The sequence below is a fragment of the Mustelus asterias genome, chromosome 14, assembly GCF_964213995.1.
Source record: "Mustelus asterias chromosome 14, sMusAst1.hap1.1, whole genome shotgun sequence".
NCBI classification, from domain to species: domain Eukaryota; kingdom Metazoa; phylum Chordata; class Chondrichthyes; order Carcharhiniformes; family Triakidae; genus Mustelus; species Mustelus asterias.
The window spans coordinates 5745766-5817397 of NC_135814.1; the positions used below are offsets into that span (position 1 = coordinate 5745766).

The 71632-nt window shown below is 46.2% G+C and overlaps 3 protein-coding genes across 3 annotated transcripts; all 3 read right to left on the reverse strand.

Moving 5' to 3' along the window:
- Positions 1-7081: 7081 nt before the first annotated feature.
- LOC144503993 (tubulin alpha-1B chain-like) lies at positions 7082-12114 on the reverse strand. The gene is made up of 3 exons (XM_078229141.1): positions 11979-12114; positions 9711-9859; positions 7082-8050 (listed from the first exon to the last, which is right to left on the reverse strand). Exons 1-3 carry the CDS (start codon positions 12097-12099, stop codon positions 7082-7084), a joined length of 1239 nt encoding a protein of 412 aa, XP_078085267.1. The 5' UTR covers positions 12100-12114.
- Positions 12115-21554: 9440 nt separating this feature from the next.
- On the reverse strand, positions 21555-31106 carry LOC144503463 (tubulin alpha-1D chain-like). Its single transcript, XM_078227793.1, has 4 exons — positions 31028-31106; positions 24764-24986; positions 24476-24624; positions 21555-23391 (listed from the first exon to the last, which is right to left on the reverse strand). Exons 1-4 carry the CDS (start codon positions 31028-31030, stop codon positions 22417-22419), a joined length of 1350 nt encoding a protein of 449 aa, XP_078083919.1. The 5' UTR covers positions 31031-31106; the 3' UTR covers positions 21555-22416.
- A 6114-nt stretch (positions 31107-37220) lies between these two features.
- On the reverse strand, positions 37221-40997 carry LOC144503474 (tubulin alpha-1D chain). Its single transcript, XM_078227814.1, has 3 exons — positions 40780-40997; positions 39887-40035; positions 37221-38647 (listed from the first exon to the last, which is right to left on the reverse strand). Exons 1-3 carry the CDS (start codon positions 40958-40960, stop codon positions 37664-37666), a joined length of 1314 nt encoding a protein of 437 aa, XP_078083940.1. The 5' UTR covers positions 40961-40997; the 3' UTR covers positions 37221-37663.
- Between the last annotated feature and the right edge of the window lie 30635 nt (positions 40998-71632).

A 71632-nucleotide genomic window follows, 5' to 3' on the forward strand; every position in this document is an offset into this window, starting at 1 on the left:
TAATAGTGGATGACATCAAGATGGGGGGAAGCCATGGAATATTTCCAAAGGTAAAAATGGCAGTGTATTGGCTGCTCACCATTGGAGATGGGTGGTTAATTAAAGTAATTAACTGGCCTATTAACCACCATTTGCCAACTCCCCCATTTTTGATAACTCCCCTATTTTACAGACATTGAAATCCGCCCCTACCGCTAGTTCCTCCCCAAACCGTTGCTACGTGGTCAGTCTGCCAATACATCAAAGAACTGCAGCCCCCAGAGAGGGCCTTTCTTGATGCTCCATGGTCCATGGGGGTGGGAATGGGGGGGCTGCTCCCGTGGCTCCAATGCCAACACTGGAGTGTTCACCTTCCCCAATCAGCAATACCTCCAAATCTCTTACCGTTCCATTGAGGGAACCTTAACATGAGGTCACCCTTTCCTTTCCTTTGCAGTCTCAGCAGTGGCCACCTCTATCATGGCCGCAGGGTTGATGGCCTTCTAATTGGCCAGCAGGAGGAGGACAACCATCTTTAAATGGACAGTGGTCCCAGGGGCAGCCTCGTATTTGGCTGGCACAGGTAAAATCGCCACTGTAGTCCCATTGTCCACCCTTACTGGCTCAGCACCCAAGGTCTTCTAGTAAAATCCTGGCCAATAACGGTTGCTTTTCACAGATGCTTTTCCCATCATTTTTTCACTTAATTCATATAAATGCATTAAATATATTTACTGTATTAACCATAGTTATTATGTTAGTAGTTTTCTCAGATGCATGTCAGCTACGACTCTCACCAACTTTTACAGATGCACCATAGAAAGCACTCTTTCTGGTTGTATCACAGCTTGGTATGGCTCCTGCTCTGCCCAAGACCGCAAGAAACTACAAAAGGTTGTGAATGTAGCCCAATCCATCACACAAACCAACTTTCCATCCATTGACTCTGTCTACACTTCCTGCTGCCTCGGCAAAGCAGCCAGCATAATTAAGGATCCCACGAACCCCGGACATTCTCTCTTTCACCTTCTTCCATCAGGAAAAAGATACAAAAGTCTGAGGTCACGTACCAACCGACTCAAGAACAGCTTCTTCCCTGCTGCTGCCAGACTTTTGAATGGACCTACTTTGCATTCAGTTGATCTTTCTCTACACCCTAGCTATGACTGTAACACTACATTCTGCACTCTCTCCTTTCCTTCTCTATGAACGGTATGTTTTGTCTGTATAGCGCGCAAGAAACAATACTTTTCACTGTATTCTAATAAATGTGACAATTATAAATCAAATCAAATCGAATTATCGAATACCCTTTATGTTTCTATCTGGCTACACTGGCACAACTTGGGAGTCATCCTGACAAATTGTCCAAAAAAGAGACCCAGACAATACAAGTACAAAATATTGTCTAAGCATGTCAAGCATTGAAGCTGGGACATTCCTGGTATCTTATGTTACTGAGTTCACCGACTGAGCTTATCCAGGGAGACTCTGCAACTCCCATCTGTTTGAGCAGATTTGTAAACTGTCACTTATGAATGCAGCTATTATCAAACAGTGGGGTTTTAGCTGCCTTGGAAATTCTCCCTCTCTCACCCCCACACACCACCACCACCCCCCCCCCCCCCCCCCGCCATGAGTTCCAAGGATAACTCACTCAGCTCAGTGCCATAAAAGGAGCTACTTAACCAAGTCCAGGCGTGCCTCCGTGGATAACAGCCTCGCTTTTGAGTCGGGTGGCTGTGCATCTTAATCCTACTCCACAGACCAGGGGACAGCATCTCGAGTGACACTCCTTGTGCACTGCTGAGGGAGTGCTGCAGCACCACAGGTGCCGCCTTTCAGGTGACATGTTAAACGAAGGGCCTGCTTGCCCTCTGTTGCAAGTTTCTGATGTTACATTCAGTTTGGAGTTGCAGACTGGATGAAGGCACAAGGTGAGAGAGGCTGTGGGCTCAGAACGGGGAACAAATGAACATTACGTAGAATTCACAGCATAAAAACTCGCCACTTGGCCCAACAGCTTTTAAAATGATTGTTATTAACCAAATTACTAATTGCTAAAGTAAGTGTATTTATTAGTCACAAGTAGCCTTACATTCACATAGTAATGAAGTTACTGTGAAAATCCCCTAGTCGCCACACTCCAGCACCTGAGGGAGAATTTAGCATGGCCAATGCACCTAACCCGCATATCTTCGGAGTGTGGGAGGAAACCAGAGCACCCGGAGGAAACCCACGCAGACAGGGGGAGAATGAGCAAACTCCACACAGACAGTGACCCAAGCCGGGAATCGAACCCAGGTCCCTGGTGCTGTGAGGCAGCAGTGCTAACCACTGTGCCACCGAAATCTAACTTTATATTAGAAACTAACATCTAACTTTATTAGGAATTATCCTGTATGGTGGGAAAACTTAAAACTAGGGCACAGTATAGAAAAGATCCCAAGATTGAAAGATTCTGGAAGCTTATGTTAAGTTTTGCTGCTTCTAATTAGAAAAAGCTGAGACCCCGAAGGCTGCCTCTGAGAACTTACTTGTGTCAGAATGGAATGTAGATATCTCGCTCCATGATAAGAAAGAACAGTATGTAGAAGCCTTGAGGTCATAAAATCACAGAATAATTACAGCGCAGAAGGAGACCATTCAGCCCCTCATGTCTGCACCAGCTCTTCAAAAGAGCATTTCACCGGGTGCCATTTTCCCACCTTCTCCTGCACTTGGTTTCTTTTCAAGTAATCATCTAATTCCCTCTTGAATGTCTGGATTGAACCTGCCTCCACCACACTCTCCAGTTGAGCAAGCCATTCAGTTCAAGGGAAGGTTCCCCTCCAAGCCATACCTATTGGTTGGGGGATTCAAGGAAAACTCCCTTGTTTTTTTTTGAATAGTGCCTGTGGATATTCACCTCCAACTCAGAGGGTAGACAGGGCTTCAGTTTAATGTGACAGGGCTTCAGTTTAATGTCTCTGGTAGTGCAGCACTCCATCAACAATGCACCAGAGCATCAGACTAGATTTTGTCCATCTTTAAAATTTAAAGGACATATATATTTCTCTGTGGTACCAGCTTTAAGTGGGAGAAAGCTTTTTGTTATACTCAACTAACCTGGCATGTATTATATTGCAGCTTAACAAAGCAGATAATGAAACAGTTGATTCTGGGAAAGGAAATACTTAAAGTTAGATTGTAGGAGAAAGTTTATAGAGCCAGGAGATCTTACTAAGTACCCTGCAATTTTTGAGTCTCCAACTTTAGTCTTCTATCTCTCCCTCCCTTTTACCCTTTGATGTCAATTTTCAACCACCCATATTCTCTTCTCCAAGACCACCTCCATAACACTGCCTCCATCCATTTCTTGAGTTATCTCTAGACCTGACTGTAGTTACACTCTCCTCGCTGGCCTCCCAACTTGTGCCCGCTGTAAACTTGAGCTGATACAAAATTCTGCTATTCTGTGATTTTACGACCTCAAGGCTTTTACATACCGGACTTTATCATGGAGAAAGACATCTACATTCCATCCTGCTCGCACCCTAACTTGCATCAGGTCCTGTTTCATCCAGCACCCCTGTCCTTGCTGAGGCGGTTGGCTTGGCTTAGTTGGTTGTAGATAGCTGGTTAATGATGCAGATGCAACGCCAACAGCGCAGGTTCGATTCCTGTACCGGCTGGTTATTCTTGAAGGCGCACTTTCTCAACCTGCCCCTCGCCTGAGGTGTGGTAATCCTCAGGTTAAATCACCAACACTTAAGCTTAAACAGTCAGCTCTCCCCTTCAAAGGGGAAAGCAGCCTATGGTCATCTGGGGCGAAAGCAACTTTACCTAGTTGCTGACCTATATTCTTTTTACCCTTATTTTCAAATCACTCCATGGCCTCACCCTAACCTCCTCCAACACTAAACCTTTCAAGATCTCTGCACTCCTCCAATTCTGGCCTCTTGAGCATCGCTGATTTTCATTGTTCTTTCATTGACAGCGTGCCTTCAGCCACCGAGGCCTTAAACTCTGAAACTCCTTCCCTAAATCTTCTAAAAGACACTCCTTAAAACCTAGCCCTTTGCTCATGCTTTTTGTTCACCTGTCCTAACATCTCCTCCTGAGGCTTTGCGTCAAATTTTATTTGATAAACCTTTGGTAAAGCACTGTAGTTTTATTATGTTCAGGGTGTCATGAGACTATGCCCCTTTAATTCTGAAAATATGATTCCTTGTCTTTCAACTGACTAGAAATTTTGCAATTTGAACTGAGACAGAACAAACTGCTTAAATATGCAAGGCCACATTCCAGAAACAAACTGATCATTCTCAGGGGGTGTGAAGAGAGTGACATTTCCTATAATCCAGACACCCATCAAAACGTGTAACTGTTTCAGGAAGAGAAATTAGAAATGCAAAGTGCTGAATATTGAAATTAAGTCTGCCACAGACAGGGCGGCATGGTGATTAGCACTGCTGCCTCACAGCGCCAGGGACACGGATTCCATTCCCGGCTTGGGTGACTGTCTATGGAGTTTGCACATTCTCTCTGCGTCTGCGTGGGTTTCCTCCGCGTGTTCCGGTTTCCGCCCGCAGTCCAAAGATGTGCGGGTTAGGTGGATTGGCCGTGCTAAATTGCCCCTTAGTGTCAAGGGGACTAGCTAGGGTGAATGCATGGTGTTATGGACAAATGGGGCCTGGGTGGGATTGTGGTCGGTGCAAACCTGATGGGCTGAATGGCTTCCTTCTGGGCGGCATGATGACATAGTGGTTGGCACTGATGCCTCACAGTGCCAGGAACCCAGGTTCGATTCCCGGCTTGGGTCACTGTCTGTGTGGGGTTTGCACGTTCTCCCCGTGTCTGCGTGGGTTTTCTCCGGGTGTTCCGGTTTCCTCCCACACTCCAAAGATGTGCGGGTTAGGTGCATTGGCCATGCTAAATTGCCTCTTTAGCAGGGTAAATATGTGGAATTACAGGGATAAGGCCTGGGTGGGATTGTTGTCGGTGCAGGCTTGAAGGGCTGAATGGCCTCCTCCTGCACTGTAGAGCTTCTCCACACCCAAAACTGCTTGGAAATACACAATATGTGAATTATTTCAAGGCAAGGTTATCCAACCACTGCAATTGACACAGGCAGTATCAAGAAAGTCTTCAGCAGAGGAGATAGGCTGAAAGCTGCTCTCTCTCCCACATCATCTGGATCAAGAAGCCAACCATACCAGAAACCATCAGTGAAGTGAGATCTGTAATAATTGCAACATCTGACCACATCCAAGAAACCAGCTGACCTAAATCAGCCGCAACATTTAAAATCTCAAGGTAAATCGGGGGACACTTAATAGTATATTATTTTACCCTTTTTTGGACTCAAATGCCCTTATTTCTAATAATTATTTCTATGTCTGTGTGTTTTCCAAATGTTTGACATTGCATTTTTATTATATTTCTCAGGTAATGGTTAATAAATTTGCTCTTTCTTTGACTCAAAACACTCTTGTTTGATTGGCTTATTGCTCACAGCTTAAACAGTGAAAAAACATTTTGATTCGGAGAAGGCAATGCCCTCGTGAAAAAGAAACTTAAACCTTTGTTGTGACCAATGAAGGAGGTTGAAAAGAGGGGAGTCAGTTCGTCTCTTCTCACCTGGTCATAACAAAGGCGCTATATAAATGCAAGTTTTTGTTACTGAACCATCCGACATCAGGAGCTGATGAAAATAAGAACAGAAAATGCGAGAAGCATACAGCAAAAGTGGAGATAAGGAAACGGGGTTAATGTTTCAGAAATAATCCTTTGTCCAAAGCCTCTTGTTAAAAAGGCCCAAAACATTTTCCGACGTATTTCTTTAATGAATGGATGCATGCATACTGTTCCGTGGATGACTGACATATTATTAGTGAAATCAATTGCTTCTTATAAACATGATTTTATTGCAATAATAAAAAGACATTACATGATGATGAACAATGCATAATCGAAGACTCCTGTCCCCAAGGGATCCAGAAACAATTATTGTTCTGGCTTGATTTTAAGCTGAGTGGCACAGTGGTAATTTTTGCTTCATAGCACACTTTAAAGTCAATCTCTTAGAAGGTGATTTATTTCCTCGTGCTATTACTGGAATAAAAACATTACAAGCAGCATGATCCATGTTTTTTATTCTCCTATGAATTTTCTTCCCTCCTCCCAAAGGCACTGTCTGCTGTCTGCATTGTCATTCCACAGGGACCAAATGTTTAGTCACATTGAAGCCTTTACAGCAGGCAAGTCAATTGCAAGGTACATCGGAGCCAAGCCTTACCGTGCCCTGACCCAGATGTGCATTTCTGAGTGAGAATCAGAAATGGGCACCCCTGCAACATTCCACTTGAACATTTTTTTGGAGTTCCCAGGTAATTTATTTAAAGGTGTAGTCATTTCATTTGTTTTCTGCAGGTTGGTTGGTGCATGGTCATTTTAAGGGGCTGCCCCACGTGAGGCCTGCACGGGGACAATCACATTGCCGTGTGGTTGTCTGGTTAGCACTGTTGTCTCACAGCGCCAGGGACCTGGGTTCGATTCCTGGCTTGGGTCACTGTCTGCGTGGAGTTGGCACATCCTCCCCGTGTCTGCATGGGTTTATTCCAGGTGCTCTAGTTTCCTCCCAAAGTCCAACGGTTAGGTGGATTGGCTATGCTAAATTGCTCCTTAGTGTCAAGGGAACTAGCTAGGGTAAGTTCAGGGGTTGTGGTGACAGGTTGTGGGTGGGATTGAGATCGGTGCAGACGTGATGGGCCAAATGGCCTCCTTTTGAACTATAGGATTCTATTAGCGACAACATTGGCACCTTGATCAATTTGGCCAGCCTGGTGTCACTGAAGTCAGCTGCGGTACACCTACTGGTGCAGTACAGAGTGAACTTGGTGGCCCCCAGGTTATGACCCAACTATACTCATTGCTTGAAGCCACGGGTATAGTCCGAGACAGCACCATTTTAACAACTACACTATTACCTATTTTTAAATAAATAGTGCAAGAAAAATGCTTGTGAGGAAAACCACATGATGGAAAAGCACAGACAAGGAAAACTAATCACTTTATTAACCCCTGCGAATTTCATCTTTGGAACCACGTTTTAGGTATTCTAATATTCCTCACGGTCCAGTTCAGCACTGTCTATACCAACCTCTTCATAATCCTTCTCCAAGGCTGCCAAATCGTCACGGGCCTCCGAGAACTCCCCTTCCTCCATCCCCTCACCCACATACCAATGCACAAAGGCACGCTTGGCGTACATCAAATCAAACTTGTGATTGAGACGAGCCCAGGCTTCAGCGATGGCCGTGCTGTTACTCAGCATACACACAGCACGTAGCACCTTGGCCAGGTCTCCACCAGGCACCACCGTGGGCGGCTGGTAGTTGATGCCAACTTTGAAACCAGTTGGACACCAGTCAACAAATCTAATGGAGCGCTTGGTCTTAATGTTGGCAATGGCAGCATTGACATCTTTTGGCACCACGTCACCACGATAGAGCATACTTACAGCCATGTACTTGCCGTTGCGAGGGTCACATTTAACCATTTGGTTGGCTGGCTCAAAGCAGGCGCTGGTGAGCTGAGCCACTGAGAGTTGCTCATGGTAAGCTTTCTCAGCTGAGATCACTGGTGCATAGGCAATCAAGGGAAAGTGGATGCGTGGATATGGAACCAAGTTGGTCTGGAATTCTATCAGATCAACATTCAAAGCACCTTCAAATCGAAGGGAGCACGTAATACAGGACACAACCTGGGCGAGAAGCCGGTTCAGGTTGGTGTAGGTTGGACGCTCAACATCCAAGTTTCTGCGGCAGATATCATAAAGGGCTTCATTATCTGCTAAGAAGCAACAGTCGGAATGCTCAAGAGTGGTGTGGGTGGTAAGAATGGCATTGTAGGGTTCAACCACAGCTGTTGAAATCTGAGGAGCTGGATAGATGGTAAATTCAAACTTGGTTTTCTTGCCGTAGTCAATACTGAGACACTGCATCAAAAGGGAAGTGAAACCAGAACCGGTGCCTCCACCAAAGCTGTGAAACACGAGGAAACCCTGGAGTCCTGTGCAATCATCAGCCTATGAAAACAGGATATATGCCAGATTAGCTAACTGTACTATTATGTTCAGAATCAAAATGTCAGACAATTTTGAAGTGTAAACGTAAGCATCTTGTTTAATTTCTTCTATTAGATAATGTTCTTAAAGAAGGAAGTAAATGTCGAGGGAGAAGTCCATAAAACAATATTTCCCTCAATGACAAAATTAAGAATGTCCTTTCTTTCTCCACCTTAGGGCATCTCAGGCATCAAGGGAGACCAGCTGTTTTACGACCTAGATCTTGTGCTCAGCTGTCCTCAACTACTTGACAATGAATCTCATAGACTGGTAGCTCTACCTGGCCTGGATACCCATCAGGAGTTAGCCAAGCTGAATACAATCAGTGAGTATGAGTTCATATGTTTTAATGTGAATGTTAATAATAACCAGTCTAGTGCCACGGATCAAAATCAGTTTCCTACATTTTCACTGAAGTCCCAACCGAACAAAGAAAACTAACTCTGGGGAGCTCAGGCTTAGAGTTGTGACTACACTGCAAAAAGGATGAATAAAGGTTGGCCATAGAGTCATAGAGGTTTACAGCATGGAAACAGGCCCTTCGGCCCAACTTGTCCATGCCGCCCTTTATTTTTAAACCCCTAAGCTAGTCCCAAATGCCCGCATTTGGCCCATATCCCTCTATACACATCGTACCCATGTAACTGTCTAAACGCTTTTTAAAAGACAAAATTGTACCCGCGTCTACTACTGCCTCTGGCAGCTTGTTCCAGGCAATCATCACCCTCTGTGTGAAACAATTGCCCCTCTGGACACTTTTGTATCTCCCCCCTCTCACCTTAAACCTATGTTCTCTAGTTTTAGATTCCCCTACCTTTGGGAAAAGATATTGACTATCTAGCTGATCTATGTCCCTCATTATGTTATAGACCTCTATAAGATCACCACTCAGCCTTCTATGCTACAGAGAAACAAGTCCCAGTCTATCCAGCCTCTCCTTATAACTCAAACCATCAAGTCCCGTTAGCATCCTAGTAAATCTCTTCTGCACTCTTTCTAGTTTAATAATATCCTTTCTATAATTGGGTGACCAGAACTGTACACAGTATTCCAAGTGTGGCCTTACCAATGTCTTGTATAACTTCAACAAGACGTCCCAACTCCTGTATTCAATGTTCTGACCAATGAAACCAAGCATGCTGAATGCCTTCTTCACCACTCTGTCCACCCGTGACTCCACTTTCAAGGAGCTATGAACCTGTACCCCTAGATCTCTTTGTTCAGTTAACTCTCCCCAATGCCCTACCATTAACTGAGTAAGTCCTGCCCTGGTTCAATCTACCAAAATGCATCACCTTGCATTTATCTAAATTAAACTCCATCTGCAATTCGTCAGCCCACTGGCCCAATTGAACAGGTTGGATCTAAGTTCAGTGGAATTTAGAAGAATGAAATGTGATCTTATTGAAACATCTAAGATTCTGAGGATGACGACAGGGTAGATGCTGAAAAGATGGTTCTCCTCCTGGGGGGAATATTTCTTCACCTGTGCTCTCTCTTCTCAGGTCTGACAGAGAGTTCACCTCGGGAGGAGGAGGAATGCTCCAAGTTTATTTCATTTATCTAGTGAGGTGGAACTGGAAAGTTTGGGCCTCCGAATTCCATTAAAAAAATCTCTTACCAGTTTGCGTATTCTGTCCAGAGCCAAATCAACGATCTCTCTGCCGATGGTGTAGTGCCCACGGGCGTAGTTGTTGGCAGCATCTTCCTTCCCGGTGATGAGTTGCTCCGGATGGAACAGCTGGCGATAGGTCCCAGTACGGATCTCATCTAGAAAGCAGAGTCATACGTCTTCAGGAGCCGGCTTATCTTCTGTACATGTCCATCCAAACACTAAGCTCGAATGAAGGTAATAGAAGCCCTAAAGCTGTGAGTACTGCTATCACTGCCATTTTGTAGCGGACTCTGACTTCCCCATTTGACCTGAGCTCTAAACTCCTGGGCCAGAAAGTTTAGATCACTGGCAGGGACAAATTAACTTGAGGGAATTCAAGCCTAATTTGTGTAATGTAAGAAAATGACCTTCTCCAGAACCACTATATTTTGTTCATTTTACAGTTTTCTGTACATGTACTGCATGTACAGAATCCTGAACAGACTTCTTATAGTAAAGGCCATCTTTTGATCCCAGGGACATAAGAAATAGCAGTGGGCTTTTTTGGCCATCAAACCTGATCCGTCATCCAAAGATGTGCGGGTTAGGTTGATTGGCCATGCTAAATTGCCCCTTAGTGTGAGGGGGATTAGCAGTGTAAATATGTGAAGTTACGGGGATAGGGCCTGGGTGGTACTGTGGTCGGTGTAGACTCGATGGGCCAAATGGCCTCCTTCTGCACTGTAGTGTTTCTATGAAAAATCATGGCCTGTATAGCACTTTCCTGTCTGTCCCCCATAACCCTGGACTCCCCTGTCAATCAAAAATCTCTCTAAATCAGTTTGAATATATTCAGTGACCTAATCGTCATTGCTCTCTGGGGGTGAGAAATCCAAAGACTAACTACCATTTGAGAGAAGAAATTCCTCCACATCTCCAGGTTAAATGGGAGACCCCTAATCTTTAAACTGCACCCCTAGTTCAAAATTCCACAACATACCCTCAGCAACTACCCTGTCAAGCCCCCTAAAATCCTGTACGTTTCAAAAAGATCACTTCTCATTTAGTACGAGGGGAATTGAATACAAAAGTATGGAGATTATGCTTCCGTCGTAAAGAGACCACATTTGGAGTATTGTGTCCAGTGTTTTGTCACCTTATTTAAGGAAAGGTGTAAATATGTTGGAAGCAGTACAAAGAAGGTTTACCAGACTAATAGCTGGAATGGTTGGGTTGCCTTATGAGGGAAGGTTTGGCTTGCATCCCCTGCTGTTTAGAAGAGTAAGAGGCAACTTGATTGAAACATATAAGATCCTGAGGGGTCTTGACAGGATGGATATGGAGAGGTTGTTTCCTCTTGTGGAAGAATCTAGCACTAGGAGTCACTGTTTAAAAATAAGACAGACATGAGGTGAAAACTTTTCAATCAGAGGGTTACGAGTCTTTGGAACTCTCTTCCTGAAAAGGCTGTGCAAGCAGCATCTTTGAATAGTTTTATGCCAGAGATGGATAGATTCTTGGTGAGCAAGGGGGTGATAAGTTATCTGGAATGCAGATTTGAGGTTACTATCAGATCAGTCACAATCTTGTTAAATGGTTGAGCAAACTCAAGGGCTGATTGGACTATTCCTGTTCCTTAGAATCATAGAATCTTAGAATTACTACAGTACAGAAGGAGGCCATTTGGCCCATCGAGTCTGCACCGGCAACAATCCCACCCAGGCCCTATCCTTGTCATCCCCCTGACACTAAGGAGCGAACCCACCCAGACCTGTTCCCCGTAACCCCAAGTATTTACCCCGCTAATCTCCCTAACCTACACATCTTGGGACACTGAGGGGCAATTTAGCATGGACAATCCACCTAACCTGCGCATCTTTGCAGTTGACTCTGGGATATCAAGCTATTAAATTTAAAAGATTCACGATGAAAAAATAGCAAAGACAGAGATACTGAACAAGCCTATCAGCAATTATCCATACACCAAATGGGGCAAAGCAGGCCTATTTGACCATGCAATTCCTTCCCACCACAGCAAGATAATCAAGTTAGTTGAACAATACAATCAAAAGCCTGTATCATCTAACTCAGGGAGCTATGTCTTTTAGTCAATGCCCCAGAATCCTCTCCTCTATCACCATCCCTGTTCCAACACCAAGAACATTCCCTCAGAGGTGGAGATACAGAGGTACAGGGTAGCTATAGCCCTAAGAATCCTCAACAGTGATGGCAGATGTCACAAGATTGTTGTATAAAATTAAAAAGATGATTAAAGACGAGTTTCTATTGTCTTACCAATCACAGTTGGCTCTAAGTCAATGAACATAGCTCGTGGGACAAGTTTTCCAGCACCAGACTCACTAAAGAAGGTGTTGTAGGAGTTATCTGCAGCTCCATAAGTCCAGTCCCTGGGCATAATACCATCAGGCTGGATACCGTGTTCCAAACAGTACAGCTCCCAGCAGGCATTGCCTATCTGCACACCAGCTTGGCCAATATGGATGGAAATACATTCATGCTTTGGGACAGAAAGCACAAAGATTAATTTTAAACAGGTCAGGTTCTGACAGTAACACAAGTCACAAAAATACCATCTAATTCAATGAAATTTGTATTCCAAAAACATATTGAGCCTTTAAAGTAAGAAAAGTACCCTGGTACTTTACTTTAAAATTCTTTCAGGAGATGTGGGCATCACTGGGAAGAGCAGTTTGTTGACCATTTGTTGCCCATCTCTAATTGCCCTTGAACTGAGTGGCTTACTAGGCCGTTTCAGAGGGTAGTTAAGAATCAACCACATTGCTGTGGGTCTGGAGTCACATGTAGGCCAGACCAGATAAGGATGGCAGATTTCCTTCCCTAAAGGACATTAATGAACCAGATAAGTTTTTTAAGCAATCAATGATAGCTTCATGGTCACCATTACTGAGATTAGCTATAATTTCAGATTTATTAATTGAAGTTAAGTTCCACTAGCTGCAGTGGGACTGGGATTTGAACTCATGTTCCCACAGATTAGCCTGGGCCTTTGGACTACTCATTGAGTGACATTATGGGCGGGATTTTACGGCCTCGCTCGGGCAATACCCGATATTCCCGCCCGAGCTCAACAGGGATTTCTGTTGTCGGACCGTCATCCGCTCCGATTCCGTGGCGAGCGAGGTGGTAGAGTTCCAGCCTATCACTACATCACCGTCTCTCCTTCTCTGAAGCACAATTCACAAATTATTTCAGGAAGTTAGGCATATGTTTGTAAAAGAGAAATATTGAAGGGTTTGCAGGATGGAACTAGACTGAGTGGCTCATATGGGGATGCAGAGTAACACTGGAGCAGAACAACCTGTTTTCTGGCTATAATCTCTTGATTCTTCCGTCTCAGAGCTAAAATGACTGGTGTTAGAGTAATGTTCTCAATTCAGTAGGTACTTATCTGAATGGTACAGATGCTTTATTTACTGAGCTGGCTGCTGGAAACTGGCACAAGTGCGCACTCCAATTCATTATTACTGATATGAGCTTTATATTCCAGTTGTTTTAATTGAATTCAAATTCCACTTGCTACTGTGATGAAATTTAAACACATGTCCCCCGGGATTTCAAGGGCTGGACCTCTGGATGACGAGTCCAGTGACATTACCACAATGCCCCAATATCCCATTCCACAACCAGGAATAAGGAAGGTGAATCACAAGCCGGGGGGGGAGGGGATTCAGATGGGCCAAGGCCTTTATCAAAGTGAAGACTTATGGGAGATCTTTAAAGCAGTGGAAGTGAAGGGGTTTAGAGGGAGAGTGTCAAAGAGCAGGACCCAAGTCACTAAAAACTCACCCACAAATGACTAGTCCAGTGACAATACCACTGCGTCACTGCCTTCCCAAATAGCGTACTCCTGCCCCTTTTTCTTATGATCTTATAATAATGATTAGTTGTTGAACAAGCATACTTTGAAATTCAAAATGCTATCCTTTGGAAAACGTTAATTAAAAACACATTTTTTTAGGGGTCTTGTGTACACTAACAGGGTAGTGATAAAAGAGTGAACAAACTAGCGATTGGTCTCGTTACCCAGTAAACCAGAAACACTCAACACAAACAAGCGGTTAGTACCTTGATGCAATATACCATTGGTGACTCAGCACAGATAACAGACCAGTGCCACTAAATCCACATCAGACACTTAAGACAAAGGTCAGCTTATGTTGAACTGATGAGTTTGGAGTGCTTTAGTGATAGGTGAGATTACAGATGCACCATATTCATAGAAACCCTACAGCACAGAAAGAGGCCATTCGGCCCATCGAGTCTGCACCGACCACAATCCCACCCAGGCCCTACCCCCATATCCCTACATATTTTGCCCGCTAATCCCTCTAATCTACGCATCCCAGGACACTAAGGGGCAATTTTAGCATGGCCAATCAACCTAACCCGCACATCTTTGGACTGTGGGAGGAAACCGGAGCACCCGGAGGAAACCCACGCAGACACGAGGAGAATGTGCAAACTCCACACAGACGGTGACCCAAGCCAGGAATCGAACCCAGGTCCCTGGAGCTGTGAAGCAGCAGTGCTAACCACTGTGCTCCGTGCCGCCCATATTGTTTTTAATATTATGGAACAGAATATTATACCAAGTGCAACAATTTCTGGAGTTAGGAGTGAGGGGGGGATGGTTCTGTTTACGACATGACACATCTCTGCTGATCTCTGCTGCTGTAATAGCCGGCCCCTTTAAGGGCATGCATCGGAAGGGTCATGTGACCTGATTGGAACAAGTGCGGGGATCTCGGGCCAGAGCGCAACCAGATTGATCTTAGAGCTGAGATTGTAGCACTTTGTATAGAGTTGTAAATAGTCATAAACCTCCCCCAACGCCCCCCCACCCCCCCATCATGGGGCTGCACAGTGGCACAGTGGTTAGCACTGCTGCCTCACAGCGCCAGGGACCCAGGTTCAATTCCCGGCTTGGGTCACTGTCTGTGTGGAGTCTGCAAGTTCTCCCCGTGTCTGCGTAGGTTTCCTCCGGTGCTCCGTTCCCCCCCCCCCCCCCCCCTCCACAGTCCAAAGGTGTGCGGGTTAGGTGGATTGGCCATGCTAAATTGTCCCTTAGTGTCAGGGGGATTAGCCAGGGTAAATACATGGGGTTATGGGGGTTGGGCCTGGGTGGGATTGTGGTTGGTGCACACCCGATGGGCCGAATGGCCTCCTTCTGCACTGTAGGATTCTATGATCTCTAACAAGCTCACTGCTGCTTCTCTGTCTTATACTCTCCTGCCATCACTATGAGAATTTCCCTATTCACTTGCAGGCACACCATTGGCAGCTTTACTGCGCACCCCTGCAACTTCTCCCTGTCCATTACTAGAACAGAGCTCACAGATGATGACATCTTGCTCTCACACTGCACCTTCCCATGTGGCATTACACCTGCCACACCTTCGTCTCTCCATCTAATCCCTGACATCACCACCTTTACCAACATCTCCTTCCACTTTTAAAAATCCATGTTTCTGAACCCCTGAATCTCACTACTTTTCTATCCCTCGTAAAGTTTCACCATTGAGTGCACATTTTCACTTATTTTATTCTCTAAAACACCTACGTTGTAAATCCGGGCATTTAATTTCAAAAGATATCTGTCCTGCCAAACTAAATAAATCTAAATTCTCTTGAAATCATTGCCAATGTCTATGGGCCATTGTTTTAAATTGGAACACAGTAAGGAGTCTAACAACACCAGGTTAAATACAAATGTAAATTTACAAATGTAAATTGGAACAACAGATATAGCGAACTGTTAAGAATTGTGCCATGTCATGTTTAAGTCTTGTAATTGGTAAAAGTTTTGCTAACTTTTTGTTATATTCTAACTGTGTTCTTAAATAAACTTTGTTTGATAAAAGCTTCCTAGTGGGTCACTTGAATCATACTTGCAGTGAAACACCTTATACGCACCCATGCCAAAATCAAATGTAAAACTTAGGCTCTAGGCTAACTTCACAAAACACCTTTGAGATTCTGGCCTGGGTCTTAACAATTATATATAAAGGGAAGACCAACAGTTCTCCCACTGGTCCTAAGGGGAACTACGCTTTAAATCCCTACAGTCCAAAAGGAAAAGCCAATAAAATACTTATATTCCATTTTCATCCTTTAGTCAGCGTCCCATCAGAGCATTTATTCCATGTTCCCTTTAATTCAACATGCCTTAAGCTCACCAAACAAAATCCGATGCAGAATCCTGTCAAACACTTTCTGTGAATGCAGATATGCAGCATCCACAGAATTTGCACTCTCAGTGCACTCCATTATTTTCTCACTTAAACATGTCAAGCTTGACCTGCCTAAGATCGATCTGTACTGGTTCTACTTAACTAGTTCATGTTTTTTTTCTAATGTTTTAAGTCCGAATCTGTATTATGACTTCAGGAAGACGGGCCAACACTGCTGTTAAGTTCTATATTCCCCTTATTGCCTCTTCTTAATGAGGTATGCACTGGCATTCCTCCAGTCACCTGATACAAGTACAGCTAAAGGATTGTGTGTGAGGGTCTTTGCCTTGACCTCCCTCAGCATTCTGCACTGACTGACATTCACCAACCAGCTCTCGCTGTGTTTCAATTCTACCAACTTCACTTCTTCATCTGCGGTGACCTTATATTGTTGCTCAACTTTTGGGGAGGAGGGTCAGTATTTGGGGAGGGGGTCAGTATTTGGGGACAGGCAGGGGTCAATATTTGGGGAGGGGGTCAGTATTTGGGGTGGGGTCAGTATTTGGGGTGGGGTCAGTATTTGGGGAGGGAGGGGTTCAGTATTTGAGGGGGGGGGTCAGTATTTGGAGTGGGGGAGGGGTCAATGTTTGGGGAGGGGTCAGTATTTGGGGAGGGGTCAGTATTTGAGGAGGGGTCAGTATTTGGGGAGTAGGGTCAGTATTTGGGCAGGTCAGTGTTTTGGGAGGGGTCAGTATTTGGGGAGAAGTCAGTGTTTGGGGAGGGGTCAGTGTTTGGGGAGGGGCCAGTGTTTGGGGAGGGGTCAGTATTTGGGGAGGGGTCAGCATTTGAGGAGGGTTCAGTATTTGGGGAGGGGTCAATATTTGGAGTGGGGTTATTTGTTGAGGGGTCAATGTTTGGGGAGGGGTCAGTATTTGGGGAGGGGTCAGTGTTTGGGGAGAGGTCAGTATTTGGGGAGGGGCATGTTTGGGCAGGGGTCAGTATTTGGGGAGGAGTCTGTATTTAGGGAGGGGGAGGGGTCAGTGTTGGGGATGGGGTCAGTATTTGGGGAGGGGTCAGTATTTAGGGAGGGGGAAGGGTCAGTGTTTGGGGAGAGGTCAGTAGTTGGGGAGGGTCAGTGTTTGGGGAGGGGTCAGTATCTGGGGCGGGATCAGTATTTGGGGAGGGTCATTGTTTGGGGAGGGGTCAGTATTTAGGGAGGGGAGGGGGTCAGTGTTTGGGGAGGGGTCAATATTTGGGGAGGGGGCAGTGTTTGGGGAGCAGTCAGTGTTTGGGGAGAGGTCAGTATTTGGGGAGAGGTCAGTATTTGGGGAGGGGGAAAGGAGTCAGTATTTGAGGAGGGGGAAAGGGGTCAGTATTTGGGGAGGGGCATATTTGGGGAGGGGTCAGTATTTGGGGAGGGGTCAGTATTTGGGGAGGGGTCAGTGTTTGGGGAGGGGTCAGTGTTTGGGGAGGGGTCAGTATTTGGGGAGGGGTCAGTGTTTGGGGAGGGGTCAGTATTTGGGGAGGGGTCAGTGTTTGGGGAGGGGTCAGTATTTGGGGAGGGGTCAGTATTTAGGGAGGGGTCAGTATTTGGGGAGGGGTCAGTGTTTGGGGAGGGGTCAGTATTTGGGGAGGGGTCAGTGTTTGGGGAGGGGTCAGTGTTTGGGGAGGGGTCAGTATTTGGGGAGGGGTCAGTGTTTGGGGAGGGGTCAGTATTTGGGGAGGGGTCAGTGTTTGGGGAGGGGTCAGTATTTGGGGAGGGGTCAGTATTTAGGGAGGGGTCAGTATTTGGGGAGGGGTCAGTGTTTGGGGAGGGGTCAGTGTTTGGGGAGGGGTCAGTATTTGGGGAGGGGTCAGTGTTTGGGGAGGGGTCAGTGTTTGGGGAGGGGTCAGTGTTTGGGGAGGGGTCAGTGTTTGGGATGGGGTCAGTATTTGGGGAGGGGTCAGAATTTGGGGTTGGGGTCAGTCATGAGCAGCCTCGTCTATCCGCAGGGAAAGTAAGTTACATTTAAAGTTAATCCTCTGTGTGCGCGGAGACAGCCGCTGCCTTATTTCACAATTGCATCCATACCATCTTTCACCTCGACGCCCCAATCGAGGAATCTTCTGGAACAACTTTCCCCCCAAACCCTTCACCATCCCAGCCTGCGCATGCGTTATCATTCAAGCGCGCGTGCCTGTCTGACCAACAGTCGCATTGACTACGCATGAGCATTGTATTCACTACGCATGCGCCTGAGCGCTGAGTCAGACGGCTGACCACGCATGCGCCTGAGGGCTGAGGCATGTGGTTGACCATGGCATTAAATGTAACATGGATACTGGAGCTCTAAAATAAAAACTCAGCAGGTCTGGTAGCATCAGGGAAGAGAGAAACAGTTCACACTTCAGGTTGCAGCTGCTTAATTGGCATTTCCTCCACCACCAACACACAGTGGTAACAGTGTGTACTATCTACAAGATGCACAGCAGGAACTCACCAAGGCTCCTTCGACAGCACCCGCTACCAACACCTAGAAGGTCAAGGGCAGCAGATGCATAAAAACACCATCACCTGCAAGTTTCACTCCCAGTCACACATAGAAACATAGAAGATAGGAGTAAGAGGAGGCCATTTGGTCCTTCGAGCCCTCTCCACCATTCATCATGATCATAGCTGATCATCCAACTCAATAGTCTAATCCTGCTTTCTCCCCATAACCTTTGATCCCATTCGCCCCAAGTGCTGTATCCAGCCACCTCTTGAATGCATTCAATGTTTTGGTATCAACTACTTCCTGTGGCGTCACCACTCTGGGCGAAGAAATGTCTCATCTCAGTCCTAAATGGTCTACCCCGATTTCTCAGACTGTGACCCCACCATTGGGAACATCCTGCATCTACCCTGTCTAGTCCTCTTAGAATTTTATAAGTCTCTATGAGATTCCCCCCCTCATTCGCCTTAACTCCAGCAAAAACAATCCTAACCTAGTCAATCTCTCCTCATACATCAGTCCCACCATCTCCGGAATCAGCCTGGTAAACCTTCCCTGCACTCCCTCGAGAGCTAGAACATCCTTCCTCGAAAAGAAGACCAAAACTGCACACAATATTCAAGGCGTGGGCTCACCAAGGCCTTGTATAATTGCAACAACACATCCCTGCTCCTGTACTCAAAACCTCTTGCAATGAAGGCCAACATATTATGTCTTCTTTACCACCTGCTGCACCTGCATGCTTGCCTTCAGCAACTGGATGCACAAGGACACCCAGGCCCTGCTGCACACTCCACTCTCCCAATTTACAGCCATTCAGGTAGAATCTTGTTCATGTTTTTGCTTCCAAAGTGAACAAGATCATCCTGATTTGGAAATATATCACTGTTCCTGTCACAGGATTGAAATCCTGAAACTCTACCCCCTGACAGCAGTGTGGGTGAACCTACACCACGTGGGTGGTAGTAGTTCAAGGAGGCAGCTCACCACCACCATCTCAAGATTAAGGATGGGCAATAAATGCCAGCTGAAATAACTCTTCAGAGGCCAGTGTCCCTTCACCAGATTCCCTTTATTTACAAACTCTATTCCAGTCGTAGTGATTCTGGTACACAGTCAGAATCCAGAGGGCCAGAAGACCTGATACTCCCATTTTTATATGTAGAGGAGGCTCCCTGATATGATCTCAATAGGGGAGTTCATACTCCAAGAAGCCAACCTTGTTGAAGTCATTACACTCCTCCCTCCTAGCTCTGAGGAATCTCAGCAGTTTATCCACCTCATGGGTCTCTTGCGATGTTTTAATGCTGGGTTCAGATTGTCCAACATCCGACGTGGGAGGAGTGTATCAAACAGGCACCTGTCTCTTATGACGCAAATGCTGGTGTTCAAGTTTGCCCCCTTCCTCGGGTGGCAGAGGAGTAGCTGCTGCATCATCTGCAGTGTCCATTTCATACTCCTAGGTCCTAACTATGGGCAATGGAGAGGCGGGGCTGGCCAGTCTGGGAGGACTTTTCTCAGCCCACTGGGCAGAGTTGGCTCCAGGACGAACTGTGATCTCAAGGCTCACGTTGGGTCCAGATGTTCTATCAGAATTGCCTCACTAATGCATATTCTGGAGGATAACCGTGTGGGATCAGTTGCATAATTCTTTACCTAAATCTTTGCACCAGCCTCCAATTGTCTTTCCTGGCTACTATTGTTGTAGCTTGTGTGTTTCTTGCACGCTATTTAAAACATAATGTGCATAGTGTGTAAAATGTAGTCTTAGTCATAGCTAGGGTGTAGAGAAATTTCAACTTAGTAAGAGGTAGGCCCATTCAAACGTCTTGACAGCAGCAAGGAAGACGACACCGGCCTAACGACGTTTTCCCAGATCTATGTCTTGAAACTTACCTTGCTGTTCCCAGTCCACATACCGGCAAGTTAGAATCCGGACTGCCTGCATACCTGTCACTCCCATTTTTAATATAGATAAGGCTCCCTGATTGGGCAGGTTATTGTGACCTCAATCAGCAAGTTCATACTCCAAGAGGCAAACTTCACGTCCCTCATTAAAGTCATTCCATCAGCAATGCTGCATTCAGTGAATGATTAGTTTTAAAAGTTGAGCTGTTTCCCCTGACCTCAGAATCACAGAATTGTTACAGCAAGTCACTTAGCCCAGCTCTCCAAATTAACAATTCACCAATCTCACCTTTGCCCCACAATGCTGATCTGCTGATTATTTACAGCAATTTCTATCTCATATCCACAAAAGGTTGTTGCTTGGACATCAACATTGAACCCAAACTCTTATAAAAATTTCTGTTGCAGTTGATGACGTTGTTTGAAGGGCTTTGGGCCACTGAAAGATTTAAGAAATTAGTCCAGTATCTGATAAGTAGATTGCCTAATAAATCCATGACACCTATCTTTGTGTCTATTTAATGTGTAATTTATACACAATTTGCCTAATTATCCACATGTGCATTTTCAATCAATTTGTTAAAAGTGAAAACTTGTCTATTGGTTATCCTGTTGTAGTCATTTGGTAAATTCAATTCTTTTGGATTATTGGTCTCCATGTGGGTTATCACAATCGTTACAGTACAGGAGGCCATTCAACCAGTTGCACTCATGTCAGCTCTTTGCAGAAGCAAGTGCTATCCATCCAAAAGCTCAATGAGTGCTCTGGGGGACAAAAAACAGGTCACTTTGTGGCACAGAGAATTTGCCAAACTGGATGGCGGCATGTGAAATGTAACCATCCCCTGCCCAGCCAACTCACCCTCTTGAAAATATAAACTGCTATGGTACATTAAAGGAGATCTGGACCACAAAAGCTTAAATCTGGAGTCTGGTTTACATCTGAAAAGGAACAGGTAGTTGAAACTCCATTGGCGTGAGTAAATTGGAGAACTTAGCATTCAGTTCTAGATAGAACAATGTTTGTTACTGAACATCTTTCCTGTCTCCAAGTGGAAATAGCTTTTCATTTGGCTAACAAGACAAGCGAGTCAGTACAATACGTGCACGGAATTATTTCATCTTGTTCAGAACAGTGGACCATTTCTCTTCCCAGATACCTCTGCCCAGTGTAAGCCCAAACAGGGGCTGTAGGTACGCCAATATAGTTAATAGTGCATTCAATGGAAGCTCAAGAGGCTAATTTCATAACTGCAAATAGTAAATTACAACAAACATTTATATAAGCACAGAAGTTTATTGAAACATTGTTGTTCTAAACATTACAAGTCGTAAAATTGGTTACTTCTCCCGATATTTTAAATTGGAAACTGCGCCATTTTGGCACAACTGTACCATTTTAATAGCATTGCCCTCTAGGTCAGAGTGGTCAACTGGAATCTTCTGAAATGCTTCCAACTCAGTTAGTGAGCACCTACCTATAGCTTCAGTCGTGATGCAGGATAACATTTAAAATACAGGCATAATTCCTTCCATTCAAACTTTGCAAAACAATGTATTTTGGATTAATGATGTTAGCTGGTTACTTTTTACCCAATTCTGCTCATCTCACAGCAGGGTCATGCCCAAATGCAGAGGTGACTTCACAAGCACAGGAGAGCCAAACTTAGGCAGCTATGATTACCTATACTGGCGATGGCTTGAGATAAGGTGTAAAAAAAATAAAGAGGTGTAATGAGATTGAATAATCTATGTTTTAAGACATTCATTGGCAAGTCAGAAGTCCCATGATGAGTTAGATGTCAAATTGTTTGCATGGCATCCTTCCACTTTTTAACAGTATAATGCAACAAAATGTAGTTACATTTAAAACATATCTATTAGTCAAATCCTTGTACCAAAATGAGCTTTTCCCAATTGCTCACCAAGTTCCAGATTTTTATATTTATTTTTGCAAACAAGTAAATATTCAGCAAACGTACTACAAAGGTAACACAATGTGAGCAAGAATAGCACAACTTCCACTTGGGGAGAAAAGAAAGTACAAGATCATTGGACTTCCTCTTAAAGGGCACCATGCATCCGACCAGCAAATTGATCTCAACCAACCTTCAGGAATGTTAGGAATGCTTCATTTTCCTAATACTCTTCTTCTTCACCTTGATCCTCAACACTATCTGCACCAACCTCTTCATAATCTTTCTCCAAGGCTGCCATGTCTTCACGGGCCTCTGAGAACTCCCCTTCCTCCATCCCCTCGCCCACATACCAATGCACAAAGGCGCGCTTGGCATACATCAGATCAAACTTGTGATCAAGGCGAGCCCAGGCTTCAGCAATGGCTGTGGTGTTGCTCAGCATACACACAGCACGCTGCACCTTGGCCAGGTCTCCACCGGGCACCACAGTGGGTGGTTGGTAGTTGATGCCAACCTTGAAACCTGTTGGGCACCAGTCAACAAACTGAATGGTGCGTTTGGTCTTAATGGTGGCAATGGCAGCATTGACATCTTTTGGAACCACATCACCACGATAAAGCAGACAGCAAGCCATGTACTTGCCATGGCGAGGGTCACACTTGACCATCTGGTTTGCCGGTTCGAAGCAGGAATTGGTAATTTCAGCCACAGACAGCTGCTCATGGTAAGCTTTCTCAGATGAGGTTACAGGGGCATAGGTTGCCAGAGGGAAGTGGATACGTGGATAGGGAACTAAATTGGTCTGGAATTCTGTCAGATCAACATTCAAAGCGCCATCAAAGCGAAGGGATACTGTAATGGAGGACACAATCTGACCTATCAGTCGGTTCAAATTGGTGTAGGTTGGGCGCTCAATGTCCAGATTTCTGCGGCAGATATCATAGATAGCTTCATTATCTACCATGAAAGCGCAGTCTGAGTGTTCGAGTGTGGTGTGGGTGGTCAAGATGGAGTTGTAGGGTTCCACTACAGCTGTGGAGATCTGAGGAGCTGGGTAGATAGCAAATTCAAGCTTGGATTTCTTGCCGTAGTCAACGGAGAGACGTTCCATCAGGAGGGAGGTGAAACCGGAACCAGTACCTCCACCAAAGCTGTGGAAAATGAGGAAACCCTGAAGTCCTGTGCACTGGTCAGCCTGTGAGGAAAAGGGTGTGGGGAGGGGGAAAAAAAAACAAACAGGTTAGAATTTGACTAGTGAATAGAGTCCATGAGGAAGAAAATCTAAAATTTCCCCAGTGAAAAAAAGATTTCATTCCATTTTAAACTGAGCCACCAAGTCCTGGAATCATTCTAGCTATTCTGCTCTGAACCCACTTATGCCCCATTGAAGGTACAATATAACAAAATTACCCCAAACGTTTCAAATATGGCCATAGCAATAATGTAGGGGAAAATAAAAAAAATCAGATCTTACTAGACGTTCCAGTACTTGGTGAATGAGTAATAACCACAATTCAATTCCTTATCCAGCTGATATAGTGTTCCTTTATGCTTCATGTTCCACCATGCATCTTCACTTGCACATCACAAACAATAGATCCATTCATCTGCTTATTTAGTCCAGGTCTTGTTGAATGCCATCAGTTTCCCATGGTTGTCTTCTGGTCACACAGCTAGGTATCGTCAGCAAGTACAATACTACATGATATAACTTCTTCTATCATTTGTGAACAGAATGATCAGCAGGGAATGTGGAATAAGCCAATTTGGGTTCTTGAATACTCATGTTAATATTCCTTAATTGATCCAATGGATTTTTAGATTTTTCTACAAATGCCAGTTTGGGACCTGGGACTTTTGTTTTTAAAACCAACCCTTTGTGTATTACCAGGTGCCAATTCAATGATCTACACCTTCAAACCACCCAACACAGGGTACCTTAAGAGCTGTGGATTGATGATTACCAGCAGCTAGTTGGGAAACTATAAGAAGGCATTTCACTTGTGACTCTTAACACGCATCAAGGAGATGTGATCTTTTAGTTATCCACTCCCTGGTGAGGATTGATACACAGGTTTTCAGATGTGAAGGGAAATCTCTGAAGCCACCATTGCAGCCGAATGCACCATCACGTCCTCTAATAAAATATATGAAAATAGATCATGTGTGAGTAATGTGGTGATTCAAAAAAGATAAACACTGAATTTATATACTGTTAAAACATTGCACAAATTACTGTTAGTTTCTCCTTTGACTAATGGGTAAAATAAGGATCTTACTAGTTTACGCAGCTTGTCAAGGACCAAGTCAATCAGCTCCTTGCCAATGGTGTAGTGCCCACGGGCATAATTGTTGGCAGCATCTTCCTTCCCAGTGATGAGCTGCTCAGGGTGGAACAGCTGCCGATAGGTACCACTGCGAATCTCATCTGGAATGCAGAATAGCAGCAAGTTTATTTTCCCTCTCCCACATACAGAAAGACAGGATACATAGCTGAAATACTAATTTGTACAAAACAGCTCTATAAATGGGAGAGTTATAAATTACATTCTTGCACTTTGACTTACCAATCACAGTTGGTTCCAAATCAACAAAGACAGCTCGTGGGACGTGTTTCCCTGCTCCTGTCTCACTGAAGAAGGTGTTGAAGGAGTCATCACCACCTCCTATGGTCTTATCACTGGGCATCTGTCCATCAGGCTGGATACCGTGTTCCAAACAATACAGCTCCCAGCAGGCATTGCCCATCTGGACACCAGCTTGGCCAACATGGATGGAGATACACTCACGCTATAGGACAGAAACACAAGTCATACCAAATTAGAAAAGAATTACACTCATTAGTGGTGACAATAACAAACATGTTGGTTGCTTACTAAACATGAATTAGCCAGGACATTTATACACCTACAAACCTGACTGGATAATGCAATTCTAAACTTGCTAAGATTTTTACATATCCAGATCAAAGACAATTATAATAATGGTGGGACACATCCACTTATAAAGATTGGGTTAAAAAGAATGGTTACAACACAGCAGGCCATTCAGCGCATCCATGCCAACTTTCTGAAAGAACACCTTAGTTAATCCAACTGTTCCCCCTTTCCCCATCGCCCTTCAATTTTATTCCTTTCAGATGCTTATGCTCTGTACCTGTGGATGTATATATACATAAAAGTTACATGTTTATGAAAAATCTGTTCACAATACATGTCTATATCATATCACGCCATGTGAGGATGTTTGATTCAGTACTATGTTTCCCCATTGAACAATCCTGTCCACGCTGAAGGATGTCAGGGATGCAGAGAGATCAGGGTTAAAGATTAGTCAAAAAATAAATGCTGGCCAGCCAGCAACACCCATGTCCCACAAATGAATAAAAATGTGGCGAGACTGGAGAAGCTGAAACCATTCTCCTTAGAGTAGCAGAGATTTAATAGGTATTCAAATTCATCAGGAATTTGATGAAAAATAGGGAGAAATCTATTTCCCCTCATCCTCCTTGCACAATGGCAGGAAGGTCAGTAACCAAGAGGACACCAATTTAAGAAAACTGGCAGAAGTACCTGGACAGGAGACTTTAAAAAAAAACCCAATACAAGTGATTTTGATCGAGAATATACTGAGTGAATGGGATGTACAAGCAGATTGAATAGTGACTTACTACTGCATAAATTACAGGCTTATACAGAAAGGAGTGGGACTGATTTGATATGTCCTTTAAAGCACCAGGAAGGTTCTATAGAATGTGCACTGATGCCAGTGTCTGAGCAGCAAACTCAAACAAAATCATCTGTACCATTTAAATCAGTAACTACTGAATTGAGATCATTACTAGATTGCTCCTGTAGCCTGGATAAGATCCTCTTTCAGAGAGTAGGTGCAGACTTAATGGGCCGAATGGTCTCTTTCTGCATTGTAGATTCTATGGAAATGGCCTACCAAGCCACTCAGTTCAAGAGCAATTAGGGATGGGCAACAAATGCTAGCATCCACATCCGATGAAAATATCACCACATTCTAACCACTGCACAAAAATTTTTAATGTCTCCTTTAAATAGCTCACCTTAAAATGTTACCCTCTGATTGGGTATGATACAGTAGATAAACTCTTAACATTTCCTCATAACCCTTCCAGCTCTTGTGAAAGAGCCCCAATTTCTCACAATACTATCTGTTACCATTGTAACCCGAGTTACAGCTAATGTGTGAATCAATCTGCCCCATCTTTTCCATATCCTTCAAGTAATAGAATAGTAATACTCAAAACTACAAACTAATTTAACCCGTTTGTCTACACTAGTTAGTAGTTTAAAAATTGTCTTTCAGATATGACGCTCTACTGAGCCCCCTCGGCTTGCTCAGGCGGTTATAACAGGTTCCCTGACACTATTTCAGAGAGCAGCAGGGGAGCTACCCCATTTTATTTATTTATCCCTCAAATCAGAGGTTATCAGGTCATCACCTTTGTTGAATGTGTGAAGCTTTCTGAGCACACATTAGCTGCTGCATTTCTTACATTCAATGTCACTATACACTCAGCACTTCATTGGACATCAAGTGCTTTGAGATGTTCGGTGATTGTGAAAAATGCTACATGATTTCTAGGTATTTCTTTTTTGTGTTTAAGTCTCTCCATGGCCTCACTCTTCCCTGTCTCTATTCCTCACAGTCTGGCCTCTTGGGCATTCCCACCTTCCTTCATCCCATCATTGGCAGGTGTATGAGCACCAACCTCTAGATTTTCCTCCAAATCTTTCTCCTTTAGGATGCTCCTTTAAATGTCCTCAAATATTAATTTTAGATCAGTGTCCAATTATTTATACTTTCGCAAACACCTGGGATGGTGTTTACAATAAAGTTTATTTATTTGTCACAAGGAAGGCTTACATTAACGCTGCAATGAAGTTACTATGAAATTCCCCTAGTCGCCACCTGTTCGGGTCAATGCACCTAACCAGCACGTCTTCCAGACTGTGGGAGGAAACCGGAGCACCCAGAGGAAACCCACGCAGACACAGGGAGAATGTGCAAACTCCACACAGACAGTGACCCAAGCTGAGAATCGAACCCAGGTCCCTGGCGCTGTCAGGCAGCGGTGCTAACCACTGTGCCACCCAATACATAAATGAAGGTGGAACAAACTGTAAAGCTTAGAAATCAATTCAATATATCTTAAATATCTGTACAGCACAAAATTTAACTTATTTACAAGAAGTACTGTAAAACAGAATTTAGTTACATGCCACTGTATACTGGATGAGAACAAAACTAAAAGCAGCAAAATGCTGAATCCTGTTACATGGAAGTGGATTGGGCAAAGTAAAGTGTCCTAATAGAGGTCACCATTGTACACAACAGATAGTGGCTGTGCTGTTTAGACAGGAACAATCAAACATTTTGGCATGGTTTAAAATGTGGAATTTGCTGATTGCATGCGTAAAGGCTTCACTGACTGCAAACATAAGCTGAGTTGCTAAATTCCCCACACATTATACATTCAGCAAACTAATTCCACCCATTCCTCAATCAGATCCTAACCTATGGAGAGCGTTATATTCAGCTGTTTTCCTTCAAATCTAGCAGAAAAATGAAAATCACTTTCTTTAAATTAAGCAGATTAAATATGATACAAGTCTGTATTTGCAAGCACAAAAACTGTACAACATTTCTGCTCTCAAAACTAGGGCCTTGCATAGCTGTAAAACATTCTCATTGTTCTAAACTACACGTCTGAACATTATATTAAGCAATTAAATCTTAAAGCTCACCATTGCAATACCCCATGACCCAATCTTCAGATTTGTGCCTTGCAATTGTACTGATACAGAATGACCAAGCAAACTAGTCTGAGACTGTTGGCAGGAGCAGAATAAGAGGCGTGGTCAGACATTAAATCAGACCTCCCCAGGAGAACCCTGCACTAGCAACTGGATCTGTGCTCCAGCAGAAAACTGCAGAGCATATAACCAGTTAACAGATAAAACACCACAATATGGTGGCATAGTGGGTAGCATTGCTGCCTCAGAGCACTAGTGACCGGGGTACGATTCCCGACTGGGTCAATGTCTGTGCAGAGTTTGCACGTTCTCCCCGTTTCTGCATGGTTTCCTCCAGGCGCGCCGGTTTCCTCCCACAGTCTGAAAGATGTGCGGTGGCTATGCTAAATTCTCCCTCAGTGTACCTGAGCAGGCGACAGTGTGTTGAGTAGGGGATTTTCACAGTAACGTGACTGCAGTGTTAACATAAGCCTACTTGTGGCACTGATAAACAAACTTCAAAAAAAAAATTAAACAATGAAGGCCCTAAATACACAGGGAATGTCAAAATGATTTATTTGGAGGGTTTGAAAAGAGAGAACGCATCCCAATCTGTGCTCCACTCATCCAAATTCTGTCGATAAATCTATTCCCTGGATGGAAGCACAATGAGCAAGCAATTAGTCAATGTTTCCACTTGTGGGCGAGACAAGAACTGCAGGGGGGGGGGGGGGGGGGAGGCGGTTTTAAAACATGATGAGGAGAAGAAACGTTTTCTTTGGAGGGTCATGAATCTTTGGAGGTCTCTTCCCCAGACAAGTCTTCCCCACCCCACCACCCCCTTCCACGTCCAACATCCCCCTCCCCCCATGGTCGTGGGTTTGGAAGATGCTGCCAAAGGAACCTTAATGAGTAACTGCAATACATCTTGTCAATGGTACAAGTTGTTTGCCAGTGGTGGAGGAAATGTTTGAGGGGAGAGAAATGTTTCAAGTTTAATATGATTGAGAAAAGAAGAGTTGAATTGTGATGGGTTTATGTCATTGAAAGAGGGGAGGGACAAGAACAAAATGAAAGGGCTGCGATAGGGTAGAGAGGGCAGGAGAGATTGAATGACAACATACCATGGAACAAAAGGCAAAGGGAATGGTTACAGTAAAGAGACAAAGCATTGAGAGTGTAAATGCCAGAATAATGAACAGTTCTTTCCAAAAGCAAACAAAAAACAAAATTCAAACCACATATGGCAGCAACGGTGGAGGCAGCAGATTCGATAGGGTCTTTTAAGAGACTTTTAGACAAGTACATGGAACTTAGTAAGATAGAGGGTCATAGGTAAGCCTAGTAATCGCTACGGTAGGGACATGTTCGGCACAACTTTGTGGGCTGAAGGGCCTGTATTGTGCAGTAGTTTTTCTATGTTTCTATGGCAATTTTACAAAGTTCATGGTCCGAAATTGTTGAATTCAGCATTGTATCAATGAGGTGGTAAAGTGCCTCATCAGAAGATGAATGGAATAGTGAAAGCTGGGTCATTGAATTTTTTCAGGGAGGAGTTTAGGTCAATATCGGATAGACAGCAGAAGGATTACATGCGGCAGGCAAGGTAATGGAGTTGAGGTCTCAGCAGATCAGCCATGATCTTATTGAATGGCAGAAATGGCTTGAAGGGGCCAAATGGCCTCCTCCCAAGTCCAAAAACAGAAAATGTTGGACAATCTCAGCAAGTCTGGCAGCATCTATGGAGAGAGAACAGAGCCAACATTTTAAAGTTAACTTTGTTTTAGTGTCACAAGTAGGCTTACATGAACACTGCAATGAAGTTGCAGTGAAAATCCCCTAGTTGCCACACTCGTGCCTGTTCAGGTGCACAGGGAGAAATTTAGCATGGCCAACGCATCGAACCACAGCATGTCTTTTGCATTGTGGATGGAAACCAGAGCACCCAGACGAAACCCACAGAGACACAGTGTGTGCAGATTCCACACAGACAGTGACTCAAACCAGGAATTGAACCTGGGTCCCTGGCACTGTGAGGCAGCAGTACTAACCACAGTGCCACCCATTGTCACCTCACTTAGCCAATCTAGCAGTGCCAACTTGTGCCAAGGGCTGTGCCAGGGCACTGCCTGGTCATGTCCCTCTTTCCTGGGGACTATACTCACCTTTGCATTCCTGAGGGATCCCATGACAGGTTCACATCTGGGTGAACCTGTCGTAAACTGTACTGATGTGACATCATGTCAGCAAATCTTGAAAATTTAGTGAAGGGGGGATATATGGCAAGGGGAGTGTTTAATTACATTAAAACCTAATGTGCACTGTGAGGCAGCAGTGTGCCACCCCTCCTGAAGGGTCATCCAAACCCAAGGCATTGGCTCTATTCGCTCTCTGCAGATGGCCTCAGACCTCCTGAGATTTTGCAGCATTTTTTGTTCTTGCGTCAGATTCCAGGATCCGCAGTAATTTGCTTTTATCCTCCAAAATCCTCTCTGTTCCTTGAACCTGGAGAGCTCTAGAAAAGGTTAGCACAGGCAGAACGGCCAGTTTCCTTTCCCAGCAAGTGTAGACGCAGGTCTCCTTTCCCTCCCCCCCCCCGGCCGCCCCCCTCCCCAACTGGAAACATGCGACAAGAGGGCGTCGCTCGCCTGCGCATGCGCACCTGCATGCACCCCACTGCCGGCACTCACGCGTGCGCACAGGCGCCCTCCTCATGGGAAAGAGCCGCCATTTTGGGTAAAAGGGCGGGGGCGATGGGGGGGAAAAAGCGCGGAGAAATAAATTACACCTTTCCAAAATAACCGGCTTCATTATCAAAGAGATCGCGATTTCGTTGACATCCAGCGGGCAGACGGCTGGCTTTCCACCCCCCCCGCGCTCACCCGCCACCGAAACACTTTTTTCTTAACCCGGGTATGGTATTAAATTTTAAAAAAACAGGAAGCCTTTACTCGAAAGGATCAAACGGAGAAAAAAATATCTGCTTTCATAAAGCTTAATCTGAGGAACATCGAAGCCATTCGAAAGGAAAATGCTGAGGGAAGGGAGAAGAAATACCACACGTACCATTCTCGTCTTCTGCTGGCGCGCTTTGTTCGACAATGGAACTGGGTAGCCTCTCCTGCGCGTGCGCCAATATGAGCGCACTGCGTCATCACGTGATCGCGAGCATCTTGCGTCATCGGGCTAGAAGTACAATGCTGAAGCTGCAGAAAAGCTGAGATAAATGTACAAAGTGCTGCAGTTAGCGAGCTAGCTAGCTGCTCAGCAGGGGGAGGCGATGGCCTAGTGGCATTATCATTAGACTGTTGATCTAGATGCTCAGCTAGTGTTCCGGGGGTGGTTGGCTTATGGTGAAAGTGAGGAGGTGTGGGATAGAGGGAAAGTTGGCCGATTGGGTAGGTAACTGGCTGTCTGATCGAAGTAAGAAGTTTAACAACACCAGGTTAAAGTCCAACAGGTTTATTTGGTAGCAAAAGCCACACAAGCTTTCGGAGCTCTAATATCCTTCCTATATCCTTTAAGACTTACCTGGATAGTCACATGAGCAGCCTGGGAATGGAGGGATACAAACGATTGGTCTAGTTGGACCAAGGAGCGGCACAGGCTTGGAGGGCCGAAGGGCCTGTTTCCTGTGCTGTACTGTTCTTTGTTTTTTGTGTATAAAATTATGAAAAGCATAGATAGGGTGAACGGTGGGAAGCTTTTCCCCAGGTCGGTGGTGACGTTCACGAGGGGTCATAGGTTCAAGGTGAAGGGGGGGAGGTTTAACACAGATATCAGAAGGACATATTTTACACAGAGGGTGGTGGGCTCCGAAAGCTTGTGTGGCTTTTGCTACCAAATAAACCTGTTGGACTTTAACCTGGTGTTGTTAAACTTCTTACTGTATTTACCCCAGTCCAACGCCGGCATCTCCACATCATGCCTGATCGAAGACAGAGGGTGGTGGTGGATGGAAAATTTTTGGACTGGAGGCAGGTTGCTAGCGGAGTGCCGCAGGGATCAGTGCTTGGTCCTCTGCTCTTTGTGATTTTTATTAATGACTTAGAGGAGGGGGCTGAAGGGTGGATCTGTAAATTTGCTGATGACACCAAGATTGGTGGAGTAGTGGATGAGGTGGAGGGCTGTTGTAGGCTGCAAAGAGACATCGATAGGATGCAGAGCTTGGCTGAAAAATGGCAAATGGAGTTTAACCCTGATAAATGTGAGGTATTTGGTAGGACTAATTTAAATGTGGATTACAGGGTCAAAGGTAGGGTTCTGAACACTGGAGGAACAGAGAGATTTTGGGGTCCATATCCACAGATCTCTAAAGGTTGCCACTCAACTGGATAGAGCTGTGAAGAAGGCCTATAGTGTGTTAGCTTTTATTAAGAAGTTTAACAACACCAGGTTAAAGTCCAACAGGTTTATTTAGTAGCAAAAGCCGCACAAGCTTTCGGAGCTCTTAGCCCCTTCTTCAGGTGAGTGGGAATTCTGTTCACAAACAGAGCTTATAAAGACACAGACTCAATTTACATGAATAAGTGTCTTTATAAGCTCTGTTTGTGAACAGAATTCCCACTCACCTGAAGAAGGGGCTAAGAGCTCCGAAAGCTTGTGTGACTTTTGCTACCAAATAAACCTGTTGGACTTTAACCTGGTGTTGTTAAACTTCTTACTGTGTTTACCCCAGTCCAACGCCGGCATCTCCACATCTTAGCTTTTATTAACAGGGGGTTGGAGTTTAAGAGCCGTGGGGTTATGCTGCAACTGTACAGGACCTTGGTGAGACCACATTTGGAATATTGTGTGCAGTTCTGGTCACCTCACTATAAGAAGGATGTGGAAGTGCTGGAAAGAGTGCAGAAGAGATTTACCAGGATGCTGCCTGGTTTGGAGGATAGGTCTTATGAAGAAAGGTTGAGGGAGCTAGGGCTGTTCTCTCTGGAGCGGAGGAGGCTGAGGGGAGACTTAATAGAGGTTTATAAAATGATGAAGGGGATAGATAGAGTGAACGTTCAAAGACTATTTCCTCGGGTGGATGGAGCTATTACAAGGGGGCATAACTATAGGGTTTGTGGTGGGAGATATAGGAAGGATATCAGAGGTAGGTTCTTTACGCAGAGAGTGGTTGGGGTGTGGAATGGACTGCCTGCAGTGATAGTGGAGTCAGACACTTTAGGAACATTTAGAACAAAGAACAAGAACAAAGAACAATACAGCACAGGAACAGGCCCTTCGGCCCTCCAAGCCCGTGCCGCTCCCTGGTCCAAACTAGACCATTCTTTTGTATCCCTCCATTCCCACTCCGTTCATATGGCTGTCTAGATAAGTCTTAAACGTTCCCAGTGTGTCCGCCTCCACCACCTTGCCTGGCAGCGCATTCCAGGCCCCCACCACCCTCTGTGTAAAATATGTCCTTCTGATATCTGTGTTAAACCTCCCCCCCTTCACCTTGAACCTATGACCCCTCGTGAACGTCACCACCGACCTGGGGAAAAGCTTCCCACCGTTCACCCTATCTATGCCTTTCATAATTTTATACACCTCTATTAAGTCTCCCCTCATCCTCCGTCTTTCCAGGGAGAGCAACCCCAGTTTACCCAATCTCTCCTCATAACTAAGCCCCTCCATACCAGGTAACATCCTGGTAAACCTCCTCTGTACTCTCTCCAAAGCCTCCACGTCCTTCTGGTAGTGTGGCGACCAGAACTGGACGCAGTATTCCAAATGCGGCCGAACCAACGTTCTACACATCTGCAACATCAGACCCCAACTTTTATACTCTATGCCCCGTCCTATAAAGGCAAGCATGCCATATGCCTTCTTCACCACCTTCTCCACCTGCGACGTCACCTTCAAGTATCTGTGGACTTGCACACCCAGGTCCCTCTGCGTATCGACACCTTTTATGGGTTCTGCCATTTATCGTATAGCTCCTCCCTACATTATTTCTACCAAAATGCATCACTTCGCATTTATCAGGATTGAACTCCATCTGCCATTTCTTTGCCCAAATTTCCAGCCTACCTATATCCTTCTGTAGCTTCTGACAATGCTCCTCACTATCTGCAAGTCCTGCCAATTTTGTGCCGTCCGCAAACTTACTGATCACCCCAGTTATACCTTCTTCCAGATCGTTTATATAAATCACAAACAGCAGAGGTCCCAATACAGAGCCCTGCGGAACACCACTAGTCACAGGCCTCCAGCCGGAAAAAGACCCTTGCACTACCACCCTCTGTCTTCTGTGACCAAGCCAGTTCTCCACCCATCTAGCCACCTCCCCCTTTATCCCATGAGATCCAACCTTTTTCACCAGCCTACCATGAGGGACTTTGTCAAACGCTTTACTAAAGTCCATATAGACGACATCCACGGCCCTTCCCTCGTCAACCATTCTGGTCACTTCTTCAAAAAACTCCACCAGGTTAGTGAGGCATGACCTCCCTCTCACAAAACCATGCTGACTATCGTTAATGAGTTTATTCCTTTCTAAATGCGCATACATCCTATCTCTAAGAATCTCCTCCAACAACTTCCCCACCACGGACGTCAAGCTCACCGGCCTATAATTACCCGGGTTATCCTTCCTACCCTTCTTAAATAACGGGACCACATTAGCTATCCTCCAATCCTCTGGGACCTCACCTGCGTCCAGTGACGAGACAAAGATTTAAGCGGTTATTGGATAGGCACATGGAGTACACCAGGATGATAGGGAGTGGGATAGCTCGATCTTGGTTTCAGATAAAGCTCGGCACAACATCGTGGGCCGAAGGGCCTGTTCTGTGCTGGACTGTTCTATGTTCTATACCCGGGTTCGGATCCCGCCGCAGATGGTGGAATTTGAATTCAATAATAAAAGTCTGGAATTGACAATATGCTGATGCCAATTGTTAGGGGGGAAAACAACCCCATCTGGTTCACTAATGTCCTTTCGGGAAGGAACTCTGGCCTATTCCAAGGGCCATAGCAATGCAAAGGCAACTAGGAATGGGCAATAAATGTTGTAAGAAGTCTCACAACAGCAGGTTAAAGTGCAACAGGTTTGTTTGGTAGCACAAGCTTTTGGAGTGTCGCTTCTCCTTCAGGTGAGACTCGCTCCAAAAGCTTGTGCTACCAAATAAACCTGTTGGACTTTAACCTGCTATTGTGAGACTGCTTACTGTGCTTACCCCAGTCCAAAGCTGGCATCTCCACATCATGGCTACCAATAAATGCTAGCCAGCCATGTCCCAGAAATGAATTTTAAAAATGGGGAGCAAAGTTTCAAAAGGTTTCCAGCATTCTGGTGCCAGCCATGTCTCTGAGTTACAAGGTTCTGGGTCCACTGGCTTGCATGGGGGTTAGGAGTAGGCTTGACATGCTGTGCCCTCCAATAAGATCATGGTAAGTTTCAGACAGACCCCAGGCCCTTACACCAAAGTCAATATCTCACACCATGATTTCAAAGGTAGACCTCGCACCAGGATCAGGCTCCGAATCCATACTCCAGCCCTAAACCCAGATCCTGACATCTGCTTCTCCAGACCCCCAAGGAGTGCTGGAGCTTGTCTTGTACAGCCAGCAGTTCCTGCCATCTGTTGTCATCTTTCCTTGTTGGCCAATTCTGAAATGGATTACTCTTCTAACCCCTCTGCAAGTCCCTGGACCCAGAATCTGGTTACTCAGAGATAAAACAGTGCTACCCACTGCACCACAGCTGGCACCAGAATCTGAATGTTAGCCTCAACGCCAACTATCGATCCCCCCACCCAACCCTCTGACTCCCTCGCCAATCAAGAATCTTAATGCACTCGGAAAATTAAAAAGCTCAGGGGATCCAAGGGGAACTGGCAAGCTGGATCCAAAATTGATTCAGTGACAGGAAGGAAAGGGTAACTGACTGAAAGGCCATTTCCAGTGGGGTTCCGCAGGGTTCAGTGCTTGGATCACTTGCTGTTCTTGGTATACACCAACGATTTAGACTTCAATGTTCACAGCATGGTCATTCAATTGTCCAGATGATTGATAGTAAAGAAGAATGCTGCAGACAGCAGGACTTTATTAATGGATGGGTCAGGTTGGCAGAGAAGTGGCAAATAGAACTCAGCTCAGAGAAGTTTGAGGTCAATGTATTTCAAAATGGCAAACAAGGGAAGACATTACACAATCGATGACAGAAAAGGAAGACAGGAACTGCTGGCTACACAAGATCCATTTCCAGCACTCTTTGGGGGGCCTGGAGAAGAGGTGTCAGGGTCTGGGTTTAGTCTGCATTCTGAGCCTGATCCTGGTGTGAGGCCCCTATGTCTGGTATCAGAGTCTAAATCTCATCTCAGGGACTGAATCTAGTGTCTAGAATTTGGGGATTGACTTTAATGTAAGGACCGGGGCCTGTGTCAGACTTAGAATCCCTACAGTGCAGAAGGAGGCCATTCGGCCCATCAAGTCTGCACCGACAATAATCCCACCCAGACCCTATCCCCGTAACCCCACATATTTACCCTGCCTAATCCCTCTAACCTACGCATCCCGGGACACGAAGGGGCAATTTAGCACGGCCAATCAACCTAACCTGCACGTCTTTCGGACTGTGGGAGGAAACCGGAGCACCCGGAGGAAACCCACGCAGACGCAGGGAGAACGTGCAAATTCCGCACAAACGGTGACCCAAGCCGTGAATCGAATCCAGATCCCTGGAGCTGTGAGGTAGCAGTGCTCACCACTGTGCTACCGTGCCGCCATCTGACATAAGTCAGGTGTACAAGGAATGCACAAAACTCTAAAAGGTTTAAACTAAAAGGGGGCTGGTGTTGTGCAGATTCATCACGATGATACTGGGGATAAAGGGTTAAATTATGTGGAAAGGCTGCAGGCACTAGGCTTGCAGTCCCTCACGTTCAGGAGATTAAGACATGACCTAATTGAAATATTTAAGATGATTGAACAAGCTGATATGGTTGAAAGAAACTACTTCCTCTGGTTGATGGAGGCCAGGACCAGGGGGAATTAGCCTTAAAACTAGAGCCAAGCCATTCAGGAACGATGTTAGGAAACACTTCCTCACAGAAAGATTAGTGGAAATCTGGAACTCTCTTCCCCCAAAATGCCGTTGAGACTGGGAGTTAATGAAAATGTGTAGGGTTATTGAGAGTGATAGAAACAAGGCTGCTAAATGGAATTCAGATAAAGATCCACCATGATGTGACAGGATGGCAGATCCGACCCAAGGGGCTGAATGGCCCCTTCCTGTTTGTATGTCAACAAAAAATTGTATACAACGACTGCTAAATATAGACAAGACTTTATTGAATCGTTATTGCTGCATACAGCTCATGTATTCCACTGATTCAATCCGTAACATTACTTTTCAGTTAAGGAAGGGATGGTGCTTTGAATTAGTTTTAAACGAGTTGGTACAAGCATTTTGCACAACCAATGAACTGGAATTTTGTGTTATTAGAAGGAAGGGAGTTATCTGCAAAAGCTGAAGATCTGAAGTACAAACATGCCGAACAATACCAGCAATGAGAAAAGACAAGTCGAGCAGCAGGATCCTTCGCCAGATTTGCTAACCTCTCTTTCTCACTGACAATGGACCTGCAGTCTACGTTTATTTCCATTTTGTGCCTATTCTCTTGTTAAGAATGCCTGAGATCAAAGGGTTTTCAAATTGAATCACACCAGCTTGCTGATCCCAAATATTGTGGATGCAGAGTTACTTCTGAGTGTCTAATATTCCTCACCTTCTTCTGCCTCTCCTTCACCTTCAACGCTTTCAGTGCCAACCTCTTCATAATCTTTCTCCAAGGCTGCCATGTCTTCACGGGCCTCTGAGAACTCCCCTTCCTCCATCCCCTCGCCCACATACCAATGCACAAAGGCGCGCTTGGCGTACATCAGATCAAACTTGTGATCGAGGCGAGCCCAGGCCTCAGCAATGGCCGTGGTGTTGCTCAGCATACACACAGCACGCTGCACCTTGGCCAGGTCTCCACCAGGCACCACAGTGGGTGGCTGGTAGTTGATGCCAACCTTGAAACCAGTTGGGCACCAGTCAACAAACTGAATGGTGCGTTTGGTCTTGATGGTGGCAATGGCAGCATTGACATCTTTTGGCACCACGTCACCCCGGTAGAGCAGACAGCAAGCCATGTACTTGCCATGGCGAGGGTCGCACTTGACCATCTGGTTTGCTGGTTCAAAGCAGGCATTGGTGATCTCAGCCACAGACAGCTGCTCATGATAAGCTTTCTCAGCTGAGATCACGGGGGCATAGGTAGCCAGAGGGAAGTGGATTCGTGGATAGGGAACTAAATTGGTCTGGAACTCTGTCAGATCAACATTCAAAGCACCATCAAAGCGAAGGGAGGCTGTAATGGAGGACACAATCTGACCAATCAATCGGTTCAAATTGGTGTAGGTTGGGCGCTCAATGTCCAGGTTTCTGCGGCAGATATCATAGATGGCTTCATTGTCTACCATGAAGGCGCAGTCCGAGTGTTCGAGTGTGGTGTGGGTGGTCAAGATGGAGTTGTAGGGTTCGACCACAGCTGTGGAGATCTGGGGAGCTGGGTAGATGGAAAACTCCAACTTGGACTTCTTGCCATAGTCAACGGAGAGACGTTCCATCAGGAGGGAAGTGAAACCAGAGCCGGTGCCTCCACCGAAGCTGTGGAAAATGAGGAAACCCTGGAGTCCTGTGCATTGGTCAGCCTGTGAAAACAACACATCGCATTAGACAGGAACACTGCAGTGGAAAAAGACAGCAAGCTGCCTCCCATAGGACAATTCACCCGTAAAACAATGGATAAGCAGGCCACTCGACTAATACCCAGCATAAAACAACTTAGTTATAAAGATAGCCGACAAAACAAAGCCACTATACGTTGGAGAAGCGTTCGACTTAGTGTGATCTGATTGAGGTTTGTAAGATGCTGACAGTGGTGGATTGTGTTCAAACAATGGCCATTCATTTGAAGTTATTGGCAACAGAGCCAGAGGGATGTGAGGAGAATGTTTTTCACTCCGAGAACAGTCACGATCTGGAATGTTCCATCTGAAAAAAGGTAATGGAAGCTGATTCTGTAAATGATTTTAAAAGGGAGCTGGACAGGATTTGAGGATGAGGAGCTCAGAGAGTTATGGACAAAAAGTGGGTTTGTGGAGCCAAGAGCAATTGCTCTTTCCAAGAATCAACTCCGGCATGATGGGTTGAATGGCCTCATTGTGCGCTCTACGTTGTTATTCTGAGCCGGTTTCTTGTTTCATCTAAGTAGCTGATAGATGACCAGGGATAGGATCACAATTTTAAATCATTTACCACCACATTTTAGGGTAATGTAGATGCATGAATATTAGATATTTTACATCAAACCTCTCTTCCTTTCTCACAGCACTGTGGGTGTACCTACACCACATAGACTGCAGCTGTTCAAGAAGGCAGCTCACTACCCCCTTCTCAAGGGCAATTAGGGATGGGTAATTAATGCCAGCCACACCGATATCCCATGAATGATTAGAAAAAAAGTGAATCAAAGGCAAAGATTTAGACATCCCTTCGTTAAGCTGTTGGATAAAACTGGAGCTTGTCATTCATTGCCAGTGTTCAGGGAGTGCGACACCTCCTGAACTACTGTCTTTCGAATGAAATGTTAAACCAAGGGCCTCTTCTTGGGTGCAGATCAAAGATCCCAAAGTCACTACTTGGAGGAAGAAAAGGATTCGGCCTCAAACAAAATTACTAAAATAAATGGGTAATTTGACCATTTCTCTCACTGCTGTTTGTGGGAGCTTGCTGTTCGTAAATTGGCTGCTGGGTTTGCCTACATTACAGTAATGACAAACTCCAATAAATAGTTAACTAGCTGCAAGGTGCTTTTGCAAGGCGGTCCAGGAATGCAAGTCCCTTCTCTTTATGAGTCAAAAACCCATAACCATGAGCTTCATACTTACCAACTTGCGAAGTCTGTCCAGAACCAAGTCAATCAGCTCCTTGCCGATGGTGTAGTGTCCACGGGCATAGTTATTGGCAGCATCTTCCTTCCCGGTGATGAGCTGCTCAGGATGGAACAGCTGGCGATAGGTACCAGTACGGACCTCATCTAGAACACATGATCATGAAAGGTTTGTTTGCTTGTCCAAGAACATACATAGAATCTCTACAGCGCAGAAGGGGGCCATTCGGTCCATCGAGTCTGCACCGACTCCCCGAAAGAGCTTCTTAGCCAGGCCCTATTCTCATAACCCTGTACGTTAACCATTGCCAATCCATCTAATCCACACATCCTTGGCCACCAATGGACAATTTAGCATGGCCAATCCACCTAACCTGCACATCTTTGAACTGTGGGAGGAAACCGGAGCATCCGGAGGAAACCCACGCAGACATGGGGAGAACATGCAAACTCCACACAGACAGTGACCCGAGGCCGGAATTGAACCAGGGTCCCTGGTGCTATGAGGCAGCAATGCTAACCACTGTGCCAATGTGCCGCCATACCTACTCATGTAGGCATGTGTGCCTCCTTTACTTAAATGAAAAAATTATTAAAGGGCAAAGGGCCCAAAGTACAAAAAATAAAAACAGAAAATGCTGGGAATACTCGGAGCAGTACTCCTTGGAGCAGCACTCCGAAAGCTCGTGATTCCAAATAAACCTGTTGGACTTTAACCTGGTGTTGTGACACTTATTACTATGATCTAACTGAACAGTGGAATAGGCTCAACAAGCTAAATGACCTCTTACTCCTTCGTACGAATAAAATTGAAAATATACATAAAGGGGAAGAACAGTGTTACTGAGTGAAAGATTCTAATTTTTTGAGACCCATAGTCCTTTGACTTACCAATCACGGTTGGTTCCAAATCAACAAAGACAGCTCGTGGGACGTGTTTCCCTGCCCCTGTCTCACTGAAGAAGGTGTTGAAGGAGTCATCACCACCTCCTATGGTCTTATCACTGGGCATCTGTCCATCAGGCTGGATACCGTGTTCCAAACAATACAACTCCCAGCAGGCATTGCCCATCTGGACACCAGCTTGGCCAACATGGATGGAGATACACTCACGCTGTGGGAAAGAAGTGAGCAATTAGTCATAGAGTTAGATAGAACTAAGGACTGTGGTGGTCTTTATCCCCCTGTGTGCCTCCTTCAATCTCGTTTCATCTTGATACAAAAGTCTGAGGTCATGTACCAACCGACTCAAGAACAGCTTCTTCCCTGCTGCCATCAGACTTTTGAATGGACCTACCTCGCATTAAGTTGATCTTTCTCTAGCTATGACTGTAACACTACATTCTGTACTCTCTCGTTTCCTTCTCTACGAAAGGTATGCTCAGTATAGTGCGCAAGAAACAATACATTTCACTACGCTAATACAAATCAAATCAAATATGCCTTAGCTGTCTTGTTTTCAATTCTGCTGGAACAGAAGGAGAAGGGTGGGGAGAAATAGAGTGTAAGTGGGTAAAGAGGAGAACGTGAGATGGGAAAGAGAAGGATGGAAAGAGACAGTGGGAGAGAGAGTTGGGGTCAGCTAGAGGATGGCAGAGGAGGAGAAGAGGGAGAATGAGTAAGTGGGAGGAGAGAAAGAAGGAGAGAAGAGGGGGGAGAGGAAAAAGGGGAGGTGACAAAACTGGGTGGGAGAGAATGTGGAAGAGAGAGGGGTTGGGGTCAGAGTAAGGTGGAGAGGGAAGAGGAGATGGGGAAGGGAGGGAGGGGTGGGAGAGAGTACAATGGGAGAAGGGATGCTGAGAAGAGAGTGGAAGGGGCGAATGGGAGAGAGAGAAGAGAGTTGTGAGAAAGGGATCAGAGAGGAGATGGGAGAAAGGAGGGGAGAGAGAAATTGGAAGCGATGAGAAGAAAAAGGGAAAGAAAAGAGATAGGGAGATAGCATGGGGGGAAAGGAAAGAGTGGGGAGGGAGAACAGATAGAAACAGGGGGAAGAGAGACAGAATAAGGAATGGGAAAGAGAAAATGGAAAGGGGGGAGAGCGACTCAATGAGGGAGAGAGTTAGCAGAGGAAAAAGGGAGAGAAAGAAAGGGAAGAGGGAGAGGAGTGAGCTCCATCCCAGTGATCTACAATAGGTTCAAAACCATATCTGTGGAGGTAAAAGGAACAGTGTCCTACCCAGCACACAGCCAGCAAACACTTTGAAACTATTTCGTGGGCGGAACACAACCTGAATTCTGGTGAAATTCTCAGATCTGTGGCCAGTACTGTGAATAAAATATGAAAACTCTTGAGACATGCACATGGAGAGGACTTTGCTATGAGGCAAGATCTGAAGTTTAAAGTCAAGTTTCTGAGTAAATTTCTATTAATGTAAACTGCTGACCACATTTTCTGATCCTCCACTATTTGCCTTTTCTAACCCCTCCTTTCAAGTCACATTCCCTGAGTAGCAAGCACTTTTTAAGCGATTTGTTTGATCCCATGTATTAGTGTATCTTGTATTTGCGCAGTGATGTACTGCTGATGAACCGTAGGGGGCATCAGGTCCCATGTCCACCCTATCTTGTAATAAGCACATTCAGCTCTGGACCTGCTCCACCTGGCTAATCACAGTACACCAAGGGACTGGAAAACCTGTAGAACCCCTGTATGCCTGACACTGGATGTACTTTGAGAATACATTTGAGAGTATTGAGATTGTATTGCGGCACCTCAGGGAGTAACACGCTGTATGAAGGAAAGTGGAATTGTATTGCCTTGTCTGGAATCTTTCCATTTGAAAATGTTTTTGTCCCCAGGTTGTATGCCAGATATGGAATGTATATTAGAACCATAGAATACCTACAGTGCAGAAGGAGGCCTTCAGCCCATCGAGTTTATACTGACTCCCCGAAAGGGCATCTTAATCAGGCCCACCTCCCTGCTCTATCCCCATAACCCCACGCATTTAGCCTGGCTAATCCACCTAACCTACACATCTTGGGACACTAAGGGGCAATTTAGCATGACCAATCCACCTGAGCTGCACGTCTTTGGACTGTGGGAGAAAACTGGAGCGTCCAGATGAAACCCACGCAGTCACAAGGCGAATGTGCAAACTCCACACAGCGAATGTGCAAACTCCACACAGATAGTCATCCAAGGCTGGATTCGAATCCGGGTCCCTGTCACTGTGAGGCTGCAGTGCTAACCACTGTGTCACCGTGCTGCCCTAGATATTGTAAATATCAAGAGAATTACAATTCTATAGTGGCACCAAGAGAACGGAAGACAAGTTGAATTTCATTGTGCTTTCTGTAAATTGAGATGTTGAAATGTTTTGAGACCCACTTTTACAAATTATATGAATAAAATATAATTCTGAAAATTAAATCATAAAACTCCAGAATTTTGCCAGTATTGTAAAATCTTTTGTTCTTCAACCCTATACAGAGATCCAGACTATTATTGAGAAGAGCCAAAAAGCAGACAAGTGGGATTAATTCGATAACCCTCTGAAAGATATTTCTGAAATAGAGAAGGCTGACGATATGACCTATTAGAGATCTTTCAAAGCTTGAACATGTTTCATAGAATATATGACGAGAGACTTGTGACCGAATCCATAAACTGGGGCACACAGGTTGGGGTGGAGCTGAGCTGAACTCCCTAATTTACTGCCGAGTGAGTGAATAAAACTATTTTGGTCATTAATAATGAGAAAATCAAGAGAGACTCCTTTACCCAGTGGGTGGAGAGACTGTGGGACTCACTATCACAGGGAGTGGTTGAGGGAAATAGCACTGATACATTGAAGGGAAGGTACACGAGAGAGAAAATAATAGAACATGTTGATAGTGCGAGATGAGGCAGGTGGAAGGAGACTTGCGTGGAGCATAGAGCAGAATAGGTCAGTTGGGCCTAATGGTCTGGCTCTGCACCTCTATGTTCTGTGTAAATGGGGGAAGTGAAAAGGGCATCCAGCTCACTGAAGCCCTTACTCTACATTGTATTTAAGACAGAGATAGATAAGTTCTTGATTGGGAAGGGGATCAAAGGTTACAGGGAAAAGGTGGGAAAATGGCATTGAGAAACCTATCAGCCACAATTGAATGGCAGAGCAGGCTCGATGGGCCGAATGGCCAAATTCTGCTCCTATATCTTATGGTCTTATGTACTCCCCCTACAGGTGAACGGAAGCAGCAGTGGCATCACCTATTTCACAGTCGCACTGCAACAGTTTCAGCTCGGTGGAAGACTTCTGACCACCCAGCCCACTCTGAATCCCAATCTTTGAAGAGGGAATCCGTCCAGTTCCTTTCTAAAACCACTTGATAATTTCTTGTTCAGGCACCCTAGAAAGTGGAGCTGCATCATTTATTTCCTGCAGAGAGCTCTACAACTGTAAAGATGCACTCACTCCATCCACGCATCACCAGACATGAAACACAACAGTCACCAGGATAAAGCAAAACGCTTTAGTTAGGGGAAGTCAGGGAGAGACTCTCCACAAAGAGACTCCCACCACAGAAAGACTCTCCAGAAAGAGATCCCCCAAGGCAGACTGCCCGGGTATGGATTAACCCCCTTCCTGGGTATGGATTAACCCCCTTCCCGGATATGGATTAACCCCCTTCCCAAGGCAGACTGCCCAGGTATGGATTAACCCCCTTCCCAAGGCAGACTGCCTGGGCATGGATTAACCCCTTCCCGGGTATGGATTAACCCCCTTCCCGGATATGGATCAACCCCCTTCCCAAGGCAGACTGCCCGGATATGGATTAACCCCCTCCTCAAGCACCAAGACAAGCTGGCACAGTGGTGAGCACTGCTGCCTCACAGCTCCAGGGACCCGGGTTCAATTTCCAGCTTGGGTCACTGTCTGTGTGGAGTTTGCATGTTCTCCCCATGTCTGCGTGGATTTCCTCCGGGTTCCTCCTACACTCCCAAGACATGCTGGTTACGTGCATTGGCCATGCTAAATTCTCCCTCAGTGTATCCAAACAGGTGCCGGAGTGTGGCGACTAGGGGATTTTCCCAGTTACTTCTTCGCAGCATTAATGTAAGCTTATGACACGAATAAATACATTTTGAACACAGACAATGAGCTCCCAAATAGCAAGACTCCTGAGGCGGCAGAAATCAGCAGATATTACCGGTTGTGGTGGACTCCCCCACCCAACCATCACCCCAAATACTCTGCAATTTGGCAGCCTTTTTTCCACTACAAGGCAGCCCGAGAGATCATATTGTGCAGGATTCATCAGTTTAGTTTAGTTTATTTATTAGTGTCTAAGTAGGTTTACATTAACACTGCAATGAAGTTACTATGAAAATCCCCTAGTCGCCACACTCCGGCGCCTGTTCGGGTACACTGAGGGAGAATTTAGCATGGCCAATGCACCTAACCAGCACGTCTCTCGGACTGTGGGAGGGAACCGGAGCACCCGGAGGAAACCCACGCAGACACGGGGAGAACTTGCAAACTCCATACATACAGTGACCCGAGCCGGGAATTGAACCCGGGTCCCTGACGCTGTGAGGCAGCAGTGCTAACCCACTGTGCCACCGCCCCCAACAGCTCAATACCATTATCGTGGCGCTCCGCCCCGAGTTCCCTTGCCTCCTTGGCAACAAACCTTCCTCTTGCACAGAAACCCGTCGCATTAAGAATTCTCATCCTTTCTTTTCAAATCCCTGGCTGGCCTTGCCCACCCTCGGCTCCCTACAACCATCCAAGATCCCTACATTCCTCCCAATCCTGGCCTCCCCCCCCTCACTTCCTACACACCAGCCATAATTGACGGCTTGTGCCATCAGCTTTGGAATTCTCTCCTTAAAACTCCTTGACCTCTCTGTCTCTCTCTGTCTCTCTCTATCTCCATCTCTCTCTCTCCATCTCCTTTTAAGCTGCTTCTTAAAAAGCCAATCTAAGCAAATTTTTTAAGATTACCCGTCGTAATCTCTCATGTTAAATTGTTGTCCAATTAATTCCCCTACGAAGAGCTTTAGCAGGTGTATTTGTCACAGTTTTGTATGAATGTATCTTGTTGTACATCTGTATCAGGTTAAAGGCAGCAAAAGCTCACCATTGTTTCAGCTTTCCTAACGCACAATCTTCAGGAATCGGCGAGGAAGATGTTAGCGGATTGCAATCTGCCTGGGTTTTTATAGCAGCACCGGGACAAAGGGCTGTGACAAGAGGCTCAGGGGGAGTTTGTTGGTAGCAACCAGCAGAGAGAGAGAGAGAGATCCGATTGTTTACGCAGTGAGCTTTCTCCAGGAGACCAGCGCTCCAATTACTCGGCTCGGTCACCAACGCAACCAGAGGCAGTGGGAGCGACCTCTCGTTGACAAGAAACTAAACACACCGCGCTTGCAAACACCCTGAAACTGCCCAAACCGCTCCCGCATGTAGACTTTCAGCTCGAATTTCATCCCTCCAGCACCATTAACAAGCGTTTCATTGCATTAACCCCTGTGTGTGTGTCCCTCGGACAGGGAGGGACAGCGGTAGGAAAACTTGCATCTACGTAGCGCCGCTCACCCAGGCAAATGCCACATTTGTATCTGGGATCAGCAATGCAGTGGCTGAGTGGGTTTATTAGGGGTTAAAGTAACAAAGGAAAGGGTGGCATAGTGCTACTTGAAAGAGAAAATGCTGGAAAATCTCAGCCGGTCTGGCAGCATCTGTAAGGAGAGAAAAGAGCTGATGTTTCGAGTCCTGACGACCCTTTGTCAAAGCTAAAAGGCAGAGGAAGTGGGAGATATTTATACTGCAGGGGGAGGGAATGAAAGATGAGTTGTAGCCACAGAAACCAGGGGAGAGGCTGCTAATGGCGGCCCAGAGAGAAGGTGTGAATGATGAAACGGCAGAGAAGCTGTAAGCTGTGACAGATGAAGATGTTGGGGAGGGGGGCGGTGGAAGATGGTTTAGAGGTAGAATGTAGTAAAGGGGAAACGGGGGGAGAAAAGGTAAGGGAAGGGGGATGAAGTAGGGGGAAAGAGTGGGGGGGGGGGAAAGAAAAATGAAGAAAGACAATAAAAAAATAAAAGGTGGAGAACAGTAAAAAATTAAATAAAATAGAATGAAAACAAAGGGGGGTGGAGCCAATCATCTGAAGTTGTTGAATTCGATGTTGAGACTGGAAGGCTGTAAAGTGCCCAGCCGGAGGGTGAGATGCTGTTCCTCCAGTTTGTGTTGAGCTTCACTGGAACATTGCAGCAGGCCAAGGACAGACATGTTGCCATGGGAGCAGGATCGTGTGTTAAAATGGCAGCAACCGGAAGGTCAGTGTCCTGATTGCACACAGACCGAAGGTGCTGAGCAAAGCGATCGCCCAGTCTACGCTTGGTCTCTCCGATATAGAGGAGACCACATTGGGAGCAGCGAATGCAATCCACCAAATTGAAAGAGGTGCAAGTGAAACGCTGCTTAACCTGGAATGAGTGTTTTGAGCCTTGGACGGTAAACATGGAAGAGGTAAAGGGGCAGGTGTTACACCTTCTGTGATTGCATGGGAAGGTGCCATGGGTGATGGGAGAGGTGTTGGGTGTAGTGGAGGAGTGGACTAGGTTATCCTGGAGGGAATGGTCTCTGCGGAATGCTGACAGAGGGAGTGAAGGGTTCCCTTCACCCTTGCCTTATTAATGTTAGCCATGAAGCTATTGTTAATTGTTAAAGAATAAAATCTTAGAATCCCTACAGTACAGAAGCAGACCATTCGGCCCATTGAGTCTGCACAATCCCACCCAGGCCCTATTCCCGTAACCCCACACATTTACCCTGCTAGTCCCCCTGACACTAGGGTCAATTTAGCACGGCCAATCCACCTCACCCGCACATCTTTGGACTGTGGGAGGAAACCGGAGCACCCGGAGGAAACCCACGCAGACATGGGGAGAACGTGCGGAATGTCCACGCAGACAGTGAGCTGAGGCTGGAATTGAACCCGGGTCCCTGGCGCTGTGAGGCAGCAGTGCTAACCACTGTGCTACCGTGCCGCCCGGTAGAATGCCCTTCGGGGAAGGAAGTCCGCCACCCTTACCTGGTCTGGTGACTTGCCCACAACAATGTTGTTTTTAAGACTTTGTTGACTTTTAAATGCCTTCTGAAATGGCCGAGCGAGCCACTCAGTTCAAGGACTTTTAGGGATGGACAACAAATGCTGGCCTTGCCAGCGACGCCCACATCCCATGAAAGACAAAAGAAATTGCTTGTTTACAAGGTTTACTTGTACATCAGGATAAATGACCTCATTCTCAAAGCCGATGAAGTGCCGTCACTGTTGTAATGTGGAAATCACAGCAGCGTATCTGCACTGAGCAAGATCCCACAAACCGCACTGCAACATTGACCAGAGAATCTGTTTGTAATGACACCAAAGCAAAACGCTGAGGGTGCTGGAAGCAGTAGGTCAGGCAGCATCTGTGAAGAGTCAGAGGTAACGTTTCGGCAGAACTGGAAGGTGCTCGTGATTGAATAATTTTTGAGTAAATACAGAGCCAGGGAAAAGCAGGGTTGGGTGGGTGCAGGTGGAGGATCAGACGAAAGGGAAGGCCTGTAACAGGGTGGAGGGCGGAGAGGTTAAACAATGAAAAGGATGTTGGGATCAGGCAAAGGGGGTTGGTGGTAATGAGACAACTAAAAAGACAACATTCTATATGGGTGACACGGTGGCACAATGGTTAACACTGCTGCCTCACAGCGCCAGGGACACAGGTTAGAATCATAGAATCCTACAGTGCAGAAGGAGACCATTCAGCCCATCGAGTCTGCACCGACCACAATCCCACCCAGGCCCTATCCCCATAACCCCATGCGTTTACCCGAGCTAGTCCCTCTGACACTAAGGGGCAATTTAAAGATTTTAAAGTTTATTTATTAGTGTCACAAGTAGGCTTACATTAACACTGCAATGAAGTTACTGTGAAAATCCCCTAGTCGCCACACTCCGGCGCCTGTTCGGGTACACTGAGGGAGAATTTAGCACGGCCAATGCACCTAACCAGCACATCTTTTGGACTGTGGGAGGAAACCGGAGCACCCGGAGGAAACCCACGCAGACACAGGGAAAACGTGCAAACTTCACACAGACAGTGACCCAAGGCCGAATTGAACCTCTTGTCCCTTTTGCTGCAAGGCAGCAGTGCTGACCACTGTGCCACTGTACCACTGTACCGCCTCGGATTTCCTGGCATGGCTCACTGTCTGTGCGGAGTTTGCACGTTCTCCCCGTGTCTGCGTGGGTTTGCTCTGGGTGCTCCAGAACACGTGCTGGTTAGGTGCATTGGCCATGCTAAATTCTGTCTCAGTGTACCCGAACAGGCGCCGGAGCGTGGCGACGAGGGGATTTTCACAATTTCGTTGCAGCAAGCCGACTTGTGACATTAATCAATTGTGGTAAACCACTGTTAGCTGTTATCTGTTGTGGTTAACCACTGTTAGTTAGTATCGGTTATTACCTGTATATGTGGCACAAACCCGGCCGGCTCCGCCCAAGACTTCTGCCCCTGGTCCAGGTATAAAGGCGATGGCTCCTCCCCCTAGCCTCTAGTACAGACTAGATCTCCGACAGGGATGGCTCCAAGTTCTTGTTAATAAAAGCCTATTTGTTCTTGCATACAACTAGTCTTTGCTTGATTGATGGTGCATCATCAATAAACTTAAAGTTGTAGGGCTATGGGCCGTGTGCAGAAAGATGGGATTAGAAAGGGCACCTGAGTGTCTTTGGGTCAGCATGGATAAGATGGGCTGAATGGCACCCTTTTATGCTGTATCAAAGCTGGGACCTTTGAAGGTGGAAAAGGTGAAATAGCACAGGGAGGAGAAGCATAAAAGAAATCAATTATTTTTTAATTGATCTTTTCACAAAGTTCCAAAGCACTTTCCAGCTATTTAAGTATTTTTGAAGTGTGGTCATTGTAGGAAATGCGGCAGCCAATCTACACACAGCAAGCTCCCATGAACAGCAATGTGATAACAAGTAGGTAAGCTTTCTTCCCAGGGCCATATGACCATAAGACCATAAGACATAGGAGCGGAAGTAAGGCCATTCGGCCCATCGAGTCCACTCCACCATTCAATCATGGTTGATTTCAACTCCATTTACCCGCTCTCTCCCCATAGCCCTTAATTCTTCGAGAAATCAAGAATTTATCAATTTCTGTCTTGAAGACGCTCAACGTCTCGGCCTCCACAGCCCTCTGTGGCAATGAATTCCACAGACCCACCACTCTCTGGCTGAAGAAATTTCTCCTCATCTCTGTTCTAAAGTGACTCCCTTTTATTCTAAGGCTGTGCCCCCGCGTCCTAGTCTCCCCTGTTAATGGAAACAACTTCCCTACGTCCATCCTATCTAAGCCGTTCATTATCTTGTAAGTTTCTATCAGATCTCCCCTCAACCTCCTAAACTCCAATGAATATAATCCCACGATCCTCAGACGTTCATCGTATGTCAGGCCTACCATTCCTGGGATCATCCGTGTGAATCTCCACTGGACCCGCTCCAGTGCCAGTATGTCCTTCCTGAGGTGTGGGGCCCAAAATTGCTCACAGTACTCCAAATGGGGCCTAACCAGTGCTTTATAAAGCCTCAGAAGTACATCCCTGCTTTTGTATTCCAAGCCTCTTGAGATAAATGACAACATTACATTTGCTTTCTTAATTACGGACTCAACCTGCAAGTTTACCTTTAGAGAATCCTGGACTAGGACTCCCAAGTCCCTTTGCACTTTAGCATTATGAATTTTGTCACCGTTTAGAAAATAGTCCATGCCTCTATTCTTTTTTCCAAAGTGCACGACCTCGCACTTGCCCACGTTGAATTTCATCAGCCACTTCTTGGACCACTCTCCTAAACTGTCTAAATCTTTCTGCAGCCTCTCCACCTCCTCAATACTACCTGCCCCTCCACCCTGCCATACAGTGGCACAGTGGTTAGCACTGCTGCCTCACAGTGCCAGGGACCCAGGTTCGATTCCTGGTTTGGGTCACTGCCTGTGTGGAGTTTGCACGTTCTCCCCGCGTCTGTGGGTGCTCCAGTTTCCTCCCACATTCTGAAAGACATGCTGGTTAGGTGCATTGACCCAATCAGGCACCAGACTGTGGTGACTGGGGAAGTTTCATAGTGACTTCATTGCAGTGTTAATGTTAGCCTTACTTGTGACTAATAAATAAACTTTACTTTAACACCTGGGTTGAGAAATAAACATTGGCTCGGACCTCGGGGGAAACTTCTCCTGTTCCCACATTCACAGCGACACAATCGCTCAGTCAAATTCAGCCTCATGTGACCTCGTAAAAGGGCTCAGAAATTTCGGGACTTTTGACATCAGGATCTTTCATTTCTATCTTAGAGGGATAGTTTTTTTGTGAAGTAATTTCAGCTGCAGTAATATCGCTCTGATCTGTTGGAGATTAAATAAACCCACAATGAGATTTATAACCCAATTGTCAATCTATATTGGTCTGAACTTAGAAACAGACAATTATGACTTTTACACTAAATCACTTGATCTTTATTGTTTTGTGCCTTTATTTATGAATGGGTGGGGTAGGTATGTTTGGACAAGCTTAGTTCTATGCAATTTATCCTCATAATTTAAACAGTTTTTGCTGTGATATTATTCTGGTGAATCTAATCATAGAATCCCTACAGTGCAGAAGGAGGCCATTCGGCCCATCGAGTCTGCACCGACCACAATCCCACTCTGGCTCTATTCCCGTAAATCCACACATTTACCCTGCTAATCCCCCTGACATTCGTGTCAATTTAGCACGGTCAATAAACCTAAACCGCACATCTTTGAACTCTCCAAGGCCAATATGTCCTTCCTGAGGTGCGCTGCCCAGAACTGAACATAGTTACTATCGATGGGGACTGACCATAACTCTGTACAATTGTAGCGTTTCTCAGGCCAACTTTATTTTTGCAAAAAAGTACACTTTATTTGTGAAATATCAACCATTTCAAAATGGCCGTCACACAAGGTGCAATAAGATTCAGGTTTTCTACATACATCCTGGGCGGCACGGTAGCACAGTGGTTAGCACTGCTGCTTCACAGCTCCAGGGGCCTGGGTTCGAATCCCGGCTCGGATCACTGCCTGTGTGGAGTTTGCACATTCTCCTCATGTCTGCGTGGGTTTCCTCCGGGTGCTCCGGTTTCCTCCCACAGTCCAAAGATGTGTGGGCTAGGTTGATTGGCCATTCTAAATTGCCCCTTAGTGTCCCAGGATGCATAGGTTGGAGGTGTTAGTGGGTAAATGTGTAGGGATATGTGGATAGGGCCTGGGTGGGATTGTGGTTCGTGCAGACTCGATGGGCTGAATGGCCTCTTTCTGCACTGAATGATTCTATGAAATCCTGTTGCACTCTGAGCAATGCTGCGACTTTACTGTGTTGTCGGTGAGGGAGGTGGGAGAAACATGGTGCTGCCATTCTCACACTGCACAGGGAAGAAGTGCTTTACATAGAATCCCTACAGTGCAGAAGGAGGCCATTCAGCCCATTGAATCTGCACCAACCACAATCCCACCCAGGCCCTACCCCCATAACCCCATGTATTTACCCTAGCTAGTCCTCCTGACACGAAGGGACAATTTAGCATGGCCAATCCACCTAATCTTTGGACTGTGGGCGGAAACCGGAGCACCCGGAGGAAACCCACTCAGACACGGGGAGAACGTGCAAACTCCACACAGACAATGACCCAAGCCGGGAATTGAACCCGGGTCCCTGACGCTGTGAGGCAGCAGTGCTAACCCGCTGTGCCACCGTGCCGACCTAGTGCTGAGTTTGCACGGTGGTTTGAGGACCATGACGCAATGACGACAGTGTGAGGATCAGTATGGGTGAACAAAGTGATGTTTAATACTATTACAATGGTGACTTATCTCTAACTAGTATCTAGGTTCCCCTGTGCCCACGAGGTACCTATCGTTTCTTACTCATTCTCACCCTCCTGCTATGTCTGGTGTATCCCCAGGATGCACAGCTGCCGTTGAGGTGGCCTGCTGCCTTTCACGCTCTGCCATGATCTCGGTGGGCGTGGCATCCCATGGGAAGGCCGAGACCTTGAGGGTCTGGGCCTGCTCTCTAGCTACACGAGCGTTGCAGTGCTGCCCTCCTTGGCGTGAGGGAGGGAGCAGGCCCACAGGGAGGGGAGGGTGTCAGTCAGATGTGTTGGACATCCCCATGGTCTCGAGGGTGGAGAGCCCCGGGCTGTGTTCCTGCTGATCCTCTTTTCCTTTGGGTGCCGAGGGGCCTCTGGGCCCCTCTATGCGATAGAGGGGCAGCTGGAGTGAGATCCAGAAGCCCCGCCGTCCTCTGGTGCTCACACGTATGGATACTTACTAGTGCCTGCGCATTGCAGTTAAAGGCTGCAGCATGGAGTTCATGCTCTCCTGAACTGAACCACGGAGTGGACATTGGAATGCATTGTCCTCTGCCAAGGTCTCCCCTCGCAGTCTTGGCCCCATTGTGTAGAAGTAGCGGCACTGACTCCTCAGACAGAAGTCAATGGGACTTCGCTAGCCGGCCTTGCAGTCCGAGGAAAGATGCTGTCATCCCTTCCTGATGCTCACGACTCTGCCTTTGCATCTCCAGCAGCTGTGGGACGGTCAGACCCAGGGACATGTCACCGGCAGAGTCCTGCCCTCCAGGGCAATGTGTGGATGGGGTGAGACTCCAGCCGGGGAGGAAGGATCTGATAGGGAGTGGCCTTCCTCACCACCAGCCAATTACCTGGTCAAATCCACGCTGGCCTTTCTTAATTCGTAGAATCATAGAATCCCCACAGTGCAGAAGGAGGCCATTCGGCCCATCAAGACTGCACCGACCACAATCCCACCCAGGACTATCCCCGCTTCCTCACACATTTACCAAAAGAGAAAATGCTGGAAAATCTCGGCAGGTCTGGCAGCATCTGTAAGGAGAGAAAAGAGCTGACGTTTCGAGTCAAGATGACCCTTTGTCAAAGCTAAAAGGCAGAGAAAGTGGGAGATATTTATACCGCAGGGGGAGGGAATGAAAGATGAGTCATAGCCACAGAAACCAGGGGAAAGGCTGCTAATGGCGGCCCATAGAGAGAATAGAAGATGTGAATGGCCAATCGGCAGACTCCACACAGACAGTGACCCAAGCCAGGAATCGAACCTGGGTCCCTGGCGCTGCGAGGCGGCAGTGCTAACCACTGGTGCCACCCAGTTTGATGGAGCCCAAGATGGGATGTAATGTCTTTTCTTGTTGGCTTGGATCTGGTTTGTCCCTCATGTGGGGACCATGATTGGAGTTAATTTGAATTAATTAGCTTTTTTGATTAGAATTAAAGTACCGAAAAAGAAACAGACCGTGTTGGAAGCTGAGAAACGAGTCGAACCTGTAGACCAGGCACAGGATTAACTGGGAACAGCGGCAGTGGGGGAAGGGCTGTAAACTGATCAGTTTTACTTTAATATTTAAGCGGCAAAGCGGCAGGTCAGAGAAAGAGCAGCGGGGTCTGCCGCGGAACACGGTGCAGAGAAAGGCTTGCATTTATAAAGTGCTTTGCACAATCATAAGCTGCCACAAAGTCTTCGCGGCCAGTGAAGTATTTTTGAATTGTGGTCACTGCAGGAAACATGGCAGCTGATTTGTGCACAGCAAGCTCCCACAAACAGTGTGAGAACCTGTTCCTTTGTGATGTTGATTGAGGGATAAATATTCAGCAGGAAACTGGGGATAACGACCGTGCTTTTCAATCGATTTTTCATAAACAAAGTGGTCGAGAGTTATGGGGGGGCCGAAGTACAAACAAGAAAGTGGAGTTGGGACAAAATGGCAGAGCAGGCTTGAAGGGATGAATGGCCTACGTCCTGCTCCTATGGTCAAAGTTGTGCCATGTAATCCTATACACAACGATCTCAGTCCAACATCCCATCTGAAAGACAGGACCGCCAACTGGGCAGCACTCCCTCAGCACTACACTGGAGTGTCAACCTTGGTTATTTTAATTCATTTGTTGGACATGGGTGTCGCTGGCTGGCCAGCATTTATTGCCCATTCCTGGTTGCCCTTGGAGGGCAGCTGAGAGTCAACCACATTGCTGTGTCTCTGGAGTCACATGTAGGCCAGACCAGGTAAGGACGGCAGATTTCCTTCCCGAAAGGGCATTAGTAAACCAGATGGGTTTTTCCGACAATCGGCAATGGTTTCATGGTCGTCAGTGGGTTCTTAATTCCAGATATTTTTTATTCTACCACCTGCCGTGGTGGGATTCGAACCCGGGTCCTCAGAACATTAGCTGAGTTTCTGGATTAATAGTTGAGCGACAATACCACTAGGCCAACACCTCCCCCCCTGTTTTGTGCTCAAGTCCTGGAGTGGGGCTTGAATGATGTGACTCAGAGGTGAGAGTGCTGCCAAGTGAGCCACAGTCCTCACATAGAAGTACAGTATTGATATCTCAGAGTCACAGAATTGCTACGGTGCAGAAGGAGGCCATTCGGCCCATCGTGTCCGCACTGGCTCTCCAAATGAGCATCATGACTTAGTTCCATTCCCCTGCCTTTTCCCCGTACTCCTGCATATTGTTTCTATTCAAACAATCATCTTGAATGCCTCGATTGAACTTGCCTCCACCACACAGGCAGTGCATTCCAGACCCCAATCACTCGCTGTGTCAAATAGTTTTTTCTCACATCACATTTGCTTCTTTTGCAAATCATTTCAAATCTGTGCCCTCTCATTCTTGACCCTTTTACGAGCGAGAGCAGCTTCTCCCTATCTGCTCTGCCCAACTCCCTCATGATTTTGAACATCACAATCCAACCTCATCCTGGATCGTCTTCTCTCCAAGGAGAACAGTCCCAACTTAAGTTTTAAAGTTTATTTATTAGTGTCACAAGTAGGCTTACATTAACACTGCAATGAAGTTACTGTGAAAATCCCCGAGTCGCCACACACCGGCACCTGTTCGGGTACACTGAGGGAGAATTTAGCATGTCCAATGCACCTAACCAGCACATCTTTCGGACTGTGGGGGGAAACCGGAGCGCCCGAAGGAAACCCATGCAGACATGGGGAGAATGTGCAGGCTCCGCACAGACAGGGACCCAAGCCAGGAATTGAACTCGGGTCCCCGATGCTGTGAGGCAGCAGTGTTAACCACTGCACTACTGTGCTGCTTCACTTAGCCAACCTAGCAGTGCCAAACTGTGCCAGGGGGCGGTGCCAGGGCACTGCCTGGTCATGTCCCTCTTTCCTGGGGACTATACTCACCTTTGCGTTCCTGGGGGATCCCCATGACAGGTTCACATCTGGGTGAACCTGTTGTAAACTGTGCTGATGTGACGTCATGTCAGCGAGTTGTGAAAAGTTAGTGAAGGCGGGAAATATAGTGAGGGGGGTGTTTAATTACATTAAAACTTATTTAAATGGATGTAAATCATGTTTTTGCCTATTATGTCACCAGTGAGGGGTACAGAAAATTGGAAATCGCTATCTCATCGGTGAGATTCGCCGAGGGAAAGTGTGTGCTGTAGATCGCCCCAATGTTCCAGCTGTGGTCTAACGAGAGTTTTGTATAAGTTCAGCGTAACCTCCTCGCTCTTGTACTCTGTGCTCCTATTAATAAAGCCCAGGATACTATAATGCTTTATTAACTGCCCTCTCCATCTGTCCTGCCACCTTCAATGATCTGTGCACAGATACATCCAGGTCCGTCTGCTCCTGCATCCCCTTAAGAATTTTACCCTTTATTTTACATTGCCTCTCCATGTTCTTCCCAATAAAATGCATCAACCTCACACTTCTCCACATTGAACTTCATCTGCCGCCTATTTGCCCACTCCACCAACTTGCCTATGTCCTTTTGAAGTTCCGCACTGTCCTCCTCAGAGTTTCCAATGCTTCCAGGTTTTGTGTCATGCACAAACTTTGATATTGTCCCCTGCACACCTGGATCATTAATATGTATCAGAAAAAGCAAGGGTCCAAATACCGACCACCGGGGAACACCACTACAACCCTTCCTCCAGCCTGAAAATTATCCATTGACCAATCCACCTAACCAGCACGTCTTTCGGACTGTGGGAGGAAACCGGAGCACCCGGAGGAAACCCACGCAGACACGGGGAGAACGTGCAGACTCCACACAGAAAGTGACCCAAGCAGGGAATCGAACCCGGGTCCCTGGCGCTGTGAGGCAGCAGTGCTAGCCACTGTGCCGCCCATAATACTATTCCGAAGAAGGACGGGTGAGTTTTCCCCAGTGCGCTGGACCAATATTGATCCCTCAACCAATATCAATAGAATAACAAATATCTGACCATTAACACACTGCAATCTGTGGGGAGTTTGCTGGGTGCAAAATTCCTGCCACATTTCCTACAACAGTAACTACACTTCAAAAAGACTTCAGACTGCAAAGCGTCTGAGGTTGTGAAAGGCGCTATACAAATGCAAGTTATTTTGTCCGGTGCATGTTAGTGGTTGTGACGGCTGGTGTGACTCTCCATCCCTCCGTTGCTGGGCAACCCAGTTTTGTTAAAGGTGGGCATAGAAACAGTTGGAATCTCTGGGTCATGCAGCCTGCTCCACAAGTACAGGCGGCTCTCAGTAAAAGGAATGCCCCATTGACACAGGACTTCATGTAGAAATTGCCTCCCTTCCCCCTCATGTCCCACCCCTTGCCCGGAACATTACCCTCCCCACCTGCCTCCCCCACTGTGCTTTTCACTCTCCTGGGATTACTCTTGCCTTTTGAACCGACACCGGTGTGTAATATTACACTTTTGTTGATCGAAGAGATCCGAAAGTCCTCAGTGTTTAGTTTGCAAAGCCCCATTAAGTACTTGCTATTCAGCTTCACATTCCTTTCCCCCTGTGGAGCTGTGTTTAAAGGATTACGTTAGTGGGTGCCAGACAATTTCTTAGATGTGCAGGAAGAGAGGGAAGAAGAGGCGGGAACCTGCTTTGGATTTCAATGCTAACAGGTCATGTATCCCTTTATTTCAAGGTCAGTGACGTGTCCTTGGTGCGGACTGAGCCCAAATCTGTTTGTGAAGAAGTAAAGAGTTCAGACGCCCAACAGGAAGTAACCTTTCCATCATAAAACCTGCAACGATTCGATGTTCCATTTACAGTACACATCAGGGAACACATCAGGGTACTCCAGACCCCTTAGGGAGTAACCATACCCCATTAGTTCAAGCAGGAGGATTATAAATTCATAGAACTACAGACAGAGGCCATTCAGCCCATTCTGTCTGGGCTGGCACTTTGAAAGAGTTATCCGAATAGCCAAACTCCCCTCCAACTCTTTTTTCAAACATTTATCCCTTTTGAAAGTTCCTGTTGAATCTGCTTCCACCGCCCTTTCGGGCAGCGCCTCCCGGATCACAACTTACTCGCTGTGTAAAATTACTTCTTATTTTCCCCCCTTGGTTCTTTTCTTCAATCTGCGGTGCCCCTGGTCACTGACCCTCCTGCCAGTTCCTCTGTGAAAACCCTCATCATTTTCAGTGCCACTTAACCCTCTTTGCTCAGAGGAGAACAATCCCAGCCTCTCCAGTCTCTCCACGTAACGCAAGCTGCTCACCTCTGGTAGCATTCTGATCAATAGAGTCATAGAGGTTCACATCAAGGAAACAGGCCCTTCGGCCCAACTTGTCCATGCCGCCCCTTTTCTTTAATCACTAAGCTAGTCCCAATTTCCCACGTTTGGCCCATATCCCTCTCTACCCATCTTACCCATGTAACTGTCTAAACGCTTTTTAAAAGACAAAATTGTACCCTCCTCTACTACTACCTCTGGCAGCTTGTTCCAGACACTCACCACCCTCTGAGTGAAAAAGTTGCCCCTCTGGACCCTTTTGTATCTCTCCCCTCTCACCTTAAACCTATGCCCTCTAGTTTTAGACTCCCCTACTTTTGGGAAAAGATATTGACTATCTAGCTGATCTATGCCCCTCATTATTTTATAGACCTCTACAAGATCACCCCTAAGCCTCCTAAACTCTAGGGAAAAAAGTCCCAGTCTATGACTCTATCCAGCCTCTACTTATAACTCAAACCATCAAGTCCCGGTAGCATCCTAGTAAATCTTTTCTGCACTCTTTCTAGTTTAATAATATCCTTTCTATAATAGGGTAACCAGAACTGTACACAGTGTTCCAAGTGTGGGCCTTACCAATATCTTGTACAACTTCAACAAGATGTCCTAACTCCAGTGTTTAATGTTCTGACCAATGAAACCAAGCATGCCGAATGCCTTCTTCACCACTCTGTCCACCTGTGATTCCAGTTTCAAGGAGCTATGAACGTGTACCCCTAGATCTCTTTGTTCTATAACTCTCCCCAATACCCTACCATTAACTGAGTAAATCCTGCCCTGGTTCGATCCACCAAAATGCATCACCTCGCATTTATCTATATTAAACTCCATCTGCCATTCATCAGCCCACTGGCCCAATTGATCAAGATCCAGTTGCAATTCTAGATAACCTTCTTCACTATGCCATCAATCTTGGTGTCACCTGCAAACTTACTAACCATGCCCCCTGTATTCTCATCCAAATCATTAATATAAATAACAAATAACAGTGGACTCAACACCGATCCCTGAGGCACACCGCTGGTCACAAGCCTCCAGTTTGAAAAACAATCTTCTACAACCACACTCTGTCTTCTGTCATCAAGCCAATTTTGTATTCAATTGGTTACTCGCCCTGGATCCTCCACATGCTCTCCTTGACATCCTCCCTAAAGTCCAGCGCCCACAATTGGACATAACATTCCAGAAAAAGCCAAGCCAAAGATCTGTAAAAGTTTAGCTGAATTTCCTTGAAATTACGAGAAAGAAAGAGTGAATGTTTGGCTCAGTTGGGAGAACTTTGGGTCTGTAAGTTATGATTTCAGCCATGTCCTGGGACAAGTTGAGGCCAACAGCAGGAGTTGATCAGGTAAATCTAAGCTGACACTCCAGCACGGTTCCTCAAGAGAGAGCGTAGTTTTATCCAAGCCGAGTGAACAGTGATCTCATTGGAACAAGATTGAGAAGGGGCTTGACAGGGTGGGCACTGAGAGATTGTTTCTGGTGGTCGGGGAATCTAGAACGTGGGGTTGGGGGGGGTGGGGGGTTGCACAGTTTTAGGATAAGAGGCCAATCATTTAGCACTGCCAGCACGGTGGCACAGTGGTTATCACTGCTGCCTCACAGATCTAGGGACCTGGGTTCGATTCCCGGCTTGGGTCACTGTCTGTGTGGAGTTTGCACATTCTCCCCGTGGCTGTGTGGGTTTCCTCCAGATGCTCCGGTTTCCTCCCCACTGTCCAAAGATATGCATTGGCCATGCTAAATTGACCTTTAGTGTCCCAGGGTGTGTAGGTTAGAGGGATTAGTGGGGTAAATATGTGGGGTTACGGGATAGTGCCTCGGTGGGATTGTGGTTGGTGCAGACTCGATGGGCCGAATGGCCTCCTTCTATACTGTAGGGGTCCTATGATTCTGTAATTCTATGACTGAGACAAGGAGAAATTTTTTCACTCAAAGGGTTGGGAATCTTTGGAATTCTCTACCCCAGAGGATAGTGGAAGCTCCATCGCTGAATAAAATTGAGACTGAGATAGACAGATGTTTGGTCTGTCAGGGAATTAAGTAAGGGATAGGTGGAGTGGGCAAGAAAATGAAGCGAAAGCCCAAGATTAGCCATGATGGTATTGAATGGCGGAGCAGGCTCAAGGAACAGACAACCTACTCCTGCTTCTGTTTATTTACTTCTTATGTTGTTATGCGTTTATAGATTTTCAGAGGAGGCTTGTGTGGAGTATATAAACATCAGTTTGGACATGTTGAGCTGAATGACTTGTTTCTGTTCTATAAATACTTTGTGATAATAAACAACTCCACATGAAAGACAGATCAGTTGTTAGTTTTAAGCTGCTGGTTTTATGATTGTTTGTGGGTGTCATGGATCTACCTTGTAACAGCAGTAACAAGAATTTAACAAGGCGTGATAGAGTGTGACCTGCCCAGCAACAGGTATAAATCTGCCTAGTAACAGTAATATTCAGCATTCCAAAAGGATTCAAAATATGTGATTATCCCAGTAACGAGATTAGCAGGCATCTAGCTAAAAACCAGGTGTAAATCACCCTATTAATAGGAAACAGCTTATCTAGATGACTGAGAGATCAGTGGGGGTATAGGTGGCATGGTAGCATAGTGGTTAGTACTGCTGTTTCACAGTGCCAGAGACCCGGGCTCGATTCCTGGTTTCGGTCACTGTGCGGAGTTTGCACGTTCTCCCCGTGTCTGCATGGGTTTCCTCCGGGTGCTCCGGTTTCCTCCCACATTCTGAAAGATGTGCTGGTTAGGTGCATTAACCCAGACAGGCGTCGGACTGTGGCGACTAGGGGAATTTCACAGTAACTTCAGTTCAGTGTTAATGTAGCTCTTACTTGTGACTAATAAATAAATACACTTGCTAATTTCAAGAGTCACAGTATTTGAGAGATGCACAGACAGTCAAATACACAGAAGGAAGAATCCAAAAAGAAAAATGGTATAATTGTCAGCACCTCCAGAAGCCGGCAGGCCGGTTTATATCTAGCAGGTGAGAGGCCAGTTTACAACTCATAGCCAGGAGGCTAGGCCCACGTCTAAATCTTCAAGTCAAGGCAGTGTAGAAACCTTTGTAAAGGCAGTCCCAAGATGTATGGGTTAGGTAGATTGACCATGCTAAATTGCCCCATAGTGTCAGGGGGACTAGCTAGGGTAAATGTATGGGGTTATGGGGATAGGGCCTGGGTGGGATTGTGTTCGGTGCAGACTCGATGGGCCAAATGGCCTCCTTCTGCACTGTAGGGATTCTATGATTCTATGAAATATCTTTACTGGGTCAGGAAAAGACATTTCCCAGACTTGATCCTCAGCCTTGTATTGTGTGGTAACTATAAGCTGGATTTTGACTTTTTGATTTATTTAATTTGGATGTTGTTTGGAAAGGAGTTCAGGGATCGTGGCTATATTTTGGAACAAGGGGTAATTTCTACATAAACTATGTGCGGGTTTAGTGATTCACATATTTAATTGTCTTAAGAGTATTGTGGTCCTATATGTGTGTATTCCTTTCTTCTTTAATTTAATAAATAGTCATTAATAATTGCAATGACTGGACTGGTTATTCTCACTGGAGTTTGATGTGACTCCTCACACCATTCCAAAACAAAACTATACACCACCACAAAATGGGGTTTCAAGTTTTGACATCCTCGCAGTTAACATCAGCGTGGTTCGCGACAGTGGGACATTGGTGGATACAAAATGGCTGCCATGTTTGCCTTATTAAAAGTCACACCATGGCAAAAGTAATTCCTTATTGAGACAAACTGAAATCTTACGATAAGTTGACAAGGCTGCTTTTAAATACTCACACAAATAAGGTGGAAGGAGACAAATTCTTTGCCTCAATGAGGCATTTAAAAGTTTAAGTGAGTGTGAGGTTGCTTAGCATCAGAGGTAGAAAAGAGCACGAAAAGGGCATGCAAAATGCCACAGAGATGAGTTACTGGCTCACGGTGGCACAGTGATTAGCACCGGTTCAATTCCGACCTTGGGTCACTGTCTGTGTGGAGTTTTGCACGTTCTCCCTGTGTCTGCGTGGGTTTCCTCCGGGTGCTCCGGTTTCCTCCCGCAGTCCGAAAAATGTACGGGGTAGGTTGATTGGCCATGCTAAATTGACCCGGGTGTCAGGAGAATTAGCAGGGTAAATACGTGGGGTTACGGGGATAGGGCCTAGGTGGGATTGTGGTCGGTACAGACTTGATGGGCTGAATGGCCTCCTTCTGTATTGTAGGGATTCTATGGATTCTATGAATATAAAGTGACTCCAGAGGGTCCAATTCTTGTACAGACCATGAGGGAAAACCTCTGATCAAACCATGGGATTGAAAGATTTGCATTTCTGTAGCGTCTTTCACGACCTCAGGATGTCCTCCCAAAGTGCTTCAGGGTCAATGAAGTAGTTTTTGCAGTGCAACAACTGTTGCGAAATAGGAAATTCCGAAACTAATTCGTGCACAGCAAGATCCCACAGCCACAATGCGAAAATCTGTTCTTCACTCCTCTCATTCTTCTAAACTCTGGAAACTGCAAAACAAGTCTACTCAATCTTCCCTCAAAGAACAAAGAACAAAGAACATTACAGCACAGGAACAGGCCCTTCAGCCCTCCAAGCCTGCACCGACCATGCTGACTGTCTGAAATAAAACCCCCTACCCTTCCGGGGACCATATCCCTCTATCCCCATCCTATTCATGTATTTGTCAAGACGCCCCTTAAAAGTCACTATTGTATCTGCTTCCACTGCCTCCCCCGGCAACGAGTTCCAGGCACCCACCACCCTCTGTGTATAAAACTTGCCTCGTACATCTCCTTTAAACCTTGCCCCTCACGCCTTAAACCTATGCCCCCTAGTAATTGACTCTTCCACCCTGGGAAAAAGCTTCTGACTATCCACTCTGTCCATGCCTCTCATAATCTTGTCGACTTCTATCAGGCCGCACCTCAACCTCCGTCATTCCAGTGAGAACAAACCAAGTTTCTCCAACCTCTGCTCATAGCTAATGCCCTCCCTCATAGGGAAATCTCCTCATAGAGACATTGGTCTAGTGAACCTCTATTGCACTTGTTCTAAGGCAATTGCAAACCTCCTCTGTTGTAGTTGCTGCTGTAACATAATGCACTCAGGAAACTCCCACAAACAGAATAAAGGCATCAACGACCTGGGAACACCACCACCTGGAGGTGTCCCTCAAAGTCACTCACCATCCTGAGTTGGAAATATATTGCTGTTCCTTCACTCTAGCTGGGTTAAAACCCTGGAACTCCCTCCCTAACAGCGCTGTGGGTGTACCTACACCACACGGACTGCAGCGTTTCAAGAAGGCAGCTCACCGCCACCTTCTCAAGGGCAACTAAGGATGGGTAATAAATGTTGGATCCAACCAGCAATGTCCATATCCTGTAAATGAATAAAAAATATGAGAATGACCAGATTATTTTTCTTTTATGATATGATTGAGAGATAAAAACTTGCCAGGATCCCTGGGATAACGCCCCTGCTTATCTTCAAAATAGTGTTGTGAGGTTGTTCACATCCGTCTGAACAGGCAGAAGAGATCGTGGTCAAGTCTCATCCAAAGGACAGCACCTCCAATAGCACGGTGGCCCAGTGGTTAGCACTGCTGCCTCACAGCGCCAGGGACCCGGGTTCGATTCCCGGCTCGGGTCACTGTCTGTGCGGAGTCTGCACGTTCTCCCCGGTTTCCTCCGGGTGCTCCGGTTTCCTCCCACAGTCCAAAGATGTGCGGGTTAGGTGCATTGGCCATGTTAAATTGCCCCTTAGTGTCCTGGGACGTGTAGGTTAGAGGGATTAGTGGGGTAAATATGTGGGGTTACGGGGATAGGGCCTGGGTAGGATTGTTGTTGGTGCTGAATGGCCTCTTCCTGCATTGTAGGGATTCTATTTTATGAGTGCAATGCTGTCTCAACTGCACTGGGAGTGGCAGCCTTGCGTTTTGTGCTCAGGCCCTGGGATGGGTCAAGAACCCCAAACCTTATGATTTATGAGAATGTATCCAAATGAGCCACATCATCAATAATACAGTAAATGTCCCGATTACTGATGTCCGGCCTGGCTTCCTCTTTCTCCCTTTTCTAGAATAGTGGGTCTGCGATTGCTATTTTCAGGTCATTGGGGATTGTTCTAGAATACAAAGAACAAAAACAAAGAACAGTACAGCACAGGAAACAGGCCCTTTGGCCCTCCAAGCCTGTGCCGCTCCTTGGTCCAACTAGACCAATCGTTTGTATCCCTCCATTCCCAGGCTGCTCATGTGACTATCCAGGTAAGTCTTAAACGATGTCAGCGTGCCTGCCTCCACCACCCTACTTGGCAGCGCATTCCAGGCCCCCACCACCCTCTGTGTAAAAAACGTCCCTCTGATGTCCGAGTTATACTTCGCCCCTCTCAGCTTGAGCCCGTGACCCCTCGTGATCGTCACCTCCGACCTGGGAAAAAGCTTCCCACTGTTCACCCTATCTATACCCTTCATAATCTTGTATACCTCTATTAGATCTCCCCTCATTCTCCGTCTTTCCAAGGAGAACAACCCCAGTCTACCCAATCTCTCCTCATAGCTAAGACCCTCCATACCAGGCAAAGAATCTCGGGGATTCTGGAAGATCAGTGCATCCCCTATCGGTGCAGCCACCTCTTTTGCAGCCTAAGATGCAGACCATCAGGTCCAGGGGACTTGCTGATTATTAATTTAGAAGGTGACAGCGGCTAAGTGGTAGAAGAGTAATCCAGAGGCCCAGGCTAAGTTTGTGGGGTTGTGAGTTCAAATCCCACTACGGCTGCTGGTGGAATTTAAACCTTAATTAATTATTAGAATCATAGCGGTTTACAACATGGAAACAGGCCCTTCAGCCCAACTTGTCCATGCTGCCCTTTTTTTTAACCACTAAGCTAATCCCAATTGCCCACGTTTGGCCCATGTCCCTCTGTACCCATCTTACCCATGTAACTGTTTAAATGCTTTTTAAAAGACAAAATTGTACCCGCCTCTTCTACTACCTCTGGCAGCTTGTCCCAGACACCTACCACCCAATAATTCTGGAACTGAAAACTGTCATTATCAATCCATTCCCTTTAGGGAAGCAAATCTGTCACACTTAGAGTCATAGACTCATAGGGGGTTACAGCATGGAAACAGGCCCTTCGGCCCAACTTGTCCATGCCGCCCTTTTTTTTTAAACCCCTAAGCTCATCCCAATTGCCCGCATTTGGCCCATATCCCTCTATACGCATCGTACCCGTGTAACTATCTAAATGCTTTTTAAAAGATAAAATTGTACCCGCCTCTACTACTACCTCTGGCGGCTTGTTCCAGACACTCACCACTCTCTGTGTGAAAAAATTGCCCCTCTGGACACTTTTGTATCTCTCCCCTCTCACCTTAAACCTCTAGTTTTAGACTCCCCTACCTTTGGGAAAAGCTATTGACTATCTACCTTGTCTATGCCCCTCATTATTTTATAGACCTCTATAAGGTCACCCCTCAGCCTCCTACACTCCAGAGAAAAAAGTACCAGTCCATTCAGCCTCTCCTTATAACTCAATCCATCAAGTCCCGGTAGCATCCTAGTAAATCTTTTCTGTACTCTTTCTAGCTTAATAATATCCTTTCCATAATAGGGTGACCAGAACTGCACACAGTATTCCAAGTGTGGCCTTACCAATGTCTTGTACAACTTCAACAAGACATTCCAACTCCTGTATTCAATGTTCTGACTGATGAAACCAAGCATGCCGAATGCCTTCTTCACCACTCTGTCCACCTGTGACTCCACTTTCAAGGAGCAATGAACATGTACCCCTAGATCTCTTTGTTCTGTAACTCTCCCCAACGCCCTACCATTAACTGAGTAAGTCCTGCCATGGTTCAATCTACCAAAATGCATTACCTCGCATTTGTCTAAATTAAATTCCATCTGCCATTCGTCAGCCCACGGCCCAATTGATCAATTGGAGATAACCTTCCTCACTGTCCACCATGCCACCAATCTTGGTGTCATCTGCAAACTTACTAACCATGCCCCCTATATTCTCATCCAAATCATTAATATAAATGACAAATAACAGTGGGCCCAGCACTGATCCCTGAGGCACACCGCTGGTCACAGGCCTCCAGTTTGAAAAACAACTCTCTACAACCACTCTCTGGCTTATGTCAAGAAGTCAATTTTGTATCCATTTAGATACCTTACCCTGGATCCCGTGAGATTTAACCTCATGCAACAACCTACCATGCGGTACCTTGTCAAAGGCCTTGCTAAAGTTCATGTAGACAACATCAACTGCACTGCCCTCATCTACCTTCTTGGTTACATAGAACAGTACAGCACAGAACAGGCCCTTCGGCCCACGATGTTGTGCCGAGCTTTATCTGAAACCAAGATCAAGCTATCCCACTCCCTATCATCCTGGTGTGCTCCATGTGCCTATCCAATAACCGCTTAAATGTTCCTAAAGTGTCTGACTCCACTATCACTGCAGGCAGTCCATTCCACACCTTCAAAAAACTCAATTAAATTTGGGAGACATGATTTTCCACTCACAAAGCCATGCTGACTGTCCCTAATTAGTCCTTGCATCTCTAAATGCTTGAAGATCCTGTCTCTCAAAATACCTTCCAACAATTTACCCACCACAGATGTGAGGCTCACTGGCCTGTAGTTCCCACGCTTTTCTCTGCAGCCCTTTTTAAACAAAGGCACAACATTTGCCACTCTCCAATCTTCAGGCACCTCACCCGTGACTATCGATGATTCAAATATCTCGGCTAGGGGACCCGCAATTTCCTCCCTAGCCTCTCACAACGTCCTGGGATACACTTCATCAGGTCCCGCAGATTTATCTACCTTGATGCGTTTTAAGACTTCCAGCACCTCCTTCTCTGTAATATGTACACTCCTCAAGACATCAATATTTAATTCCCCAAGTTCCCTAACATCCATGCTTTTCTCAACAGTAAATACTGATGGGAAATATTCATTTAGGATCTCACCCATCTCTTGCGGATTCGCACATAGATGATCTTGTTGATCCTTAAGAGGCCCTACTCTCTCCCTCGTTACTCTTTTGCCCTTTATGTATTTGTAGAAGCTCTTTGGATTCTCCTTTGCCTTATCTGCCAAAACAATTTCGTGTCCCCTTTTTGCCCTCCTGATTTCTCTCTTAACTCTACTCCTATACCCCCTATACTCTTCAAGAGATTCACTTGCCTATGCATGTCATGTGCCTCTTTCTTCTTCTTGACCAGGGCCTCAATATCCCGAGTCATCCAGGGTTCCCGACTTCTGCCAGCCTTGCCCTTCACTCTAAGAGGAATGTGTTTACCCTGAACCCTGGTTAACACACTTTTGAAAGCCTCCCACTTACCAGACGTCCCTTTGCCTTCCCACAGACTCCCCCAATTAACTTTTGAAAGTTCCTGCCAAAATTGGCCTTGCCCCAATTTAGAATATTAACTTTTGGGACAGACCCTCATTCCCCATAGCTATCACAGAAATCATAGAAATCATAGAAACCCTACAGTGCAGAAGGAGGCCATTCGGCCCATCAAGTCTGCACCGACCACAATCCTACCCAGGCCCTACCCCCATATATTTACCCGCTAATCCCTCTAACCTACATATCTCAGGACACTAAGGGGCAATTTTAGCATGGCCAATCAACCTAACCCGCACATCTTTGGACTGTGGGAGGAAACAGGAGCACCCGGAGGAAACCCACACAGACATGAGGAGAATGTGCAAACTCCACACAGACAGTGACCCAAGCCGGGAATTGAACCCAGGTCCCTGGAGCTGTGAAGCAGCAGTGCTAACCACTGTGCTACCGTGCTGCCCATATCTTAAAACTAATAGAATTATGGTCACTGGTCCCAAAGAGATCCCTCACTAACACTTCTGTCACCTGCCCTTCCTTATTTCCCAAGAGGAGGTCAAGTTTTGCCCTCTCTCTAGTCGGGCCATCCACATACTGAATGAGAAATTCCTCCTGAATACACTCAACAAATTTCTCTCCATCCAACCCTCTAATACTATGGCTGTCCCAGTCAATGTTGGGAAAGTTAAAATCCCCTACTATTACCACACCATTTTTCTTGGAGCTATCTGTAATCTCCTTACATATTTGCTCCTCAATTTCCCGCTGACTATTTGGGGGCCTATAGTACAATCCTATCAAAGTGATTTCCCCCTTCTTATTTCTCAGTTCTACCCATATAGACTCAGTGGCCGAACCCTCGGATATATCCCCTCTCAGTACGGCCGTGATGCTTTCCCTAATCAAAAGTGCAACTCCCCCTCCTCTCTTACCTCCTGTTCTATCTTTCCTATAGCATCTGTACCCTGAAACATCGAGCTGCCAGTCCTGTCCCTCCCTTAGCCATGTTTCAGTAATTGCTATAATATCCCAGTCCCATGTACCCATCAATGCCCTGAGTTCATCTGCCTTGCCCGTCAGGCCTCTTGCATTGAAATAAATGCAGTTTAGTCTGGACTTCCCTTGCTCTCTGTCTTGCTTTTGCCTGATCTGTCTGGTACTAGGATTACTGACACTGCCTTTACTAATTAATGTGCTCTCTTTAACTTCTGTGCTGTCCTCAAACTTCTCTTCTGTCTCCCTACTGTTTTGGATCCCACCCCCCTGCCAAACTAGTTTAAACCCCCCTGAATGGCTCTCGCAAATCTCCCCGCCAGGATGTTAGTCCCCCTACAGTTCAAATGTAACCCATTCCTCTTGAACAGATCAGCCCTTCCCCAGAAAAGATCCCAATGATCCAAAAATCTAAATCCCTCTCTAGTTGGGCCATCCACATACTGAATGAGAAATTCCTCCTGAATACACTCAACAAATTTCTCCCCATCCAACCCTCTAATACTGTGGCTGTCCCAGTCAATGTTGGGAAAATTAAAATCTCCGATTATTACCACCCTATTTTTCTTGGAGCTATCTGTAATCTCCTTACATATTTGCTCTTCAATTTCCCGCTGACTATTTGGGGGCCTATAGTACAGCCCTGCTCCAGCTCTCAAGCCAGGCATTCATCTGTCTAATCCTCCTATTCCTACTCTCACTAGCACGTGGTACCGGTAATAGTCCTGAAATTACTACCTTCGAGGTCCTGCGCATTAGCCTTCTGCCTAACTCTCTATATTCACATCTCAGGACCTCATCCCTTTTCCTACCTATGTCGTTGGTACCAATATGTACAACGATTCTGGCTGCTCACCCTCCCCCTTAAGAATGTCCTGCAATCGCTCCGAGACGCCCTTGACCCTGGCACCAGGGAGGCAACACATCATCCTGGAGTCTCGATTGCGGCCACAGAAATGCCTGTCTGTGCCTCTAACTAGCGAGTCCCCTATTACTACTGCTCGCTTGCTCTTTGCCCAACCCTGTCCCACAGCAGAACCAGCTGTGGTGTCACAGGCCTGGCTGCTGCTGGTATCTCCCCCTGACAGGCTATCCCCCTCAACAGCATCCAGAATGGCATACCTGTTTGAAAGGGGAACAGACACAGGAGATTCCTGCACCACCTGCCTGCCTCTCCTGGCAGTCACCCATCTACCTGTCTGAACCTGTGGTGTGACAACCTCCCTGTAACTAGTGTCTATCACAGTCTCTGCCTCCTGTATGCTCCGCAGTGCATCCACCTGCACCTCCAACCGAACAATGCGGTCTGTGAGGAGCTGCAACTGGACACTCTTCCTGCAGGCAAAGTTTTCAGCTGACCTGGTCTGGCTTTTATGTGACTCCAAACCCACAGCAATGTGGTTATCTGCTCTCCCTACCAGCACTGTGGGTTTACCTACACCACATACACTTTAAGGGCAGTATTGATGAACAAGTATTGATGCTCTAGCCAGTGATGCCCACATCCTGGGAATTAATTTGAAAAAGTGTCTTCTTTAATTTTTAAAAATTCCTTATTCTCGCCTTGCTTCCCCACTGCTTCCAGAATGTTTTTTGCATCTTCTATGACCACAGGGGACGAAGCCATTCAGCCCATCTGTGCTGTATTTGAAAGAGTTATCCCAAGAGTTCCAATCCCCATTGGAACCATAGAATCCATAGAATCTCTACTGTGCAGGAGGAGGCCATTTGGCCCATCGAGTCTGCACCGATTCTCTAAAGAGCAACTTACCCAGGCCCACACCCCTGTCCCATCACCGTAATCCTGCACATTTACCCTGAATAATCCACCTAACGTACACATCCCAGGTCGCTAAGGGGCAATTTAGCATGGCCAATCCACCTAATCCGCACATCTTTGGAGTGTGGGAGGAAACCCACGCAGACACGGGGAGAACGTGCAAACTCCACACAGTCACCCAAAGCCAGAATCGAACCCGGGTCCCTGGTGCTGTGAAGCAGCACTGCTAACCACTGTGTCACTGTACCGTGTGAAGCAGCAGTGCTGACCTCGATATGAAATAAAACCCAGCCTGCACTGTGCAGCTGAGCAATTTGGTGCCACCTGCTGGAAGCCAGAACACATTGCACCACAACACAACAAACATCTTGCATTGATGTAGCACCTTTAATGTGGTAGAATCACAGAATCATTCAGTGCAGAAGAGGCCCTTCAGCCCATCGAGTCTGAACTCGAGAGAAACGCCTGACCTCCCACCTAATCCCATCCAGCAGCACTTGGCCCATAACCCTGAATGTAATGACAGTATTTTCGAAAGGGTTGTGAGGCTACCCGCCTCTACCACCCTCCCAGGCAACGCATTCCAGACTGTCACCACCCTTTGGGTTAAAAAGTTTTTCCTCACACCCCCCGCTAAACCTCCTGCCCCTCACCTTGAACCTATGTCCCCTTGTAACTGACCCTTCAACTAAGGGGAACAGCTGCTCCCTATCACTCCGTCTATCTCCCTCATAATCTTGTACACCTTGGTCAGGTCGCTCCTCAGTCTATCAGGCTATTAATCAGTCGGCGCAAGCCACTGAGTTAATTACTGCAAACAGCCCTGGTTCAGACTCAGCGCCATGCCGCATGGTGACTGAGTTCTGGGGGAAAAACCCACAGTTTTAAAAACCCAACCAAGTCCAAATCACCAACAACCTGTCCTGGTCCCCCCATGCCGACACTATAGTTAAGAAAGCCCCACCAGCGCCTCTACTATTTCAGAAGACTAA

Coding starts and splice junctions, on each gene's coding strand:
- LOC144503993 (XM_078229141.1), bottom strand. CDS start 12,099: ATGCCCAGGGACTGGACTTATGGAGCTGCAGATAACTCCTACAACACC. Junction 9,860..11,978: donor CTTAGAGCCAACTGTGATTG/GTAAGACAATAG, acceptor TCTGCTTTCTAG/ATGAGATCCGTACTGGGACC. Junction 8,051..9,710: donor TGGACAGAATACGCAAACTG/GTAAGAGATTTT, acceptor CTGTTTTCATAG/GCTGATGATTGCACAGGACT.
- LOC144503474 (XM_078227814.1), bottom strand. CDS start 40,960: ATGGGCAATGCCTGCTGGGAGTTGTATTGTTTGGAACACGGTATCCAG. Junction 40,036..40,779: donor TTTGGAACCAACCGTGATTG/GTAAGTCAAAGG, acceptor CATGTGTTCTAG/ATGAGGTCCGTACTGGTACC. Junction 38,648..39,886: donor TGGACAGACTTCGCAAGTTG/GTAAGTATGAAG, acceptor TTGTTTTCACAG/GCTGACCAATGCACAGGACT.
- LOC144503463 (XM_078227793.1), bottom strand. Junction 24,625..24,763: donor TTTGGAACCAACTGTGATTG/GTAAGTCAAAGT, acceptor TCTGCATTCCAG/ATGAGATTCGCAGTGGTACC. Junction 23,392..24,475: donor TTGACAAGCTGCGTAAACTA/GTAAGATCCTTA, acceptor TTTTCCTCACAG/GCTGACCAGTGCACAGGACT.